Here is a 57617-nt window from a genome sequence, read left to right as displayed (position 1 = left end):
TCTGTTTTGTACAGTGTTAAAAATTACAATAGCAACACAGATTAGGAAATCCGCTCTCTTACTGAATTACAACAGTCATGATGATCGGTTGCTCAGCTAGCTAAACTCCTAATTGTCCATTCATGCTACATATTACAGAAAGGATTATCGTGGGGGAGTAAGTTTAGCAACAGGTTGAGTGCTGAAGGGTATTAGTCCTTTGTCTAATGCAGTATGTTAACATGGATAAGTGAAAGCTTCACGATAATACTCACTGAAGTCATTTAATGACTGGCATGTTTGAAACACAAATCCTCCCAATGTTCTTGTTCTGAAGTGGTTATTAAACATGCTTTACAAATTAATTAGTATGTTCAGTTACCATGTGAATGAATCCTAGAGTGGTTTTGCTGAAGGATGCTGTCATTCAAAGGAGCATTGAGACTTACAGTCATAGACTACTGCAGAGAAAAATTACTTTATTATTATTATTATTATTATTATTATTATTATTATTATTATTATTAATAATAATAATAATAACATTTATTATAACGTTTCTTTCTTTCTTTCTCTCATTTGTCATTTATATATACATAGAACATGTGCTCTATTAACCTTATCTTAGGGTTTGTTAATGTAATCTTTTTTTGGAAAGGGGAAGATTGCACATGCTATGAACTTGTTCTGATACCCTACACCGAGGTGGTCTCCGAAGTCATTATTCATCATTCAGTAACAGTGTATGTCATTTACTGGGCATGGGACATGCAACATGTGATGATACAGTAGGTGTTCCTTTACATTCCTGCTGCCTCTCCAATGAGCAGACCCTGCTGCTTCAAACATTGGCACAGTCCCAAGGCCAGCAGCTGTAGCCATACATTCCATATTAAACTATGTAACTCTAGAATTAAATTAAAACATGACACCTGTAATTAAAAAAAAACATACAGCATTGCGGTTCTTCTATATATGTACAATAATTTTAATATGGTCCCAGCAGGTACGACACATCAGAAAAACGGTGACCTGCTGGGCCTAAAATAACTAATGATCACCCTAGATATGATGCAAGAGGGACAAAGTGCCAAAATAAACTCGTCTCGTCTAATGATATTTTAAGCACCAGGACGATGAGAGCTCGAGCTGTTATTGTGATATAACGATTGTGATATTACTATAAAAGTGTGTATGATTGTCAAAGCGCATAACAAACAAAAGAACAGCAGCAAAATAACTTTTAACAGTTTTGCTACCACTGAGATTCTTCTCTGTCATTTCAAGAAGTTAGAAGTAAAGTGAGGGCGGATTAGGATTGAGGGACAATTCATCATATTGGGATAATATATCTATTTCAAAGAATCTTTAAGCATAGGTTTCAAGAATAAAGAGGTGCCTTAAAATATGCCTTCAAGGTATAAAACTTTATAATGTTTACTAGATCAATGTGTTGTTTTTCATAATTTTATGGAATTTGTTGCAAGAAATGAAATTATAAAAAGCACAATATTTAAAAACATAAATGATTTTAAATTCTGAGAGGGGTATTCAATTGTTAGCGAGTTTGTAATTTCGAGCGCGTTGCGTTTTTTTTTTTTTTTTTTGTTATTATTTTCGATTGTGGAAACTTCTCCCGCAATTCAATTTTTTTATTTTTTTTTACCGAAACGGTCTTATCGCGCTCCAAACGTTTGTCAATGTTAAAGTATAGGCTGGATGCGAACCCTCAGCGGAAAAAGCTATTCAATTGTTTTTTAACGCTGTGGGTGAAACAGGCAAATCTGCTGTTTCATCTCGCACCTCCTTGGTCTGCTCAAAGAATTATTTTTTTATTAAGTTAAGAAAAATATACATTAAACTGAAAAAATAGGTGTAAAAGTTCATTAAAATAACCTAAAAACTGAAAAGTACTAATTTTTAAAAAAATAAAAGTGTAATAATTAATAATTTTTTGAAAGTTCCCCCTTTAAAAAAAATCCATTAGTGGTGCATGTATTTAAACTTTATTATTTTTTTTTAAGGGAGGGGGTGGTTGTGCCTGACCTCAGTCAGCTCTCAAAATGGTGAAAAGTAGCATATTATTTATTTATTTTTTAAAACCAAAAGCGTTTGCTCCCCACTCTATTTAGTCTTAACCCTAGTGCTGGCAGGCTATTGCTGTGTGTGTTAAAATCTTTGAAATTTTTTGCGTAGGGTTCCCCCTATTTTAATTGAACCAGCACTAGGCAAACCAGCCGGGGTGATAGGCACTATAGCAGGGGGGTGGGGTGGGGTGGGGGGGGGGGGGGAAACGCAGGTAATAAATGGGGATTTTGTATGAAAAAAAAAAAAAAAACAACAATTTTGATTTGTGGAACTACATGTCCCAGCCAGCCATGTTGGCCTAAATAGTGTGGGCATGCTGCTACTTGTCTAACTACAAGCAACAGCGTACCCATGGCACCCCGTGCATGTTGGCACTTGTAGAACCACAAGTTCCTACATGCTCTTACACCCACGGATGGCTGTGATCTGTAGTTCCACAAATCAATATGTTAAATAAAAACACAACACCCTCATTCCAACCACAAATCTTTATTAAAAATACTAAAACACCAATAAATACAGTAAACACCCTCATGTACACCAGGGGGGGGGGGGGCATTGTTGCTTGCAGTGCAGTGCTGGGGCCCTTCTTGATTGCAGTGTAGGGGCCCAATCTCCTTTGCAGTTTATTAAAAATACTAAAACACCAATAAATACAGTAAACACCCTCAGGTACACCATAGATTTTTATTAAAAACAAAAAAAAAACAAAATACTCACCATGGACGAAATCCTCAGTTTTCTGATGCTTTACCTACACACACTCATTTACGCAAAGTCCCAACAAATATATGTACCGTCCGGCTTGCCCACTGTTCCACAAATATTTGTACCTTCCAAATGTCCATGCTTGGCCAGTGTTCAAGAAATGTTTGTAAATGTAAAAATTTTTCAATAAGGAGCTTAAGTGACAACACATTGCGTATTATGCGCACAATTACTCTGCGCATGCCCTGAATCATACACCACAGAACGCAGCAGCTTCCAATTAATCTTCCAGCACAAAGCACACTTACATCAGCTTACGATTTCAGGGGCAGAACGGGGTGGGAAAGGGACAGATGTACGGCATCAATGTACAGTAAAGGCGTTCCCCTGTATATATGTTCGATTTAAACTCCTGCACACACAGAATTACGCAGTTTGTCATATATAAGCTTTGCATCTGCTCATGGTCAAGTCTATCTCATGATGACCAAACCCAGCATTCACAACCTCATCAACTAATGGGAGAATGGACTAATTACCTGCACACCTGCACACGCACCTATTTATACAACAAGACTGCCAGAGGCAGATGACTATTCCGTCAAAGGATTGCTTATAATAGTGTTTGCTGAGGTTTATAGGACTGTTATATACCAAAGAGGTAGGTGCATTATTTTACATTTTACAAGCACTGCATACTTGTGCAAATGGTGAAGTTGTCTCTGCTTTTCAAATTATTTTCATTTATTTTTAACACATGAGTACGCACATTACCAATGTTTATCTGTTTTAAATATGTGTGTGTTGTATAGTTCCTACATGCATGCATACATTTGTATTGTGGTTGTGTGCTTTAAAAGCTTTCAAAAATGTTGTCTATGTTGTCTACTATGTATACCTATGTAGTGCCATATAGTTGTAATGTTTTTGTTTTGTTCTTTAATCATTTAATGAAATTGTCATGTTTATTATATTTTATTTCATGCTTATTTTTACATATTTTTGGACTATTTTACAGAAACATGGGGATGAGCATTAATAGATATTAATATGCTAGTTGTAAGTATATCTATACTGTATATTGCATAAGGAGGGTACAAAACCTGCAAGGGATGTAGCACAAATTGTAACAGAGGCAAGGAGATCTCTGTGCGCATGCCCAAACTTTTCGGTCGGGTCATGCGCACAAAGATTCAAAGCAAACCGGAAACTACAAGCACCAGCATACCCATGGAAGCCAGGGTATGCTGGTACTTGGAGAAAGTGTCAGTATGCCCTGACACCCAAGGCTCGCTGAGCCATGTAATACCACAAACTAAAATTTAAATAAACCACACACCTCTTTTAAACCACACGCTTTTATTTAAAAAACAAACTAACAAAAACTAAAATGTAAATAAATTACACACCTCATTCATACACCATAATGTTATTAAAAATAAAATAAACCCATATATATTTACCATCTGTTTTCTTCATCAGTAATGGATCTAGTCTTGTAAGCTTTTAGTCCTTAAGGTTTGGATCCATAATAAAATCCAACACATTCCAAGATCATGTAGCTGTTCAAAAAAAATCACACCCAAGGTCCTCTACTTGTCCATAAAATTTCCACCCAAAGAAACATTCCACAGGTAGTTGAAAAAATCTTGTTACCTTCTTTTTTGATGAACCCAAGATAATCCTCTGGATCAGGCTTGACAAAACAAGAACTATGATCCTCTATGGAGGATCAACCGCCACATAATGAATTATAAAATACTCTATTTGTAAGCTAGGGGGCTTTCCCACGCTATCAGAGGGAAAGTCCCCTAACTTATATATATATATATATATATACCTCTTGCCTAGTGCTAGTTGTAAACTCAGGGGGACCCCTAGGTTCTCCCCCCCAACTGTACGACTACCAGCCTAGGCTAGCAGCAGAAGGGTTACTATGGTTAGATGGGGGGACCCCACACTTTTTTTTATCTTTTAACACTGTATAGAGCCTGTGGGAACCGTCGGCTGAAGTTAAACCAGCCCCATAGCTTGTGCAAGAGATATGGCAGAAAAGCAAGAAATTTTCGGATGCATGGAGCTGGATACAGATGTGCAGGGGCGGGCTGGGCAGGGGGCAGGGGGGCATATGTGTGTGCGTGTGGCATAGCAGTATTGTGTGTGTGTGGCATAGCAGTATTGTGTGTGTGACATTGCAGTATTGTGTGTGTGTGTGTATGTGTGTGGCATAGCAGTATTGTGTGTGTGTGTGGCATAGCAGTATTGTGTGTGGCATAGTAGTATTGTGTGTGTGGCATTGCAGTATTGTGTGTGTGTGTGAGTATGTGTGTGTGTGTGGCAAAGCAGTATTGTGTGTGTGTGGCATAGCAGTATTGTTTGTGTGTGTGTGTGTGGCATAGCAGTATTGTGTGTGTGGCATAGCAGTATTGTGTGTGTGTGTGTGTGTGTGTGTGTGTGTGTGTGTGTGTGTGAGACATAGCAGTATTGTGTGTGTGGCATAGCAGTATTGTGTGTGTGTGTGTGTGTGTGTGTGTGTGTGTGTGGCATAGCAGTATTGTGTGTGTGTGTGTGTGTGTGTGTGTGTGTGTGTGTGTGTGTGTGACATAGCAGTATTGTGTGTGTGTGTGTGTGGCAAAGCAGTATTGTGTGTGTGTGGCATAGCAGTATTGTGTGTGTGGCATAGCAGTATTGTGTGTGTGTGTGTGTGTGTGTGACATAGCAGTATTGTGTGTGTGGCATAGCAGTATTGTGTGTGTGTGTGTGTGTGTGTGTGTGTGTGTGTGTGTGTGGCATAGCAGTATAGTTTGTGTGTGTGGCATAGCAGTATTGTGTGCGTGTGTGGCATAGCAATATTGTGTGTGTGTGTGTGTGTGGCATAGCAGTGTGTGTGAGGGGGGCATGGCACCATTATGTGTGTGTGAGGGGGGTGAGCATGGCACCATTATGTGTGTGTGAGGGGGGGGTGAGCATGGCACCATTATGTGTGAGGGGGGGAGCATGGCAGCATAATGTTTGTGGAGGGGGGAGTATGTTAACATACTGTATGACGGAAGGGAGGTCATAATATAGTGTCGGAGGTTGGCTATTTAATGGTGAGGATTCGTTATTAAATGGGTTCTATTTTATTTGTGGGGTGATGCTGGGGCTATTTAATAGTGGGGCCTATTAATTTAAGGTGAGGTGATGGGACTTTTAATTTAATGCTGGGGTGGTTTGGGCTATTATTTGAATATGAGTTTGGTGAAGAGGGGTATTTATTAATACAGTAGTGCACACAGTATTGCCTGTGTATTTGTCTAAAATGATAACCATGTTACATAATACCCCCCCCCCCCCCCATGTTTAAAGTGCCCCGGGCCCCTAGAGCCTTAACCCAGTTCTGGGGCAGGTTGTCTTAGTGCTCTGCTCCTCCTCCCAGTACCAGCCCTTATATTATTTGACATAGGTTAACCCTAACACAATTAATAACCCTGTTAGTATATAGGGCGAAGCAAAAACAAGCGCTGTTGCTGGCAAAAACACCAGATTTTTAAAGCAAACAGGCTGTTAGCATTTTGATAAAAGTGTTGTAGGGAGAAGGAACATATAAAATGCAATATAAAGTGAGGTTTGTTTTGTGTTGTTTATTTATTTTATTTAAGATTTTTCATTTATACTAATAAAGTATTGCTGGATTAAGCAACACTAAAAGAGACTCTATTTATATTCATAAATATATATTGTACTGAAAACCACCCTTTAAGGATGGGCCGCTACTTGAGCTCGAGTTTGGCACGCCCTCATTGTGCATTGATTAGGGCCACACATCCCTTCTCCAACCATTTCACTCCCCACAGCCGGTCACTGTAGAAGATGTCCTTTGCCCTCGCAGGTGCGCAGAACAGGGCTGCTTTCACGCCGTACCTGCTGGTTCTGGGCATACGCAGAGTGATTTTGTGTACACTATGCTCAAAATCGGCAGATACGTGTCTTGATTAATAAGGCCCAAAGGTGTGTAATTGTATCACAAATTATCAGAGATTTCTAGAAATGTAGGTCCTCTAAACTCTGCTGAGCTACAAAATCACAAAATGGCAGGGCTGAATGATTGCCTATCCAGCTGTTATATAGGGTATGCAGTGTTCTCCTGCGATTGCCTATATGTGAAAGGCTAGGCATTATCATGCCCCTAATTACCTGGAGATGGATGATTATTGAGATTGACAGATAAAAGTCACCAATTCTAGATATGGTATAGAATGGATCCTCGACTGACGGGCCTATGCCCACTCGTGGCCTGAGAAGCATTCAGTGAGAAGAATGTTGAAAAGTCTCATTCACCTGCAAACATGAGGGCATAATGTTCTCTTGTTCTGAGCTGCGGGACCAAACCAACATTGTGCTGCCGTTTTCAGTACTCAGCACGAGAAAACGGTGCTGCCCTTAAGTTTGCAAGTAAATGAGACCTTTCAACATTCACCTCACTGATAGGTTTGGTGTCTTTCAAATGAACAAAAAGGTGATACATGTAGAGCTGTAAAGCTGTGTCTTTCGGCGAAGGTTCTGCCACATATGCAGCATAGTCCAGCAGTTAATGTTCATTGGACAAAGCGCAAGGACTGCTATGTAATAGTTATGTTTCAGAATCAGTATGTGGTTAATCTTAACCTCCCATATCAAGTCCATACAAAAGTAGTGTAGAGGTGTGTTTATTTGGCCAATGATGGTCCATGTTTGGTATTGGATATTTTACATTGCAACCTAACATTATCTGGCTGTATCTATGCATGTGTGAGACAGAGATAACTATTACAAATAAACAAATGTGTCATATTTATTCTAACAGAACGCCTCTGCCGCCTGGTGTCGTAATCAGGGTTCTAGAGAGGAACCCCTGGAGGAGGCACAGGAGGAGGCACAGGAGGAGACCCTGCAGGAGGCACAGAGGAGGGCCTGGAGGAGGCACAGGAGGAGGGCCTGGATGCGAGCCTGGAGGAGGCATAGGAGTAGGCCCTGAAGTAGGCACAGGAGGAGGGCCTGGAGGAGGCACAGGAGGAAGGCCCGGAGGAGGCACGGGAGTAGGGCCAAGAAATCTAATATTCCTCACTGCCCATTTCCCCAAACTCAGAAGATTCCTTGAGACTCTCCATTAGCCTAGGGAACGTTTGCCATTCCACAGGTATCTGACATTATAGGCCTAATATGTGTTTGTTGCCAAGCATTCAAACCCCCCAATATATCTGCATGAGCCTCCAAAATGCGGGGCCATAACTAGGGCTGTGTGAAAGGGGCAAACACCAGGGCGTAATGCTGACGGCGGCGCAGTTTATACAAATTTTAGATTAAAAGGCTAGGGGGGGGGGGGGGGGAGCGGCAGTTTTCCTTCATGCCTCGGTGCTAAAATTTACGTCTCTGCTCTGGCTACTACTGTGTTCAACATAACACAAACCTTTGCAGAGAGTTTCACTTAATGTACCATTTCGGAACCCTGCTGAGCTTGGAAAATTTGTTAACAAAGTAAACTAAGATATGTTTTAAAAATGTCATAATATTGCAATTGTAAAAAAAAAATTTTTTCGTTTTTTTCAGCTGACAAAGGCATCCCACCCATCCAAGTTGACTTTCCGTCCACCCAAATTCTCAACCTATCCGTCCATGTTTTGGTTAAAAGAATTCGAAATTATAAAAATAAAAAAGAGCGATATTATTTTAATTCTTAAATTTGATTTTTATTTTGTTTTTTAAATTTATTAAATGATAAAAAGATTTTTGTTTTTAAAATAATGTGTGTGTGTGTGTGTGTGTGTTATTTTTGTAAAGAAAATGTGTACTAAGGTACATTTGTACCACGATGAAGGGCCATTTGGATCATAACTGAATATATGAAATACATTTGTCCCTTTTGACTGGGCATCAACTACAACACATTTTCTATCATAATGAAGTCTGTGATGATGAGGGAAAGAGGGAAAGTAACTCGTTCAATGTTAGTGTGAGAAACGAGGTGCAGTTGGTCTGGGTGATAACAGTTTACTTTCCTCACACAGTATACGGCAGCACAGCCATTATTCCATTATTCTCACACAGTATACGGCAGTACAACCATTATTACATTATCATCACACAGTATACGGCAGCACAGTCACTCTCCCATTAGCCTCACGCAGTATATGGCAGCACAGCCACTCTTCCATTATCCTCACACAGTATACGGCAGCACAGCCATTATTCCATTATTCTCACACAGTACAAGGCAGCACAACCATTATTACATTATCCTCACACAGTGTATGGCAGTACAGCCTTTATTCCATTATCTTCACACAGTATACGGCAGCACAGCCATTCTCCCATTATCATCACACAGTATACGGCAGCACAGCCATTCTCCCATTATCATCACACAGTATACGGCAGCACAGTCACTCTCCCATTAGCCTCACGCAGTATATGGCAGCACAGCCACTCTCCCATTATCCTCACACAGTATACGGCAGCACAGCCACTCTCCCATTATCCTCACATAGTATATGGCAGCACAGCCATTCTCCTATTATCCCCACACAGTATACGGCAGCACAGCCACTCTCCCATTATCCTCACATAGTATATGGCAGCACAGCCATTCTCTTATTATCATCACACAGTATACGGCAGCACAGTCACTCTCCCATTAGCCTCACGCAGTATATGGCAGCACAGCCACTCTCCCATTATCATCACACAGTATACGGCAGCACAGTCACTCTCCCATTAGCCTCACACAGTATAAGGCAGCACAGTCACTCTCCCATTAGCCTCACACAGTATATGGCAGCACAGCCACTCTCCCATTATCCTCACACAGTATACGGCAGCACAGCCACTCTCCCATTATCCTCACATAGTATATGGCAGCACAACCATTCTCCTATTATCCCCACACAGTATACGGCAGCACAGCCACTCTCCCATTATCCTCACACAGTATATGGCAGCACAACCATTATTACATTATCCTCACACAGCATATGATAGCACAGCCACTCTCCCATTATCCTCACACAGTGTATGGCAGCACAGCCATTATTACATTATCCTCACACAGTGTATGGCAGTACAGCCTTTATTCCATTATCTTCACATAGCATATGACCGCACAGCCATTCTCCCATTATCATCACACAGTATACGGCAGCACAGCCATTCTCCCATTATCATCACACAGTATACGGCAGCACAGTCACTCTCCAATTAGCCTCACGCAGTATATGGCAGCACAGCCACTCTCCCATTATCCTCACACAGTATACGGCAGCACAGCCACTCTCCCATTATCCTCACATAGTATATGGCAGCACAGCCATTCTCCTATTATCCCCACACAGTATACGGCAGCACAGCCACTCTGCCATTATCCTCACATAGTATATGGCAGCACAGCCATTCTCTTATTATCCCCACACAGTATACGGCAGCACAGCCACTCTCCCATTATCCTCACACAGTATATGGCAGCACAACCATTATTACATTATCCTCACACAGCATATGACAGCACAGCCATTCTCCTATTATCCCTACACAGTATACAGCAGCACAACCATTCCCCATATCATCATATATGCTTTTTTCATAGGCAATATCATACAAACAGCATACATATGAAGGGTTAATAAGCAGGGTTAGTATGAAACTATAATAATAACTGTGGTAATAAACCATAAGAGTAAGGAAGGACTTGCACGCCTGTGCGTTCCTCTGTTAATCGCCAATACAAATGCATGTCAGACACAAACGTTCCTCTTCTAGTGAATTAGCTACAGGGGCAAATGATAACGTGCTGCTAGTTTTGACGTCACGTAATTAACTATGTATCATATACATCAAGGAACATATTTCCCATATACGTTTGAGTATGTATTCAACAAAAGATGATTGTTTAGATCCGCTTCTTGCTGAATACAGACGTGAGTATGCCTGAAGTATGTGCGTTTAAAAAAACAAGTTACGCTTAACGTTGATGATTCAGACCCATAACATACACAGTACTTGTCTTTAAAATTAAACAGCAGGGGACTTGTTTCTATTACTGCTGAAGGATGCAGATACCCCTCCAGAGGGATTAAGTACACCCCACTCCTCTTCCCTACTTGTCCTGATGGAGTACTACTCCTTAAAAATCTATTTTTCAAGTACATGTATTGTGTTTTCCTGCACAGGCATTTATCTTTTCCTGGGTTGTGTGTTGTATTTGTAGTGGCATTATTAATGTGGTCATTATTAATGTGGTCCTACGGGGATTACAACTAGAACGAGGACTGGGGATTCAATGTTAGGCCCAAGAATCACTGACTTATTTGTGGGCCTTTACTCACATAGAGTTGGACATATGTACCTTTGTTTCCGCATTTCTTTACTGCTTTGTGTGCACAAAAAAGGCTTACGCTTCTGTCTGTATACAGATTCAGTTGCAACATGCGCTTATGTCCCCTTATGGTTAGAAAGGAGGAACGCGTGTGGGAAGGAGTGGATAACTATACTCCGAGTACAGTAAGGGCGTGTTCACATAAGTGCAACCAAAGCAGGACTGGAAACAGGCGCATATGAGCCCATCAGGAGACATATCTCTTGCGGGTGCTCGATGCCTGGTGCAAAATGCTCACTGATGATGATGATGACAATCAGCAGCCGCTTTTGATTGGCTGATTGCATCTGGACTCCACCCAATGCTAGTGAATAAAGCATTAGTATATTATATCAAACCATTGCTTGTATCAGGACCAGGAAAGAAGATTACTATTTCGTTTTTAAAGGAAGGACAATGGATGCGTGTTTAATTGCATTTAATTTGTACTTTCATTTTGTATTTGTGTCTCTATCTAAATCTATTTTAGATAGTATATGGAACTTTGCAATTTATTAATAACACTGTCCAAACACTATTCTCTTATTTACATGACATTTCATTACAGTATTATATTGTGTACAAATTGGGTAGTGTGACTTTAGCATTAACTACTAACACTGTCAAGCCGTATCTCTATGCTTTTGCTACTTCTGGTGTAAAACTAGCACATACGCTTCTGATGCAGAGCTGGATGCATCTTGAGATGCATCCAAATCAGAATACACATAAATGTGTCATTTTAATGGTGCTCTTTGAGCCTGCATGTCTTACTTTTTATTATTATTATTTTTATCACGGAAAATGAATCCGAGTCCCCTTGTGTAATATGGAAACGCATAGGTGCATATACAATGTTAGTGCCGTTAGGAAGATAGGTGACTTTTATATTATAAAAGATTGTGGGATCACTGTATAATATCACTGACAGTGGAGAATGTGAACTCCCCTATCTCCTGTGGTACTTCAGATTATGCGGAAGGGGTCTCAGAAAGGGGACAATGGGAGACCCAGATTTTAGCTTAAATAGTTGCCAATATTTTAAACTACTGTTCAGGGACACTTTGCTAATGAGCCGTTGCATTAATAGAGGCTATGTGCGATACTGACTGGGAGCACTACAAGGCTCATCATCTCATGCTTACAAAATTTTATTAGAACATTTTTTCATTTTAACTATCCCTCTTCAATAAATATTAAGGTATACAGCCCAGGAATTAAGAATGTATACTGGTGGGCCCAAACGTGATTGCCCATATGATTAAAATTACATCAATTCAGTTGGGTTGTTTGGCTCTAGCCCCTCCCCCCAAGTGTATGCAGCAATTCACAGGTCAGAGAAGGGAGGAAGGTTGGGGACAGTCTAGTAAGCTTCGGAATGCCTATGCCCCCAATATTATGTAACAATCTTAACCTCACTACATTACCCTATTACCACCCGTTACACAATTTCACACAAGACAACTACCCCTTGACCAACATTGTTGTGTGACAGGATCATTTAGCTTATGAGTCACTTTTACCTTTGCAGTCTGGCTGGGCCGAAATGCAAAATGTAGACTTAACCTCATGTATCAAACTCCCATTGTCCCATAGATTGTAAGCATGCGAGCAGGACCTTCTCACCTCTTTGTCTGTTTTACCCAGTTTGTTGATTAGTTTACTATGTTTGTCCCCAATTGTAAAGCGCTGCGGAATATGTTGGCGCTATATAAATAAATGATGATGATGATGGTGATGAACTATGCCACCTTTTTATATGCAAACTCTTTGTCCAGCTTTCTGGTTGGACAATGGGAGGTATACAGTTTAAAATGTATCTGTTGCAGCAGCCATTTGTAGGCTGCACCAATATTCACTTCACAATGATCCAGTGACTCATGAGTATTGGTTAGGTCTTATGAATATTTGGTCAGGATGTGATTCACGGGTTCACTAGTTCACTGTGTCACTGGTTCACTAGTTCACCGTGTCACTGGTTCACTAGTTCACTGTGTCACTGGTTCCAAGAGAATTGATAGACTGTATTTTTTATTAATAATATTGGTTCAATCCACAAATAACTGTTTCCAATAAATTTAAATCAATCTAAAAATGTTTAAAAAAGCACTATGCCTGGGACGTGGGTCCTAGCAAAACCCCTTCAAGCTGGACATAATACACATCATATCTTATTGATCAACAAAATAAAGATATATGTGAAAAATTACACATTTGGTGGCAAACAATTATTCTTACTGTAAGATAAAACACTTCAATAAGTCTCTTCTTTTTCATATTTAAAAATGTAGTATGAGTACGACATCCCCTCAATAGGACATTTTATAAAATATAAAAAAAATAAAAAATAACTTAGAACAAGAATTTGCTTGCGGAGCCTAAAAAGAATTTATTGCCCTTTAAAACTGAATAACGTCCTCTGTATTTTGTCCTAATAAATGCCTGTATATAATTAGATTTCAAACGTGTTTACTAGCATAATAGTAATAGCTGCTCCTTTGTGCTATTTGCAAAGCGGGTTGTTTACAATTATATCATTGTCACATTTAGCGTGTGAGACATGAGTCTTGCTCAGTAATCCTGAAGAGACTTCTGGACATCAAATATAGAATGTGGCATCCCCCCCCCCCTTTATTGTTGGGCCCTGAAATAAAACGAAACAGTAAGCTCTGCCTGAAATCAGCAGTGACGTTTGAACTATTTATCGGACTAAACTTCTGATACAACCCTCTTTCCAGCATCTTTTAGTCATTTGGCTGTCAGAAGATAAATCTGGTGCGAGACCAATAGAACCAGCTGTCATACTAGTACAGATATCATGACTATCATTGCTGAGTGCTTGAGTCATTCCCAGTGAAATGGGCATCTCACATTTCATACCGACTGGGATATGCAATGTGGTTAGTGTATGGGATATTATTTAATCATAAGGCCCATTGCTACTCCTACCCTCCCCTCCTAACATCTCACATGACACAAGATCTGGCTAGTTAGCATGTCTGGAATGACAGAGCACCTATCTCCAGGACTGAACTAGGCACATAGATGTGGGTTCCCAGGTTGGAACATTACCTCATTCAACCTTGCCAGAGACACAGTATATAAAGCAGAACTGGGCTGGGTTTGAAGGAGAGAACTAACTTGTCTTCATTAAGGTTAACATCAGGAAAGAACATTGCAAGACATCACAGGCAAAATGTTGCTGAAAGTGGAAGAACTGGTATGTTTATTTTGGCTTTAGTTATAAAAGCTCAGGAATTATTTAGGGAGCTGTTCCACTGGCTTGTTTGTAAATCAGTTTTGTGTGTGTGTATTTGCAGATTATTGATCAGTCTTTAAGTTAACAACACATAATGAAAAAACAGCATAACCTTTTTCACAATCTCATAGCACAAATACTATACAACATTATATTATGCATGCATCTCAATAACAAATGTACAATGTAAAGTCATTTTCATTTTGTTCCTAATTTGTGATGCCATAACGGTTCAACTCTCTAAGGGATTCTTTTGGAATTCAAATGATGTATGCAAATTAGCTTATTGATTCTGTTTTAAGTTGAATTGTGCTGCTTTACTACAGGTGTCAACAGTTAACAGTAACTTTAAACATAGCACCTCAATGATAAAACACACAAAAATGAGCAAATATTTTCTTTTTAAATATATTAGGCAAAATATATTTTACAGTGTTTATTTTTATAACTTTAGTTTTAATTAGAATCTACTGTAAAAAAAAAATGTTGTTATGCAGTGAATCTTGTACTTTTGGACTTTTACTGATTAAATGCCATATGAATATATTGATTTAATTAAATTTTGTAGAGCTGGGGTTTCTGTGGGTGGTTTTACTCAGCATGATAATATATTCATCCGAAGTTGTGTGATGAAGTTCCTTAGCTCTTTCAACTGTCATGGGAAGAGACAATGGAAAGATATAGCTGAGTGTTTATATTATCAGCAATTAGTGTCCACATTTAATCCCAACCAAATCTGACAACCAACAATGTATTAAGGTTTGCATATTTTGTGGCAATTATTATTTACTTCTGAAATAAATTTGCATTTGTAGTAGTTTGGCCATTTTCATCTGCTCGCGCGTCAAGTCATGCTGAAGGTCACCTTTAGTTGAGTAAAATCTTTATTAACTAAATCTGTATTAATAAGCCCAACATTAAATGAAAGTATAATTAAACAATATTTTGTGTTATTGATAAACTTTTAGATTGATTACAACGTGTCACTTTACAAGTGAAGAAAGGAACGTGAGATGGGATTTTTACTTGCATGAAATACACATGATATTGTATATTTCATTCTTATTTACGATTAGAGTATGTTTTGATATGCGGTCAACAAAACTGTTTATTTCGGTAAAAGATATGAAAGTGTATTGTATTGTATTTACAGGTGACCGGACAGAAAAGCGACAAGAAAAATACTGGAGATACTGTATCTGGAGATTTTAAACAAGGAGTTTATGAAACAGCGGTAACTCTAGAGAAACACGATGACTTAAAAACAACTTCAAAATCATTGCTTGAGCAAGAGGAAGAGAAACAAGCACAGCAGAAACAGCTCAAGATCGAGGTGCGACTATTGACCTTACACCACCATTTCTTAGCCATTTTATGGCAAAGCATGAATATCTGTTGCTTTCACCAAATTAGTCCAAATAACAGCAAGGACAATGAGACAGGCCTCACCCATCATTCCTATTGAATGTGCTCCGTAGTGAAATGCATGACTATTCATTTTACTATTAAAACGCCTCTTATAACTACTATAATTTAAGCTTGTTAACGGTAAGGCCTGTACTGGCAATCTGGCAACTCTGGCATTTGCCATAAGGGTCGGTGTGCTTGTCAGTATTATTAAGCTGGTCCGGCCTCATTCAGCCTACCAGTACTGCCTTTAATAAAACACTCATGGGCTGTAATAATGAGTCAATCTGCACTCTGCCCCATTACGGTGCAGGATAGACAGTAGTGGCAACATATAGGTACCAATATGGGTTGGTATGCTTTATATGCCAAAAACGAGATAGGTAAATACTGTAGCAATGCAATAAACAATGATGGTAGCTAATGGTATCCAAAGTAATCCAATAACTGAAATGCAGTTTTTCACATTCTGTTAATCAGAGATTGTATGGCAATTATGACAGTTCTTTAAGATGAAATTCGCTTCCAGACAAACATATGATACAGCTTGAATTAGACCACTAAATTAAGGCATAAGTACAGTCTGGTTTACTGTTTCCAAAAAAACACTTCCAGTATTTTACACAAGGAATAGGCCAAACGGACACTTATGACTGTAATTCATATTATGTCAATTACCAATCAACATAAACATAGTAGAGCTAACTGCTCTAATGTCAGTACAAATACACGGCTTTCTAAACTTGTTCACATCATTTAAAACCCATCATTTAATTTGTATTTAGCTCCTCAAAAAGAAACTAGATGAACGCCCAAAGCTGGACAGCTTGGAAGATCTTCAAACTATAATAAAGCTTAAAAAACGAAAAAGGTCCAAAAAAGTTAAAGTGCCGGTGCTCAAGGAACCGGAGCCTGAACCAATAGTAAGTTGGTGAGAAGAAAACTCACGTACGATAGCTTATATAGGAAATAATGCAACAATAATGTAAAATGCAATCTGTCTTTATTAGATTGATCAAGTGGATGAAACAACATTCTTAAAAGCTGTGCTGGAAAACAAATTGCCTATAATTGAAAAATACTTATCAGATGGTGGGGATCCAAATGCCTGTGATGAGGTAGGATATTTTTTGTTAAAAACTATATACAGCATATGCCGCCACAACAAGGATTTAGAACAGGAGTTGGCAACCCTCAGTAATTCAGTTGGCACTTATCTAGAATTCCCTTCACGCTAAGCATGCTAGCAAATGGCCAAGCATGATGGAAGTTACATTTCGGTAACAGTATCAGTGACGACTTGACTATTTTATTATTCATGTCAACAGGTCAAACACTCATCTCATGCACCTTAGTGAGTTATTACACTTCTGTTCAGGATTTACATATAGTAATTATTAATGTTTGTATAATTAAAGCTGTCATCCCTTTGGAAGAGTGCTTGACTGTAAATGTATATTTAAACATAGGTGTGCTCTCATATACAGCTGCCAATTAGGCACCATGTCACTGTGTACTAATAGTATCTTTTATTTATATTTAAACATTCTATTTATCTCATGTAAATATTAATACATTAATGTATAACTATATTTTTGCTGCAACATTTTGCAGAGTTTCTACAAATGTGTTAACTTTTTTAAAGCCCTGCTTTCAACTTTATTCAATTTAATAATCCTTCAATAATACAACAGCTTGGAGCCTAGGGGCTAGATTTACTAAGCTGCGGGTTTGAAAAAGTGGGGATGTTGCCTATAGCAACCAATCAGATTCTAGCTATCATTTATTTAGTACTTTCAACAAAATGACAGCTAGAATCTGATTGGTTGCTATAGGCAACATCCCCACTTTTTTAAACCCACAGCTTAGTAAATCTAGCCCTAGGACTGAGGTTAGATTTGACATTATGGCTCAAAAAGATCTAAAAAGGTCCGAAAATATAAAAGAGGAGTCAAAAGTGACTTAGACACAGCTACCTAACTTTGCGTATAGTCTTAAAAATGTAGCATAAATCTGTGTCTAATATATGCTCCTTGTACTGGACACAGTAAGTAAATAAATAGTCATATTACAAGAGAGGTCACTGAGCCCATACAACTAGTGCTCCCTAAAATGAGCTGGCCACACTACGGGAAGGCACCTGTCCCCCCTTCTTAAAGTGTAGCAGCGCTGTTCACAGACAGCTATGTGTATCTGCTGCCCGACGCTCTGACAAGCACTAGGCAGCACTAAATGCAGGCAGTGGAGGTCGCAAAAAATAGTGCAGGCATCAGTTACATCTGGCACTTATAAAAGGAGGCACGAGGCTCCATTCTTGGAACAAAGCATAAGAGTTCCTGGAGTTCTGTTTTACAAGCCCTTTCACTGTATAAGTGGTGCCTACAAGTTCTCAGTAAAACATTTGAGTGTTAGTGAAGGATAGTAAATAATATTTTTTTTAACTCACTTTATCCCAAATTTGGCATAGGACAAAAATACTAAGGGTTATTCACTAACTTTGCTCAAAAGTGCAAATCTGCACTAACATTATATTAACTAACCAGCAAGTAGCTTTTATCTGTCTAGTAGAGTAGAAAATGAAATCAATTGGTTGCTCTACTTTTGTGCAGATTTGCATCTTAGAGTAATGTTATTAAATTACCCTGAGAATATGCTTATTAATTATTGTTACATCTTGAATTTCATGTTTAACCCTTTGAGTTATATGTCTCTCCATCAGGGTGTAAACCCAATCCAATGAAAAGCTTGTGAATATTCTTTATCAGTATAGTTTGTTTTCAACTCATCTGTGTGTTTCCTAACAGTACAGACGCACAGCCCTCCACAGAGCATGCTCAGAAGGACACCTTGCTATTGTTGAGAAGTTAATAGAGGCTGGAGCAGACCTAGAATTCTGTGATATGGTAAGTGGACCATTCCAACACATTTCTCTTTTTAAATGAAAACTGCTATAAAAAAGCAACTAGAGAGGGTGCTGAAAAATACTGGAAAATTTTGCTAGATTACAAACAATAATTCTATTGACATGAGGCAGCTACGTTTTACAAGGCTCTAAAATCCTAGGAATAATAATAGAGTAATGGTTAGTTACCTTTACCACCTCCTGCTATCTAAGTGGAATGAATGCCATTCCCTCTGCCCAGAATGTTTCATGTGGCTATATAATTATTCACAGAAATAACAGAACACCATTGTGGCATCCCATAGCCACAATCACATCAAGTCAGACATGTATTTAAGGTATTATCAGCAGGGGAAATATACTCTAGGTAGCTTTTACTTTCATGCAACTGAACAAGAAAGCATCATGTGCGTGCAATGATAAATGGAAGTTGTTTCATTTTTTAAAGATAAGCATAAAAAATTATCCCAAAATATCACCATCACCAAGTAAATGGTTGTAACTGAATACAGTCCTTTGCTCAGTGACATCATAGGGACTCTTTAAATGCAGTATGAAAAAAGTACAGGAGGAATGTATTAGTTTCGTTATTATGCTGTCATTTCCTCTGTGCAATGTAGACATAAAACACGTGACTTATCTCCTGCTCACTAAGCTGATATAGACACAGGAAACGAGCAAGGGAAAATACACTAGGGGTTTCAAGATGAGTTTTTAACAGTAACGCAGGCCAAACAATTCCACATTTACCAGTTATGAAACAACAAACATACTGAAAGTGGCGTAAAAACTGCAGCTAAGTACCCATAGTCATCTTTCCCTGTTCTAATTCATTGTACTTGTTATCTAATACTTTGCACCAATAGCCAAACCTAGACATGTACATATCTATGCAGACCCCTGTACTATGCAAAATTGGGCAAATCATTTTCAGACGTCGGTATATTAGATATCAGTCAAACTCTGCTTTACCTTGGTTTTTAAAGCAGAAATCTCGTGAAAAATTATTACCTATATTTTATCTTTTTTTTTTTTACATAAATGACTCTGGTCTGCTATAAGAAGAATATTGGTATTTAGCATTCTCCCTTGGTTTGTTTCCTGAGGCTGCTATTAATTTACAATGTTGCTCAGTGTCATGGCAACCACAGTCACATGATATAGTGAACAGAGAGGCTTTGGAACGCTGTCTCTGAGCTGTTTACTCTGGGTAATGTAACATTCTTACACCCCCCTCTCCTCCCCGTGTCTGTATAGCAGACTGACTGTGCCTAGCAGCCATATTGAGTAACCTCCAGAGAGATTTGGAAAATGGAATAATGATTTGTATGGCAGCTAAGAAAAATCAAATGCGTTCTTAAGAAGATACTTACTCTGCTATTTAAAAGAAAAATCTTCTGTGCGGGATTGCTGTTTTAAACAATGCATTTCTCAGATGTAAGGCAGGCTTTCCTAGCTTTATTAGCAAGTAAGCTCTAAAAATATACGTTATTAGATTAAGTATCTTTTTTCTGTATAATGTACTGTATGCAGGATAAAAATCCAACATTATGTGCATGTAGCTGATAAAATGCTCTGGTTTGTTCACAGCTTGAATCCACAGCAATTCACTGGACCTGTCGTGGTGGAAGTGTTGATGTTTTAAAGTTATTGCTTAACAAAGGAGCAAACATCAATGCGAGAGACAAGGTATATTCCATTAATAAACATACAAGACTCCTCATTGCTAAAATATAAACCATTATCCAGGTGCATTTTTATAATCAGAAGCAAGAATCAAATTTCCCAGTTGAGAAATTTAAATTTACTTTGTTTAAATCATGCTTACATCAGGTAGTGCAGATCTGTGTAAAGTGCTTCTAGTTGTATATAACTGAAAAGAAAAGAGAAAAGAAACCAGTGAAGCACATTATTTGTTTAAATAATATATTGACTTTCAACTACAGAGGGTAAACACCTCGTTTGTTAATGAAGGAGGCTGAGTATATACCAGCATTGGGCGACAGATCACTGATATGAGTGATATTTTGTGTTTAGTCCCATATCTGGTGACTCTGGTGTCTCAGAATGACGGTAGTATAGTCATACAGTCGCATCAGTTTGGCTGGTTAACCTATTGTGAAGGCTATATGAACTCCTAATGTGATCTGATGCTTCTCCACCTAGGTAGTGTATTAAACAGTCAGTATTGTCAGTATGTCGGGAATGACAGGTTCTCGATTACCACGTCGCTGTAGATATTGTCAGACTTTTCTTCATCGCAGTAATAAGTACCATTGAATGTGGGGACATCATGTGGGATAAAGGGCCATTTATGAGGCCCCTAAAAGATATCATGTGGTTTACACTGAAGAGAATGGCCTATAAAATATGCTATTATAATTTCAGATTTATTTCCCTTACTTGGCCATATGTAGATCTACTCATCTATTGAGTGATTGTTTTTCACGTTTATTTATACAATTGCTATCTCATTGTATCTATTTTTTAACTAACTGCTAAGGCCTAGATGTACTTTAGTAATGGTTCTCTCTGCTCTTTCCCTCTCTGTAGTTGTTCAGTACCCCCCTTCACGTCGCCGTCAGGACTGGGCAGCATGACTGCGCAGAACATCTCATTGCATGTGAAGCAGACCTAAATGCCAAAGATCGGGTACGCCAAAGTCCGGGTATCATTTTCTTACACTACCTCATGATCAGTTATATTGAATATATTTACAAAGTGCAAACGTGCAGACACATAACAACCAATCAGTTGTTGGCTTTGATTGATCACGTTCAAATTTTCACAATGAAGCAAAGATGTCTTGGTTGCTCGGAGTTATAGGACATTCACTTTTTTTTCTAGTAAATAATGATTTTTTAACTAATTTAACGCACGAAGCTTGAAAAACCAAACATTATTTTTCTATAAACAACATATTTCATAGTGAGGATTTAGGTAAAACTTCCTTTTCTTTATAGAGTACATTCAATTGAAATACGTGAATTTCTGGTTACAGACAAAAAAAATTATTCATACCTAAAAGCAAGGAACAAAAATGAAATAACTGTTATTATGGTGTCTGCAGGAAGGAGATACACCAATGCACGATGGGGTGAGATTAAATCGTTACAAGATGATGAGACTCTTGATCCTGTATGGCGCTAATTTATCTATCAAAAATTGCGTAAGTACCTGCCAAACAAGATTTTTCAAGTTATTATATTTGTCTTTGTGAAGGGAAAGATTTGCTCAAACACAAATGTTGCTGCTTTTAGAGTCCATAATGATTTTTTTTTTAAAAATTATTTTTTAAGAACAAAACATTTAACTGCGCAAATCTGATTACAGCTTTAGATTTGTCACAATTACAAGTGTTGGCAAAGTGGACACATCACATTGTACGGCTTGTTCTGAGGACTTGGTTTAATAATATGATGATGCCTGTGTTCTTTTAGATAATGACACTTAATTTAATACAATATGCAGATAGCAGCAATTAGGGTAGAAAGAAATGTAGCAATCCTATTAAATCATGAGCAGCCTAAAATATGCTTTATTAATGTGTTTTGTTTGCATTTTTAAGCAGGATGGGAGCTGTCACGTGTTATCTTCTGCTTGCATAAAATAAAATGAAATTCATGCACACCCATCATCATTTATATAGCGCCACTAATTCCGCAGCGCTGTACAAAGAACTCATTCACATCAGTCCCTGCCCCATTGTTTAAATGCAAATCACTTTTTCCAACAAGTATAAGCTGCTTTCTGTGGCACTTTATGACCTTTCCACGGTCAATCTTCGCTCATCCAATCTCTATCAAAAGCAGAGATCAGAATTTGAGCAGTAGGTGCATTTGCTAAATCCCTTCCCAATAGTGGTATCACAGCGAAAGTCCCTTCCCTGGAATCCCGCTATTCACTGTCTTTAGCAGGGTCCTGGCTCGCTCATTCAGCCAAGTCTGCCTATTACATTCTGCGATACAATGATCTGTTCATAGCAGGAGAGATCCAACTCAGTGGCTTTAAATTATTTTTAAAGTAGAAAAAAAAAACATTTAATTAAAACTTTTAGGAGGGCTTGTACAAGTCAATAAATGAAAGTCATCTGAAGGTTTGAAACACCTTCAATAAAAACAAGAGAGAAATAACACTCTCTGCAAAATGTTTATTAGGTATGGATAATGAAATCAAATAAAGCCTCCAATCAATAGGGCAAATATTTCCTTTCAATTGTAAAACAGAATTTATGTGAACATATAACTGGTGCAGCTTTTTTCTATATGCTGTAATTTCGCTTGACAACACAAAGGTTTAGATCTTAATGTCTGACTAAATGACTTTTAATTTGACCTGACAGGCAGGGAAGACACCAATGGAACTGGTTCTCCAGTGGCAGAATGGCGTAAAAGAAATATTCAGTGGCCTTCAGGAGAAGACGTACAAGGGATCCCACATACAGAATTTTTGACAGAACAAACGGGAAAAACCACTTTGAAGAGGCATTGGCCATGCACTTTTTTTGTTGCTTCAACAAGCTTTGAGATAGGACTATTCCGTATTATTTATATGCATTTCCTTGCACTTTTATTGTTTTGTTTTTTAAATGTATTTATTTATTTAATGTTTATTAGCAATACAACATTGCTATTATGCTTTATACTAATTCCATGAGGGCAAAATATTTATGTACATGATCAAAATGACATCTGCCTGATTGATACCATTTTTCAAGAAACATAAAAGGACGCACATATTTATATTTTGCCATGTTAAACGTATGTAGAAGTGCAACACGTATTGCACCTTAACGATTGTGTGATAACTTATAAGACATGACTAATTGTGGAAAATGCCAAAGAGAGAGCTCTGGGATGTATATTTGGAAACGTAATGTTCTGCAGTGGGCTGGGCTAACGGTCTATTAAAAGTTAGCGCGTCAATGGCTCCCTACCCTGCAGAACGGTACTAGACAAGGGAATGGAAACAAATGTTATGTTAGTAAACAAGAGGGTTTTTGGGTTTTCTTTTAGCAAATGAGCCAGTGGACCTACATAAATGACATCTTTGTGCTGCCTCCAGCTCACTTGATAAATAGATTTCAGAGCTGGAGGTTAACACTGGGTCCATATGTCCAAAAGAGCACAGTTTAGTGACTGTAAAACAAGTGCTGTTTATTCCACTGGCATTTGCACTAGTAAACACACCCTCATACGTAGCTTGCAACAATGGTCCATGTGACACTAGCCTCAGCTCTGTGCTTTCCAAATTTGGGGAACAGCTAAGAAACCGTAAGTAAAGGCTTCTACTTTTCTCCAGATTTAAAGCGCGTTCGGTAGAATCTACCAGTGTAGCCTTATAAAACCATTCACTGTATGTATTTTCCAACAGAACTTAGCATGTTGGGGATACATCTCACAAAATGATGGACTAAGGGCTAGATCTGTGTAAGACACCCTGTGGCTCTAGTGCACTGATGCAGAAGGTTCTGCAAGTTACTGTGGCAGTAATATGGTTTGGAACCTAGTCCCAGTACGGTGGATTTTCTCAACATTAGAGTTCCTGAAGGTCTTCAGGGGACATCAGGTTTCCAAGCCATGAGCTATAATGGTCAGAGGATGATCGAGACATTGGTGGGACTAGAAAGAAATGCAATGGCAAATGGAAAAGTTGTAGGATAGAATCTCCTTTTGTACATTTGTATTGTATTTTCTGTACATTTTGTATTGAGTACATGTAATTCATGAAATAAATGACTACGATCTTTATATACCAAATAATGACAAAGGAAGGAACGAATGGATCCTGAATGATTCATTGTAAAACAGAATAACTTGTAACCGTTTTGATGTATTAACCTGGTCTTAGATTATGACCTTAGTTAGAATCTGCTCTACCACAGTGTGCCTGTGATGCAAAAATGTGTAATTACCCCAATGGCATTACAATGTGCAGGACCTGTGATCCCGAGAAGTGATTCTACATGGTTGTTATTAACCATTAGCAAAAGGGAATCTAAGCCAAAGATGTAATGTGAAAAGTCTAAGCAGTCTAATTTCAGGATGAGCATTCTGGTCAAAGGTGATCAAAGTTCGCCACCTAGTGGTGTCTACCTTGTAACCAATTCTTGTTCTCTTGTATTATAGACACTACGCAAGTGTTTGAAAATACCATTAAACTTGTTTTTTGGTGTCAAGTTATTGTAGTTAAAGTGCACGTTACCCACACATCACGGAGGCAGCCTTTTTGTGAGCCGAACATACACAAGAACGCAGCCTAAGACACATTATGCACTTTAAATAACATGGCTTAAAAAACAAAAACAGAACTATATGAAGAAATCACTTCTAGAACTGCTCTATGTTTTATCATTAATGCAGGTTTTGGCAAGTGTGAAACCACAAAACTAAGCCAGTACACAAATGGGATTTTGAGCAAAGTATTTAATATTGTTATATATAATCTCAACTATTCCATTATTGTTTTATGGTTTTGTTAGTAACTATATATATTCTGTACAGCTGTTTAACAATAAACTTGTTAAAAGTATGAAAATAGTCTTTTTTATTATTTTTTACATAAAGTGCTATGCATAATTCCTACCAGCACATTTACACTCTCAATTTTCTTTTATTGGTATATATTTAACACATTGCAGAACTTTGACACATTTGGATTGAAAAATGAACATAAAATTTATTAATTTTTCGCTTTTTTGCAAACTGGTTCTCCTGTTGCTCCTTCCTCTTCTTCAGTTTGTGATTTCTTCACCGTACGTGTGATGCCAAAAGCTGTCTTTCTTGTTTCTGAGGGTGAAAACACACAATTAAATATGTTGTGGCTTTTGCCTACCACGTTAGAACATCGCAATGGAAATAAAACAGGATTAAAGTACAGTACATGCATGATTCACAACAAGTGGGTGGGAAACCCCTCAATAAGTTCTGTTATTAGCATTGTACATATAAGAACAAATATACAACAAAATGTCCAATTCTGCACTTCAACTACAAGCAGGAAGAGATGACCGCTCTGAAATCAGAGGCAAACGTGGCAGGGTAGATTCTGCACTAGCAGTAGTTGCACTCTGCGGGTATCAAGGAGATAATACTAACTTACCTGTGAAGGTCATTTAAGCTGGCATCTTGGGACATTGAAATAATTTATAACCCTAAAAAAAAAATGTATTGTGGACCTTGGCTCTATATTAGTTTTCCTGTCGGATCCCCACTTTGATGGTAGGTGCTTCTTATTGGTTGATTTTCCACAGTTCTAGGCAGATCTAAAATAAAGGTCTCTTCCTCAAGATTCAACATAATTCTTGGGCTGTCATCCTCCCCTAATGAATCACTCGATTTATGCCTAGAGATACTCTCACCCCTTCTCCTCCAGATCACCCCAAGCCTCATTCAACAACAAAGGGTGTCCTTTCTATGGAAGTTGCTGACTGCTTTTAATTCCTTCATAACTACTGGGGGTAAGAAACAACCACCAGAGGAAAAACAAAAAGGGACTTGTGAACATTTCTTATCTATTTGGAATGTCGGACTTGACTTTAAAGGTCATGGATATTTTGAAAAGCTCTTACCTATTTGAAGGGTCTTTCCATCCAAGTAGATGATCAAATATTTGGATGGAACTGCACAATGGGTAAGTACTATAGTCCTAGAAATCCCCAATCACACTCTCTCAATACACAGGTGTGCTGACAAATCTGGAAACAGTCCACTGAATACCATCAGCTGAGAGCATGGTGTAGTCGGGGGCTGGCTGGCCTGTGTGTAGTAATCCCTCCGGGCCAGTCCCATTGTGGGCTACCTTGGGCTGGGTCACTGGGCTATCTGTATTTGTTCCCCTTTAAAATGTTCCCGATAGGCTGCTGGGTCTAAAAAATACACCGATTTTCTACCCTTTCATTAAAAATAGCAAAAACAAATCACAGGCAGCAACTAATGAGTGAACAGGTGGAGAGATGGGTCAAGACACTTAATTAAGCGACATATAGTATTACCAGGCAATTTTGCAATGACATCACTGATAATACAGATATGTGCACCCCCAAAGCAAGTAGAAGAGTAATAAATTATCCTAATTCAGTGATACAGTGAAGCTCTGCCCTATTGCACAACATTAACATGTCAGCTTCAGCAATAAGTACAAGTAACTATTTCAGTTATTATTCAGCTCAGTAATACACAAGCCTTGTTGTATATGAATGTCTAATAGTATGTTCATTTGGTTTTAATAAAAACCTGTGTTCCAGCACAGGCTGCAGGGCTATATTTACCATATAGGCAAAGTGTTATATGGCAAAGGCAGCATAAAAATTAGGGATTATTAAATCATTTCTATAAATATGCAAGTTTTACTTTGCTTCTTCTACATTTAACTTTGCTATTTGGTCATTGCTAAGGGAGTAAGTGCTGATCTATGCAGGGTGCATAGAGTTTATGCATATCTGGTCTATGAAAGGACAAGCAGTACTTTGTATGATACAAACTTACCACCATGAAGAAGGGCAGATCGGCAATTTACAGACAGGGCAGCCTTGGCAGATGCTTCAGACAATCCAAACAGCAAACCTCTGATAATGAGTTCAGAATTTTACACACAATTATATTTTTCACCCAACAACATTCTAGAAAGGAAGATTTTAAAAGAATACATCAAGTGAGTAGTACAGAAAAATCTAAATAATATCCAAATGGGTTTCTCTAAATATAAATGTGAAACCCAGCACTCCCCCTATACCACCACAGGTCAAGACAAGCGTAATAGAGAAGTTGACATTTTAATGTACTTTGTTAAAAGAATATAACTGGTGGAAATTGAGGGTGAATTTATAGAGATTGATCCACAAAGCAAGGAACTCACAGTACCCCCAGGTGTGTGTTCCCCTTGGATCTGCTGGGACCTTTGAAATAACTTACATGACGAGTTGACAAAATGTCATTTTGTTCTGCAGGCTGATTTGAACATTTCCTTACATTTGAAATTTGGAACGATACTGTGCTTCTAGCTTCTGTACAAAGGGTGCAACGAGGGAGTACTGCACAAGTAATATGCAGCTGAATAAAAAAATACTGTAGACTGCAATCACAATGTTATGTGGATTATTTAGTAGAATGCCATGCTATAACCCACAGCAATGGGAGATCAACATTTAGCAGTCTACTGTAGTCAGACAAAGGAAAGCGGACATCTGATTGATTGCTATAGCATTGCTCTTTTCAGCCTGTCATTAAATAAACCCCTATGTATTGGCCCACAGCGATTACTGTTAAGTGTCTTCAGATGATTGAGGCGGCCAAACAAAGCTTATAATACAGATCATATTAGTACAGATGTGTCAGCAACATTTGATCCCATAAAACAAGTCTCTGAGCTGAGATTCCTAGGAGCAATGCATATTGCATGGTTTTGTTCAAAGACTCTGACATTTTTCCCTCCAATAGTTAATGTATTATTTTAATCAGTTTAATGTACATCAATTTCAACTAATTATTTAGACAAAGAACATGTTGCCTTCTAATTGCTTTACATAGATGCAAATAACAAAAGGATACAATGTGGCGACATCATAGGGACTTCTCAGTTCTATTGGCTGCAAATAAAAACAAAATTGTGTCACTTTTGATTTAAAAAGTAAAATACAAAAGTTACCTACATTCTAAGGCAGCGAAATGCAATCAGATACACATCAGGGGCTGCACGGGCGACCCTCTATCCTTCAAAAGCACTGAGAATTACCCTTAATGCCAGTAGAAAGTAAAAACAATACATTTAATCGAAAAAATATACATAACTATAATAACAGTGTTAAAGTGTTAAAAGCTATAACAAAGAAATCTGACAATAGATCAGGTGGGGGAAGCAAGTATAGGCTCAGAGGGCCACATGAGGCCCTAGGAATGCCTGTTGCCCATCACTGTTCTAAGGAATAAATTCAAATGCATGAAGATCTTTTCTCCACTATGGCTTATAGGTTCTGCATTAAAAGATTAAGAAGATTCAATTATGTTGCCAAGTTCTGTCTCATCCAGTTATTGCCCATCAGTGGCCAACATATCTTGCTGAGCAAACATCTTATCCTGGCTGATCCTTTCACCCGACCTCAGTGCCAAACAGGATCCGTTTCCGTTTGTCCCCACATTGGTGGCCAACTTGACGGTTCAGGCTGGGTGGACTCGTCACACGTGGACCTCTTACAGCATTTGCCAGATCACTGAACGCACACATTGAAGCAATTATTTTGAACAGATCACTCGGGAGTGACAATTTTTGGCCACAAATGAACCAATTTCATGCCAATACTGGAGTGCGTATGACCGGCGTAACAGGTTAAAGCAGCCAGAAGCCACATTGAGAAACACAGATCTGTGCAAACTAGTTTACATTGTACTACCTTCTCATGGAATTAGTGGTTAATTATAATACAAGTCCTAGAGTAGGTGATATGGATTCAGTAATCACTGAGGTTCTCTGTGATAATAATTAAAAAAAAAAAAAAAAAAAAAAGATCTCCAAGGTGCCACAATGGGACAATCTATTCCTTATAATAAACTAATTTTTTAAGGATTTACAGAAAATAGTTTAAGGTGCATCTTTCTAAAAATCTATAAAAATAAACCACTTCAACATGTCTGGCCATATAGGTAATCTGTTGTGTATAATGGGAACACATTATGCAAGTTTCTGAAATCTTGGTAACTAGTACATTCAATCTTAAAACGATAGAGATAGAAAGTGGTTTCAGCAGTCACATTATGCTTGCAAATAGAATAGAATTTATACACAAATATGATAATTAAAATCGGTTTGAAAGACATTTCAATAAACCAGAACTGAACTTACCTTTTCTGCAGCACTTGAAATAATAATGTTCTACAAGATAAAAGAAAGTATATACTATAGTAGAGTAAATGTTTTTAGTCACGTTTAGTTTCTTTGTATTCCGTTTCTATTGAAGTCAAGGTTTTTTTTACAAAGTTCCTCTATATCTTAATGCACATATAAGGTAAATGTAGGGCCCTGACTGGCTGTCACGCCCTATGTCTGACCACGATCACCAAATCCCATCATCTGGTGCCATCCACTGAGTCATGTAGTTGAAGTGCTCCTGCCAAGCCAAAGAGTGCACATTCCTCACAGTATAAAATGAGTATCATTTCTTAGAATGATCTATATTGTGTAAACTTACTATGATAAAAACAACAGGGGCAATGTTTCTAGGCATTACTAGGCAGAAACCTATAGCAATGAAAATGTAAAATGATTTTTTGGCCTGAACAGAAACAAAATAAATTCAGTAATGCAACCATAAAAGGTATCCAAAATGTGAAGCTGGGAGTCTGTATTGCCCTCCTGAGACCCCACAGTGTAACATTATTGCTATGGAGTTCCCATTACTGTGATCATGATGTTCTTACATGCTGCAATGTCAGCATGGTTTTGTAAACATAAGTGGCTATAGATAAACTGCATCTTAATAGATTCACCTACATGCATTTACTTTGATTCTCATTGTTATCTAATTGTAGCATATAACAAAAAAAGTCATAGTAATCTGTGCACTTTGCAATGTTGCTGTAACACTGACCAAACAAGGCAAGGATTGTTACATACAGACCATTACTTACCTTCCCCTTGCAGATCTGCATTAAGCTGAGTGCATTAGATATTGTGTATCTCCTTAAAGTGGAATCTTTGATTGCTGGGGTGTAAATCAACTCAAAAAAGATTCCTCGCTGGATCGCCTAGAGAAAGACAGTAAATAAACTACTACAGTGAAGATTGCTCAGGACTAGAGCAGAACCACAGCTCATCTTTATGAAAGATATACAGAGCCTGGAGATATTTAAAACATCATTACCTTCTGAGACAGCCCACTGTTGACTAACAACCTGTGTTATGCCTGACAACAGAAATATATTAGCAAAGGAAAGCGCTATGTTTGACTCCAAGGCCAATGCAGACACATGTAAAAGAGAACTCATTGAGCATGTCAAGCTTTTCCTTTTCCCGTGATGCTGGTCTCTGCAGCCAGTGGCAGTTCATAGAGCATAAAGAAACGATGAACACAGAGGAAAACTGGGTTCTAAAACCATTGTTACTGGCCCACAAAGCTTGCTAAGTGAGAACGGTCAGAATGGCTCTGAACTTACCGGTAATCAATCACATACAATGAACAAATAGAATTATAATTTATTTACTAAAACTCACAGCATTCACAGGTGGTCTTCTGAAGAAGAATGGATATTTTTCAGTTACATTGATGCATATCAGGTCCACATCAATGGATGTGCAAGCAGCCTTAGATAAAAGAAAAAGACCTTTCAGTGCTGACAAAGTCAATGCAAAAAAACCATATACAATTTTACTTATAACAATAGCATTATGCAATACACTTTGAAAAAACTTCTGTCAAATAGCTTGAAACAAAAACATAAAACATTTTCAATTAAGCAGCCAACTAAACACAGGTTGCTTTATTTAAACACCGTCACACTATTTTTGTCCAATCTAGCGAGACTTATGTCAAACTTCTAAACAAACTATGCTTCATCTGTAATTGAACTTTATTTGTCAACAAGTAAAATCTAGTTGTCATAACTTACATGAAACAACTTCTCAGTTTTGGGATAGACAGCCACGATATCATACAGCCTGGTTAAAGGTGAGGTTGATCTCTATCAAAAGAATATTGAAAACCAAAATAAGTCTTCATTTAATAAAAGAAAACAAACATACAAAAACAAACCCAACCCCCTGCACAATCCGGGTAAAGTTAACACAAGCTTGAGCATTCAGACTCTGGTTATGTTTGGTGCAAATTTTCATAATGCTTAATTAGCAATAGTGAATTCAATTAATAGTCAAGACAGATGTTTCTTCATAGGAGTCTTTATTTGTTTGCAAATAGTGTAATTGGAAAGCAGTAGAGGAAGGAAAGTGGCACATAGACCAAGTAAACTTTTAATAATAAACATATAACAAATAGGTTGATATGTTGCTACAAAAGATGATATATTATACATTATAGGGCAGCACGGTGGTTAGCACTTCTGCCTTTCAGCACTGGGGTCATGAGTTCAATTCCCGACCATGGCCTTATCTGTGACGAGTTTGTATGTTCTCCCCGTGTTTGCGTAGGTTTCCTCCCACACTCCAAAAACATACTGGTAGGTTAATTGGCTGTTAATAAATTGACCCTAGTCTGTCTGTGTGTGTTAGGGAATTAAGACTGTAAGCTCCTATGGGGTAGGGACTGATGTGAGCGAGTTCTCTGTACAGCACTGCGGAATTAGTGGCCTATATAAATAAATGGTGATGATATTATTGCTACAGAACCAATGCAGATCAGGTTAACCACGTTCCACTGTGTTCAGGGACTTCTTTCAACAAGAACAAGACGAAACATGCTGAATAAACCATGGAACCTAACACTTTTCTCTCAAGATTCTCTAGTACCGCACAAGACAGACAGTAACACCTGAGACGAAAACACACTATTCCACATCTCCGCCTATACGGTCCACAAAAGCAGAAAACCTGAAGTTCAGCCCTTGGAACATAGTCTACAGAGCTAAAAAGTATGCCTTGACCTGCCCAATACAAATACTACAGAGGAAAAGACTTATCAGAGCAGTATATCTTCCGCGACAATACAAACCACACTGAGAATCATCCACACCACCCCCCAAGCACATAGATTAAACACATACTACACCACTGAAACCAAGGACACATACCTATACACCTAGAAAGCTCAGACCAGCAATCATATGCAATGAGCACAATGAATATATGCAGCAGATTGTTTACATACATCATACTGCACTATAAACAAAAAGAGCTATACATTTATCTAGGGCTATAAACATCCACAAAACCCCAACCACAAGAACTGTACTGTGCTATAAACACAGAAAGCTAAAAGACATTACATGTGATAAATACTCCAACAGCCACATACTAAGAGCTATAAACACCACAGAGACATAAACATTTCCAATTTGGACAAAAAAAACCCCAAAAACTATAAACAAAACCGCAAAAAAAAAAGCTATAAATCACCACATAAAAGCTTATACCGCAAAACACTGCAAATACCGGAAAACAAATGTGTTACAGAGAAAACTGAAATGACCATTGGGGAAAAAAAAAATAAACACCCAACAAAAACCACCGTCACTCCACCTCCACATACAAACAACAAGTAGGACTAACAACTCTCATAGGCAGGTCTACAACACGGAACCCTGTTTTCTCACTCCATACAGATATCTAGACATAACCCAAACACTTCCACAACGAACTGTGCCACGGAAACCTCAAACAAACCCCGATCCACAGTACAGGAACTACTGCATCTTCCAATAGGCAGCAACCTCAAAACAGTTTTTTCTGGCATAAGTCCATTATATGCTCAATAAAAAGTTCACTTTTGTGACATTTTCCTTATTCTATTGCCCTCCAATTACCCTATTACTGACTTCACTGGCGTGGTAGCCTAGGAACAGCTCAGTACAGTACAAAGTACAGATTTGGTGATTATGTTTCCTGGGAGCACTCACCATTCCTTGATTGGGAATATGGTCATTATTAGATTCCCAATAGCAGACATTTCAGTTTTGATTCCCATCTCACACCCTCCTCTCTCTCACTATATTGTGCTGTAGAACTTTAGTGCGTCCCACAGTGTTTAACAATAAAAAATATACTTACAAATTTATTCAGCTAAAATAGCAGCTAGAGGAATAATATGACAATATAATTTATTATGTGTGTGGAGGAAGGAAAAAAGTTAAACATTTCTGATAAGATGAAAACAAAAGAAACAAGCAGGAGTTAAACTACATACCAGTACATTGCAATGAGACGGGTCGGATGCTATAATTGTTAGTCTAGTAAGAATTTTGATCGGAGCCGATTTACCCTGCAGACAATAAGCAGACAACAAATTTTAACGTGCTAAAACAAAATTAAATGAAAAACAAAAACACAAGATTATGGGGATTTTCTTTAGGGGTAAAACGTGCAAACCAAACATTAAAGTTCCACTAACACCTGTAGTATTGTAATAACATATTCCTCCCCTTAACCAAAGCCCTGGAGCACTTTGCGTGCAGATATTTTTTCCACCCCGAGGCTGTGCTGGTTCTAGAATACAGAACCAGAAAATCCGGCTCTGCATGGGGAGAAACACATTGGTAAAATATTACAGTAGGTGGTAGTGCCGCTCTGAATGTCTATTTTACAAATAACCCCTACCCCTATTTTGCCAACGCGACCTCTAAAAAGACAATACTGTAAAGTTTTTCTTTAAATTAAATATTTCTTTCAGTGATCACCATAAATACATGGCATTATGAATTATTCATGGACAACATTCCTTCCAATAAGGACAATCTGTAGCCCAATTTAGAAAGAATGGACATAGCTGCAATGACACACTATCGCCCCAGCACGTCAGAGCTATGGATATTAGACTTTGCTTAGCATTATAATCAAGTAAAGACTGTACCTAATTATATTTCTTGACCTGAGGTTCGCTCCAAAGGACTAACACGATTTTATGACATATACAGACACTAGTTTAAATACCTGTACAGTCGGCAGTGATGGAAATAGATCTGTTGGTGATATGGGTTTCCCAATTTCCTATAAGAAAATGTAAACATTCTCAGTAATGCATATAAAACATTATCACAGGTTCCAGTAAAAACTTTCCTACTATTCAAACTTCAGTGATGATATAGGGACGAAACCTTATTTGTTGAATGGTCATTTTAAACAGCTCCTCTCCGTAAAGTTTGTGATTTTTAATTCATATGCCTCAACTGGTAAGATTACTTGCAAATCATCAGTCTTTTTCTGCTGCCTTAGACTATGGTTGAAAATTAGATATATTAAAGAGCCATTTTTTAATATTATTTCCAATACAAGATGATTTTCAAACACTTCTTTCTTTTTTAAACTATAAGACAGGTGAAAATGAACTGCATTCCTCTGGACCACAAATGGATACTTATTAGCAGAGTACACCAAAATTGTTTCAATTGAAACGAGTTTTGTCTGCCTCCATCTTACACTGTAGTAAACAGGGAATTACTTTTTACGTGTGGTTTACACTTTGATATTGCTAATAGCTGTGCCTAACTAGTAATTGTCTAAAAGCAGTTATACCCCATTCATACTGCACCAAAATACCGGGTTTTTGCCGGGGGCGAGCTCAAACGACCCGGGTCTTGGTGCAGTATGAATGGTACAAGTCAAAAATCCCGGGTCTAAAAACCCGGGTCTTCAACCCGGGATTTATCGAGGGGTAATTCCCGGGTCGGACCCGGGTTGCCTGCACTATGAATGGTGCAACCCGGGTTTTTCAGAAAACAAGCTGATTGGCTGTCTGCCTGTCTCTGGAGGATTTGGAATTAGGCATTTCTCATTCATTTTATGCTTGCCAAAAAAAAGGCCATTAATTTTCCATCTAGAAGTCTAGTCTTTAGGGGTAATCATTGAAATATGCAATGCCTAGCTTTAAAAGCTCCTACAACCTTCCCTTAAATATATGTTTCAGAAAGCCCTCCTAGACTAGTACGACTAAATATATAAGCCAAATGGAAGTATCCTTTATTTATTAATGTATTATTATATTGTGTATCACCATTTTTCAGCCAATGAAAACTGCTCTGGTGATGACTCTCACAAATTGCCAGGGCACAGACTTGTGCAGTATGAATGGGGTCAACCCGGAAAATTCCCGGGTCCGAGGTGCAGTATGAATGGTGTTTCTGAGCTGGGACGCTCCGAGCCCCGGCAAAAACCCGGGATATTGCCGGGGCGGCAGTATGAAAGCGGTATTACATACACCTTGCTACCTGTGTTTAAGATATAGTAGCTCTTCCCATATGTAGCCATATTTGCTTAGATGGCAAGAGAAATGCTCTAACCAGGGCAGTAACTAGGGCTGTGCGACAGGGGCGACCGCCCAGGGCGCAATGCTGAAGGGGGGTGCAATTTAGGAATTTTTTAGGTTCATTTGGTTAAAATTGAGGGCTAGGGGGGCGGAATTTCTCTCTCGCCCCAGGCGCTAGAATTCTAAGTTACGGCTCTGGCTCTAACATCTAGGGGTAAATGTATCAAGCTGAGAGTTTTCTGGCGGGTTTGAAAAGTGGAGATATTGCCTATAGCAACCAATCAGATTCTAGCTATCATTTTGTAGAATGTACTAAATAAATGATAGTTAGAATTTGATTGGGTTCTCAAACCCGCCGGAAAACTCTCAGCTTGATACATTTACCATCTATTGTTTGTTAAACAAGTTGGCTATTAGAACTATACTTCATTAAGACCCAACACTACAGTCTTCCTGCACTAGTTTTACAAGAGCCTCACATCACTACTTCTCTGCTCCTTCTAATATCCAACTGGCTTCCTGTCTACCACCCTTCTCCTCCTCAGACCAAGTGGTCCTTTCACATGCAGCCCTGTCTTCACTGTCACTAGCAAATAGGTCACTGAATTTCAAAATATCAGCACATATCACCTAACATACTCTATATGCTGCTGTAAACACTCCGATGATTTGATTGGCTAATAAACTGGGGGCCTTTCAGATCAGCAGAGGAATAAGTTTAAATACAATAATAATAATTTAGTCAAATGTCCGTTGAAATATAGACGGAAAAAAGGAAAAGCAAGGAGACATATGCCAAACAAGTTGAACTAGGAGATGGAGCACACAGTTCTACACATTCCCCTTGGCTACATGTGCGCGCGCCTGTTCAAGACCAAGTAACTGGTGAGTGCACCTATGCAAATTAGGGGAGCTGAATTTGCAAAACAGATACACACTCTAAAATGCCCAGTATCCGGAGCATATTGTAGATGATCAGTCTTCTCACTTCTTCATAATCTTTCTGGACCCCTCTGCCTATTCTGACAACGTTGATCACCCTCTTCTCTTGCACACCCTTCGTTTTATTGGTCTTTTAGATGCACTTCTTCCTAGTTCACTTCCGTGCCTATCCACCAGCTCCTTCAGTGTCTGTTGTGGTCACACAAGGCTCTGTTATTGGCCCTGTTCTTCTCACTGTACACCACTTCTCTTGGGAAACTAATTTGTGCATTCAGCCTCCAGCAACATCTCTAAGCTGATGACACACAAATCTTCCTGTTCTCATTGGACCTCTACCCGTCTCTACTATTTTGTGTGACAAACTGTCTCTCTGCTATTTCCACATGAGGGTCCCAAAGCTACCTAAGGCTCAGTAAGTCCACAACAGAGCATATCTTCACCACTCCCAGAATCACCATGTTCCTTCAAATCTCCCTCAGCATAAAACACCACTATTTCCTCAATCCATGTTACCTTTGTGTCACCCTTGACTGTACCCTCTGCTTTATTTCTCACCTTAGAATTATTGCCAGAATATGCCCTTTTCTTACCCATAATGCAACCAAAACACTTATTGATTCTCTCTCCCCCACCTTAACCTATGCACAACCTGTTAGACAGAAACTACAATGTGGTAAAGGGGAGGATGGGGAGCTCAAGTCTCATCCTTGGTATTACATTACACAACCGGAGGCGACAGGTAACTCTGCAACAGCAGACTGAGCTTTACTGTAAAACGGCTTCCTAGGTACATTGACCAAGTAATCATTGCAGGCTCACTAGTAATATTATGGACTCCACAGATGTGACAATATAGCGAAAGCACGGACGTATAATTGTAGCCTCCCCATGGTTCCTGTCACTGAATCTCACTGCTATACTATTAAGGGGAGGACTATGAAAGAAACAATATGCATTCTGTAAAAGGGTTTATATATAGATCTGCAGTGTGTGTTTAGGCGGCAGGTCTATGTTAAAAAGATATCACATCAATTTATTTTAAAATGAATGCTGATAAGATCTATATGACATTTAGATAACTAAAATCCCTTTCAATTTGGCATCGTTTATGTACCTTTAATACCACCATAGTGCACACACATTCTGAACTTATACAGATATTAAGCAATATGCAATATTGTGTGTATAACCTAGATTTTTACAATATGTAATAAAATTCTAATATAAAATATATAAAACTTGATTTAAATCTTACCGGTTTCTTTTTTTCCATGTCCACTACATGATTGATGGCAACAGATGAATAGCCAACTGAAAGTTTAAGTATATATATATATTACTGATCAGAATGAAAAAATAAGTCAAATCAACGAGGTCAATTAGAAAACAATAACATGGTAGTTGAGTAGTTCAATAGGGGTAGATTGTAAAACCAGCATTGTGTTTGTGTATATCAGGGAACTTTTTTACCCTTTACCCCCAAATATATTTAAATACACCGACATTACCCCCTTGATTTGAAAGGAAGGAAATCATATATTGTTAATTATTCAATTCAAAATTTTATTGAATCTATTCAAAATTTCTTTGAAAGCTTCTACTTCAAAATTTCAGGTTTTGGAGAAATGATGGTGCTTCATTTTTGATACGAGAGCATCAATATTGGGGCATTTTGGTGTCAGAGCAATTTAGGTACCGTCTTCAGCGTCCAATCGATTTCTCTGATTTGTTTTTATGTTCGTTAGAGTGGAAAATCCTTGTTCGCAAAGGTAGGTTGTTGCAAAAGGCAGCAACTTTTTGACTGCCTCCTCATGTGCAATTTTGAATGCCTTTGCAGCTGTTGACATCCAAAAATATGACATATCTGATTTGTTTTCAAATGCAATAGGGGGTCTTCATTATTGCATCAAAGCTCAAGAACTGCCTCTGCCAACCCTTGAGGCTCTTCTGGTACAACAGCAGTTTCACATTTAAAGGGGTCTACAACCCAACTGACAGCATGTGAATCGGCAGCATTACCCTCAGGAATTTCATTTTTACCCCATTTGGGGTAATTTACCCCTGTTCCCTGACCACTGGTGTATATGTACAATAACAGAAATATGATTTTGCAAATAAATACAAATATTTATAAGATAAAAACCAAAAACAGAACAGTCACCTGCAAGCAACTGATCACAATAAGTTATTTTGCAAGGAAATCTGATGTGCAGATCAACTTTCAAAATGAACATGTATTGTCACTTTCCAAAATGTAAAGCATCAAGGAGTATATTCCCAAAGAATATTAAGAGAGTGCAGATATATCAATAAGTAAATTGGATATATAGAATACATATATGTGAATTTAATACTATAGAAATATCCAACTGACACATAAGACAGAAATGACGTAGCCTTTAAAGCTATTCCACTGAACCTTTCTACATCTTCTTTGTGCACTATGCAACACTCACTGCACTAGACATAATTATACCTCTGGAGCTCTACCCCTTTTGACATATGTCAAACTCTGTCTCTCTCAAGGGTATAATTACTAAACTGTGAGTTTGAAAACATGAAGATATTGCCTATAGCAACCATTCAGATTCTATCTGTCATTTTGTAGAATGTTCTAAATGATAACTAGGGGCCTGATTCATTAAGGATCTTAACTTAAGAAACTTCTTATTTCAGTCTCCTGGACAAAACCATGTTACAATGCAAGGGGTGCAAATTAGTATTCTGTTTTGCACATAAGTTAAATACTGACTGTTTTTTCATGTAGCTTCAATATACAAATTATTGGCAAAAGACTCAGTCTCCTTTTTAGAACTCGTATTTAGATACATAAGGGGAAATTCAATTCACCCCGTAGTACCACCGCGTAGAACGTATTACCGTTATTACAGTAATATTAATCCGGCTTTCTGCTTGCAGCTCAGGGAGCTACGAGCGGGTGTTGAAATTACCGTAACAACGGTATTTAAGCGCACTATTACCGTATGTCACAGTCACTAGGACTCTTGACCCAGAATTTACCAGAATAGAACTTTACTCACCAGAGGCGCGGAGTCTAACACAGCGGCTGGTCTTCTCCAAGAACTCACGCAAGGAAGTATGTGTTTTAGCGGCTTCCGCTGTGCAGGTCGCGGCCCTCTGGAGAGTATGGTAAATGGACGGATACAGCTATACACGATGGGAGCAGGGACCTCCTTAAGCTGGATAAAAGGTGGAACGCAGGAGAGTGGAAAGTCTCGGAGTAGTAGGTAGTTCAGGAGTGACTTGAATGATGGATGAACTATCACAGATAAATACGTACACTAACTTGGTAAAGACTATTCAAGCTGCCAATATAATACTAAGTAACGGAGTACTTGTAGCTGGCAGTTATTACCACTAATGCGAAATAGTAACTTAGTCCAGATTGCAAGTAAGATACAAGATGGCATGAAACGATCTGCGGCTGACAGACTTCACCACTGACGTGGAGTAGAGACTTGTCCAGATTGCAGGTAAGATACAAGGTAGCGTGGAACGATCTGCGGCTGACAGGTATTACCACTGGCGTAGAGTAGAAACTTGTGCAGTTTGCAGGTAAGATATGGGGTAGAGGGGAACGATCTGCGGCTGACAGGTATTACCACTGGCGTGGAGTAGAGTTTCCACGGCAAACAGGAACCACGAACAGTAGCAGTGAACTCCATGGATACCTCAGAGGAATGAGGACCAAGAACAGGCAACGCTAGTAGGGCCGCAGGTGTCTTAAATAGTGAGGAGTAACTAATCATCCAATGAGGAGAGGAACAAGGTTTTATCAATCCTATAGGCCTGCACATGCGCAGACCTCTGGTCAAGATGGCGGGCGGCCGCGGCGCAAGACAGGCACCGGCAGAGCAGAGAGAGACCTAGATCTTGAGCCAGCTGATCTAGCGGTCCGGTGCGTGACACCGTAATAATATTAATAATGCGCAGGCCGCATTACATTTTACAGTGACGCGACCAATTGAATCTCCCCCAAGGGGTAAATGTATCAAGCTGAGAGTTTCTGCTGGGTTTGAAAAGTGGAGCTGTTGCCTATAGCAATCAGATTATTGCTGATTATTGCTGTCATTTTGTAGAATGTACTAAATAAATGATAACTAGAATCTGATTGGGTGCTATAGGCAACATCTCCACTTTTCAAACCTGGCAGACACTTGCAGCTTGATACATTTACCACTAAGGGTTAGAGATTTGTACAGTCAATCAGGTTTTGTGTCACATAAAAAAGAAAAAAAAAGGATTGCAAGATTTAAAGAATAGTCTGTGGAATCAATGGTGGTATTTTTCTTCGCAGAAACGAGGGCAAAACTTAAAGTGGACCCATCACTTTCACACAGTGGAGGTAGCCATTTTTGTGGACTGAACCAATAGTCAGTCAATCCTTTCAATTAGACAAATCAAAATAGTTTTCATTGTTATGCAATGCATCCCCTTGCTGTCAAATATATTGTAAGTTTCACTAAATTTTACTTTTTTATGAATATTGTGTAAGGAAAATAAACAAAACTCCATGCAAGGGGTTTTAATTAATAACCTAGCACTTTATATAGCATAATCATCCTCCTCACCCGCCTTTCCATATTAGCTCCTTGCCCCAGAGCCCTTCTGGATGGCAAGTATGGAGGCCTGTATCATAGTGGGATTTTTTTTGTTCAGCTACCCTGATCAGAGACTTGGCACAAGGTGTAGGTTATTCCCAGGACCTCATACTTCAGTGACATCACTAGCTCCTAGTGATTTAATAGACTGCATTGTCAGATATCAGCCCATAACCCATATAGCTTCCTTCACTGTTTACAGATGATGGGTAGGCTGTAATATTTTGAAAGCTCGACTATGCTGTGAAATGTAAGCATTGCTTAAATCAGTGGTAGTTGGTTTTACGGTGCAGACAAACCCGACAGTAGAGGGCGGCTAAAAGATAGCAATGACAAGACCGGTCATGTAGAAATTGCGACTTACCAATTTCATGACAAGTGGTATTTGCAGCAGCTTCAGCGCGGTTTTAAAGCGGCAATGGCTGGACCCACAGCCTGGATTGCATTATACATGCTGTGGGTCCAGCCATTGCCGCTTTCAAACCGCAGCTTGCATTCAGACAATTACAAATGACGTGATTTCTTAGCGCCCACCTTTTGCAAATTCGGTTTTATCAGTGTCAGGAAATTGAAGCTGCCGCCAACACCACTTGTAGAAATTGCAACAATGACTAAATCATATCTCCATATATTTGTGAAACTTTAAATTTCCAGACTATGTGGTACTTACGATGCGCTGCCATTTCAATAATGCTCTGAAGCTTCTTTACTTCTGTACAGTTCGTAATATTCAGGTCTACAAACACTGCCATTCTGAAATAAAAAGGCACATTGATATCTGAATAGGTCTGTGTAGATCGCTGTAGTAATTGTGTCAGACTTTGACCGGGTTAAGTGGACGCAATATGAGAGGGTTCTTAGAAAACCCAAAACACTGTAACCTGAATGTGGGTGAAGGCATCACCTAACCAGCACTTATTCTATTTATCAGCACAAAACAGCTACTGTAAGCCAAACTTCAGTTTAATAGGGATAAAGTAGACTCTGCTGCAAACTAAAGGATATTAGGAGTTACCCAGGCATTCTGTGGCCATATAAGAGTGATGTTGCAGACACACAGATTATAAATAGAATTATACTTCCATGCATTAACATATCATCATCATCATCATTAAATAATATAGCGCCACTGATTCCGCAGCGCTGTACAGAGAACTCATTCACATCTGTCCCTGCCCCATTGGAGCTTACAGTCTAAATTCCCTAATATAGACACTCACTTACAGACAGACAGACACAGAGGGAGACAGACAGGTAGAGACTAGGGTCAATTTTGATAGCAACCAATTAACCTACTAGTATGTTTTTGGAGTGTGGGAGGAAACCGGAGCACCCGGAGGAAACCCACGTAAACACAGGGAGAACATACAAACTCCACACAGATAAGGCCATGGTCGGGAATTGAACTCATGACCCCAGCGCTGTGAGGCAGAAGTGCTATCACTTCGCCACTGTGCTGCCCATATATATTTATCTAACTTGGCAGGAGGGGGCTATCAGTCAGTCACTGTCCCACTATACAAGACATAAATCATTTTTATTTGTATTAAGAGTCCACAGCCCAGACAGCTAACCAATTTATGAACTCCTGATGAGGGAAGATGAATAAGCCCTGGTACACAGGTGGATTAGCCATGCATGATTAAAGAAAAAAAAAAAGTTTTCTCTTGTTATTGTTTATTTAGTATAGTGGGTAAATAGTACAGTAACTGGTGGGGTGAGGCATGTAATTACTACCTCTTTAGTGGTTACTCATGAAGTTTAGAACTGAGCTACACATACATCTGTGCAAAATACTTGAAACTAAACTCCATGATCAGAGCCATAACTTTGCTGCCCTAATCCTCAATTTTAACCAAATGAACCTAAAATATTCATACCCCACTCTTGGTGTTGCACCCTGGACGGTCACCCCTATCACACAGCCCTAGTTATGGCCCTGTTCATGATTACCATACCAGAATTAACAAATATTTTAATTACCAGATCCAGATAGTAATTCTGATCAAATATGACGTTTTATTATGTATTTTACAGGAACATTATCTGCACTCTAGTGTGACAGCCCTTATTCCGTGCAACTGGATTGCAGTTATGTGACAATTATGTGATGGGAAGTTGCATCAAACAACATTTGCTGCTATGATAAGCTGGACCTATGGAAATGAAGCATGTGAGTCTTTACACACCCCTTATATAAATCGAGCCTTTCTATAATATACAGGCTGTATAAGTGCTCCCTATTGTACAGTGACACCCTTACACACTGCTGCACACACAGACAGAGCTCCATGCTACTACCTGTATGATGCTGTGCTCTCCCCAGCAATCTGCAGCGACCACGTGACAAGCAGTCTGATTAGGCTCCTCCCCAGAACGGGCGGAGCTTATACAGCTGGTCAATCACGGATTTCCCTGGGTTCAAAAGAATCTGCCAGTACAGTGTTCGCGTTAGACAGGAGAAGGGGAGGGGAGAAGAGCTGCTTTCGGCCCAGTTGTGTGGCTGTAAAAGCAGCTTCTGCTTAACCCTCAGTGTGCTGAAGATTTATAAATCCAGCGTCTCAGGCTTGTAAAACACGTGACTCACCAGTTGGGATAAACTGAAGAAAACTGTATTTGCTGCATATAAATGTCCCTTGTTTGTAGTTAGTGACACAGCAGTCCATGTCCTAAAGCAAGAGTTGCATCAGGCATGTAAATCCAGTTAAATGTAAAATACACATATTAGAGTTAGTAGATTTCGTCAAAACTAATTTGACTTATTATGTTCCACATCAGCAATGTGACACCAGACACATGAATTGTATATGTTTCTTGACCATTGTGCAATTAGTTCCCATGGATGCCTGCATAGAAAAAAAATGCAGACGGTAGCATATGTTAGGGGCGGATTAGGAACTTAAAGTGACCCTGGAAAAAATTCAGAAAGTGGCCTTATGTGGGCGGGCCCAAGTCAACTGTAGGTGGAGCTAACACTAAAGTAGGCGGGATTAGCACAGTTATCCATAGCCACATCAATGGTAGGTATGGCTAATCCAACATGCAATGGTAGACAAAGTCATATCAATGAAAGGTATAACTAATGCACAAATAAAAGGCTATAAAGTATTTGGCTCTACCCAAAGTATTCATTACTTTGGGTAGAGCCAAACACTTTATTCATAAAGAACTGAAAACTGGGTTGTGACCACATTTTGTAAAATACAGCATACTTGCCAACTCTCCTGGAATGTCCGGGAGACTCCCGCATTTTGCGAGACTCCTGGCGAGTGTGGCAATCTCCCGCATCTGGATAATTCTGCCCACTTCCTAGTGAAGTGGGCAGAATTAAATCCCAAACGCCGCGATTCCCGGTGAATCGCGGCGTTTGGCCCCGCCCCCCGTTGTCAAATCACGCGTTTTGCATCATCACGTTATAGGGGTGCATTTTGGAGCCCCGCCCCCCATTACGCCCACCTCCTCTGCATGCTCCCGGATTTGAAGAACAGAAGGTTGGTAAGTATGAAATACAGACATTTGATTCTCTGCACTCACTAAATGCATTATTAATGCTATTTTACATGCTTAAAGGTGTACAGGGAATGTTAGTTCTACTTATTGCAATACATGTTAAACTGACCAACTACGCCAAACTAAACCTTTGGCCAGTCCTACACTAAATATGAACATGAGTTCAATATGAACTTTAACATGATCATTCATGTGCTTTTTGTCTGAGTTGAGGCTTTCTTACACAAAGCTTTTAAAGACAAGTATTAAAGAGTATTAGCAGCTATTAGACACCTAGGGAATTACCTGACACAAGTTGGATGGGAGGGGAGCTATAATAACAGTTTGTTTAAAAAATTTTTTTTTTAACAAACGAGGCTATAAAATATTGTGTACCCCAAGTATTTGATGATTGGAAAGAAATGAAAACTGTGGTGAAAGAGGAGTGTGACCACATTATGCAAATAATTTGATCCTCTACACCAGTGGTTTCCAAACTGGGTGCCGCAGCTCCCTGGGGTGCCGTGGCTAGGGCTGGTGGTAGAGAAAGCAGGGGTAACTTGGTAATTATTTTGGCTTAGGGGTGCCTTGAAAAACTTATGGGGACCCTAAGGTTGCCTCGAACTGAGAAAGTTTGGGATCCACTGCTCTACACTCACCAAATACTAATTAACGCTATTCTAGCTACTTCAAGCTGCAGTATATTAAAAGGGGAATGTTAGTTCCACATATTGCAATATATGGTAAGCTGACCAACTCATGCCAGTCTTGCCCTTCTGGCCAGTCCTACAATAAATATAAATATGTATTTAATTATGATCATTGCTAGCATTGTAACTGGGTTGAGTCTTAAGTGCACACAAGTTTTGAATGCAAGTACTCCCCAAGCCATAGCAGCTGTTAGGAACTTGTTTGTTAGGGACCTAACAAACAAGTAGGAAAGCATTGCACTGATAGATAGAGAAAAGACATGTATACAGTCAGCACACCAGTGGGTGGAGTACAAGCATTGGTTATGTGAGTTAATCCTCCAGCAGGGAATCCCCAGCGTAGGCACTGAAGTTATAGTAGTTAGGAAGTCCTTTCTGTTGCGTGAAGCTCAACCGCATAACATTCTTATGAGGTCCCATCTGGTTATCAGTCTCACTTTTATTTTAAATGTTTCTCAGCAGTATGATTGGAAAATAAATAGGTCCCTTTGTCTCTGCCTACCTGCACTCAAGATGTTGGTGTGTCCCAGCCATGGTCCCATGTCCAAGCCATTTGTCTTCAGTACTCTGTTCAGAAGTTCAAGGAACCCTCTTCCTGTTGAGTCAGTACAATTTATAACAGCTAGTAGTCTTTCCTAGATGCCTTTAAGCTTGTCCACATACCGAATTATAATGGAACAGTGGTCCCTCGCTGAAATATCTTGTGTTGTGTCCAGCTGGACAGAAAACATACCAACTTCTCTTCCTTCATCTGTAACAGTTTTCTTAATTAACGATGCAATCACCTGGATGACGTTGTTAACCATTGTTTTTTATATAAATGTTTAGGAGCTTCCACGGCCTTTACTTCCAGCTCTATGTGCCTGTTGACTTTTTTTTCACTGCTATGTCTAGATGCCTATCCAACACTGGATCATATTTGCTAAGTAGAATAAGCAATTTTAGAAAATTGCCATGGTCTAGCAGTGAATCATTCAATGCATAAGCAGCTTCATACTTACTTCCTCTGTAGCTCAATCTTCAATAAGCAATTTTAGAAAATTGCCATGGTCTAGCAGTGAATCATCCAATGCATAAGCAGCTTCATACTTACTTCCCCTGTAGCTCAATCTTCGTTTACCAATCAGTTTGATAAATTCAACCACCCTTTCCATTACCCATATGTTATTTTTAATTTCCTCTCTTCTCTTCTGATGTTGCTCTGAGAAGAGTAATTCAAGAGTAATTCTCCAATGTCTTTGTGCTTCAAACAGTGCATATGAGCTTCTGCACAAGAAGTGTGCTGTTTGCTGGTCTTGTGTTCATTAATGTGTTGATAGGTATCCATCCAGTCTTTCATTCCTTCAATAAATACACTCTTTTCATTAGTCTTGCTATATGCTAAGCATATTATGCAGTAGAGTGCATTTGTTGCCTTGCAGTATTATATCCAGTATTGCTGAGAACCATTTTTCCTTATAAATACCCTTTTAGCTGCAAAAGGAAGACAATCATCATCAAAAGGGCTGTACTGGATGCGATTTTAAAAAATAGGCTCTCTCGATTTTCTTTCGCCTAGCAAAAAGATCTGCAACTTCCTTTGCCTTCTGTTGACCTGAACTTCTTCCAGATAACTCTGTTTCTGGCCTCTTAGTTATGACTTTCACATAGGAGGCAGAGCTATCAGTTTCCTCTTGTCTTCCTCTTATGCGTGTGTGGGTTGCAGAAGGCCACTCTGCAACAGAGATTGCAGCTTCTTCTTGTCTTCCATCTTTAGATGCCTGTGTTATTGTTGAAGGCCCGGCTAAACTGTAGCTCTCGATCTCTTCTCCTCTTCCATGTTTTGATGTTGACTGCTGTGCCGTTGATGGCCCGGCTAAACTGTAACTATCTCTTCTCCTCTTCCATTTTTTGATGTTGGCTGCTGTGATGTTGAATACCCACTAGCACCAGTAACTTTAAACAGGTCGATCAACTTGGAGCACTTTTCTGCTATTGAGGCCAACAACTGCTTTTACTTCTCACTGAGTTTTTCTGCCCTACCTTTGAATTTTCTTTTTCGCTCTATCTGCAAACTTCAATATAAATGTTCCTTTGTTAGCTGGACAACCACCAGACTCTTCTCTTAGAAGGCTTGTGTAGCTTGGGACAATTATATATTATCCTTTAGTTATATAGCACCACCATATTAGTGGTGCTGTACAGACAATAATTAATAAGTCACATGCATCCCTGCCCCATTCCCCAGAGCAGTGGCAGCTTTGATTTGATGTCTGCAATCCCATGTTGCAGGAGTGTACAGGCACAGCGGTTGTGGCATCTGCAGCACTATACCCCAGAACATGAGGAAAGATGCAGCAAATCCCTTCTCTTTTCTACTCTATGGATTAAGTGGGAAGCAGTGACCAGAAAAATGATTTCTCCTCTTCTGTTCTTTAAAGATGTGAGATCATTCTCCTGCTTACTGCAGCCAACTGTGGAGAGCGCAAGTTTGGAGAGGATGAGCAGTGAAGGTGGCAGTGTAGAAGTAGAGAAAGGTGAGAAAGATGGAAGGTAGAAACACAGCAGGAAGATGGACAAAGCATCAAGCGGAGGGGGAGAACAACAGGAAAGGAGAGAGAGAGAGAGAGTGCAAGAGCGGTTAGTTAACTAACTAATTAGTACGGCTGAAGAACTAGGCTGTTTTTGGACTGCGTTGCTCTCTCCTATCTGTAATTGCAAAATTCACTAACTGCTGCTGGCTTCTTGTCTTTTTTCAGAGGTATATGAAATGTTTAAAAGCTAAGCAATAAGTTAACTCAGTACATAACACAGATCACGCAGTGTATAATACATAGATTATAATATAACCTACATTTATTACAGTCTGTATAAGCTCAGAGGGAAGTTCTGTGGTTGGTGGATGACAAGAAATGGAGCACTGACAACTTTTAGCTTCAGGAGCAAACACAAGAAAGTGGTCCAGGTTCTTCTACCAGTGCACCAGCAACAGAAAACTGGGCCTTTACAAAAACTGTGCAAATGTGGTTAAACTTATCATCACTTTACAACTGGGGACAAATCCGATAGTATGCAAAACTGGGTAATACAGGCAAAGAGGTGAGCTGTCATCCTTATGGTTACTGCTATCTGTTGTACAGCCTGGCGTTCCTCTATCCTCGGACGCCATCTTGCTAAGTATTCTGCACTTGCGCAACCCCGGGAACCTTTAAAACTTCTGCTTTGCGGTGATTGGATGATCACCAGCCAGTACCCATTATAGGGTTCTCCTCCTTTCTATGAGTGTCAGATCATAAGGTCTCCCTACCTGATAGGAAGCAACATCTTTGACTCCTTTTTCTTAAATTTCATGTCCTCCTTACTTTTATATATTTTTGGACTATTTAATAGAAACATATTGATGAGTATTAATACATTCATGCTAGTTGTAAGTAGGTCTATAATGTATACCGTAGACTACAAAATCTGCAAGGTAATTCTTTTCTTTTCCATCTATCTTTCTCACATATAGCCAGACATGGGCATGGTGAAAGCCTGGAGTCCCCTCCAGAACCATCGACTGTTACACCATCGCAGGCCCAGGGAGCGTGTCTTCAGGCCACGTGTCAGCCTCTTTCTCGTGTCTGAAAAAAGGGGGACAAAGAAAAGGCGCTGTTCTCTGACTATTTGATGCTGAGATTGTCCGTTACTACCACCTCATGTCATCATGGACTCCCTTTGCATTATGCAGAGTGACCTAGAACCTTTGCGCAACATCTTGAAAGCAATACCGCCGCTGACCAAACTCATGGTGGTATTGCACTTTTGTGCATGTAGATCTTTCCAGACCACAGTGGGTGTTGCAGCAGGAATGCCCCAAACCACCTTCAGTAGTGTGCTGAGATTTTTGGGGCTTTGCTGTTGTGCATCCAGAACTTCATCCATCTGCCACTCAATGAGGAGTGCTTTGTGCCCATAAAGTGGCATTTGCCACCATAGTCGGCTTTGCACACACTATAGAGGCAGTAGATGGTACACATGTAGCCCTGGTCCCGTTGGGTGGAAATGCTTCAATTTATTAGAATAGAAAGGATTTCCACTCAATCAAAGCCCAGGCTACATATAGTGCATCTCTCCAGATTCAATGTCTGGTTGCTAGATGGCTTGGAGCACTCATGACTCATTTGCCTTCAGGCAATCAGACATGTGGCACAGATTGCAACAGAGGCAAGGAGGTGCAAGGCCACATGGTGCTGTGTGGCCATTACATACTATTTTTGATCACATTTTTATTTACAAGTAACCTTTTGTTGTACTAAATACATTGGTATACACTATAGCCATAAATGGTATGTCTTCCATCTTTGCAAACTATTATGACTCTTTGCATTATGGTGTACTTTTATAATCAATTTTCAAATATTGTAGCATTATAATAGTACCATATCATGTTAATAGATCTCACTAATTGTTTGTATGTTTACTTACTCATTGCTAATAATTTTATTTTTTCTTTCTTGTTATTGTTTTTAGAAGACAATGCGCACCTTTCCTGCCCTTAGCTACTCACTCTAATTTTAAATCCAGTCACGGAGCAAGAAGTCGCATACAATTCGGCGCTTATGCCCACCAAGTCAGTTATAGAGCAGACTTTTGTCTTTTTAAATGCTTGATTCCACTGCCTTGACTGGTCTGGTGATGCTCATATGTTTGTGCCCAATATTGAATGCGATATAAGTTCTCTGTGTGTCGTATTCCATAACATCACAAGCAGAAATGGTTTTCCATGGAGCAAGAGGCCGGGGTTCTGGCCAGGAGGTGGTTATGATGTCAGTCCTGGTGATCCAGATTCCCAAGGCTATTCCAGCTATAAAGAATATGTGATTGCATCATGTACCTTTTGGACAACAAATAAAGACTTTTTTTTTCAAAGTTATGTAATATGTGAAAAAAACAAACACAAAAAGTGATAAACAAAACCACATGTGCAAATATATATAAGAAATTAAACTATATTTTTCTCCCGCGCTTGCCCCCTCGTCAACATTTTTAGCGGTGTGTCTCTTTTCTCCTATTTGACTCCGTGTTACCCATTATATAGATTTCAACAATGGTGGAGAAGCAGAGGGACAACAGAGAGAGTAGGGGCTGGATATGGCAGTGGGGTTACGGGGTAAACTTGAGGATAAGGATGGTAAAATTGGGGAGGATAAGCAGAGAAAAATTGGGGAATAGGAGCCTGAGGAGTGAAGTTTGGCAAAGGAGCAGGAGTGAGGAAATGTTGTATACGGAAGGAGAGGAAACGCATGTCATATGGGAAGGAGTGGTAGCACGTGGCACTCTGTAGTCTCTGTTTGAATGACCTGCTTGTCTTTCCGATGTAGCTTAGGTTACAGGTACATATAAGCAATAAATTACCCCTTGTGTGTCATGATTTATAAAGGTATTATTAGTGTGACTTTTATGGAATTTATCCTCAAATTGTTTTGTTTTCTTAGTGAATTTGCATGCTTTACACTTTTCACAAGGGAGAAATCCTGTAACTTTATTTGTAATAACTGCTTTTTTATTGTTATTGTCTTGCAAATGGATATGAACTAATAAATCCTGTAAGTTTTCAAATCTTCTCCAGCTAGTAAGTATTCTATCTCCAATTATTTCCTTGAGATCTGGGTCTAACTTTCAGATATGGCTGTGTTTCTGTAGTATGGATTGTATTTTGTGCCATTGATTGATGAAAGTACTTGTAAATCTGATTTGTCCATCCTCTGACTTAATTCATGTGTGTGGAAAGATTAACCCTTCCCTTTCAATGTTTTTAGTTTTAGTGTAGGATTTTTTTATTAGCATTTTCTGATTATAACCTCTTTTAATAAGTCCCATACGTAGTTCATTTGCTCTTCTGTCAAAGATTTTTAAACCCCCACCATTATGTTTTGTACATAGAAATTCTCCTTTAGGAATGCTTTTAATTATAGAGGGAAGGTGGGAATTGGAGACATGTAAAATGTTATTTGTGGCTTGTTTTTTCTAAACATATTCATTGATAGTTCTTTTTCATCTATAACGAATAAGTCTAGAAAAGTAACTTTTTCTGAGTTTATATCAAAATTTAATTTCAGATTTCTAGAATTGACATTTAATTGATGTATGAATTCAATGAGGATTCCTTTCTCACAAATCATAAGTATGTCATCTATAAATCTTAGCCACATTATAACATGTTGTGTATATTTTTCATTCTCAGCCATAAAGACTGCCTCCCACTCCAACCTTCCTAAATAAATATTGGCATAAGTGGGGGCACATGTTGTCCCCATTGCTGTGCCCCTCACTTGCATAAAGAATTTATTGTCGTAAATAATTCTTTATTAGAATAAATTCTAACAAGTTTAGAATTAAGTCTTTGTGGTTACTTTTTACTTTAATTTCCAAAAACTGTTTGACTGCATGTAAGCCTATCTGATGTCCAATGCTGGTATATAGTGCCTCTATATCACATGTACACAACCATGTATTATCATTTACAGTAACATTCTGTAAATTACTGAGAACGTCCAGAGTATCTTGTACATAAGAGGGTAGAATCAGCATAAATTCTCTGAAATGTATCTACATATATGCTTGCTTTTTCTGTCAAATTACCCATGCCATAAAACAACTGGCCTTCCTGGCGGGCTTCTTTTCATTCTTATGTACTTTCGGAAGAACATAAAATGTAGATGTGTCAGGGTTTTCAAGCCAGAGAAAAATAAAAATCTCACTTATTGTTCCTTCATCGAAGGCATCCTTCATAAGATTGTGATAAGTTCTCAAAAAGGGAACAGTGGGATTGGAAGTCAATTTTTGGTAACATTTGTTCTCATTAAGTTGTCTGTACACCTATGTTTTATAATCTGCTGTTGGCCACTATGTTGCCTCATTATCCGAAGGCTTGATTAGGACATCCTTCCATTTGCCAATTTATTTTAATGCTTTTCTCTCTTCTGTTATAATATTGGTCCTCCCTTGGTTCGTTTTCCATATCGCAGCATCTAATTATTTAGAGACCAAATCCATATATATTAATACTTGAGGACATATCATTGGGTTGGGGTTGAAAGTTGACTTCTTTTTTATCAACCTAGTTTTATCTATATTTTTTGGTGAATTACCCATATGTAATGTGTCTGACTGTAATTCTTCCAATATTTGCATGGTGTGTTGGTCTTATGAATCAAAGGGACCTTGTAATACCTCATCTATAGTTCCGCCTACAGAAAAATATGAATTTTAGCTAAGTATCCTGCAGAAGAATGTTAGTATCTTGACTGAATAATCTAGTATAATATAAATAATTTTGGTTTTGCAGAATAAAAGTGGAGGCTTCAAAATACTTACCTTACTAAATAAGTCTTTGCCAAGGCATAGGCAAAGATTGCCATGAAATATCTGATGTCATGGGACTACATTAACATTATGTGTTTGCTGCCAAGCAATCCCCCTAATATATCTACACATGCCTCCAGAATGCAGCCCCTCTGGCTAGTACTGTGTTCAGAATAAGATGAATCTTTTCAGAGAAATTCTCTTAATGTAGCACCTCTGAACTCTGTTGAACTAGAAAAATGTGGACACAAACTACTGTGAGAAAGATAAATGCCGTAGTATTATGATTCTTAAACTTTTTTTATTTTCTGTTTATGTGCAGGTGGCGAAGAATCTCCTGCCCAAAAACACAAAGGATTTTTTTATTATCTGGAAGAATTAAAAAAAAAAAATAATATATATAAAATGTATTTGTATTACTTATGCTGTTGGTTATTTAAAGTTGCTTGTTTACAAATTATATTGTGTGTGTTTTTATTTCTTATAAGCAAATGTCTATTAATGTAATGTAATAGAGGGAGAGAAGATGTATGTTCTATATGGGTTTTTTGTATCATGCAATTTCAAGCAATTACTCATTGTAACAGTATAGGTTGATGGGATACATGATACAAAGGGTGAACATGCAGGGCTAGTATGACAATTATGTCATGAAATGTGTGTACAATAGGGTGAAAAAGAATAAGTAATGAATTACACGCTTGTGCGTTCCTCTGTTGATAGGTAATACAAATGCATGTTGAACACAAACGTATGTCTGTCAAGTAGCTGAAGGGGCTAATAAAAATGCACGTGCTACGTGCGCCAGTTTTTTTGTCACATAAGTGGCTTAGTACCGTATTCATTGAGGAACGTATTGCCTATATACTGTATGCTTGAATTCATCAAAAACGTTTCTCCTTGTTGAATACAGACGTGCGTGTGCCCGACATACGTTTAAAACAAAACGCACATTATGTTTGCTTGGCATTCTTTAATGTGGAGGGGCCTTATATTGCAGGGCTTCCGGCTGATTCACTGAAGCTCTTTCAATACAAGGCCAACAATTACTCCTGTTTCAAGGTCACTGAGGTGTCCTCTTGCAGCCAGGGCAGTCCAAGTGTTACTTGCTTAATTAACTCATGGGCCACACTCATGTAGAAGCCCTTGCTTTCAATATGCTTTATGTCCCTCATTTACACATTTTTTGGCCATTACATGTATGAACTCACTAGGAACTGCTTAAATAATTTATTTATGAAATCAGCAATGCCTGCTCATGATTTGAGAGACTGCTTTCTTTTTAATATTGGTTCAGCCCACAAGATGGTTGCCTATGTTTAGGCTTCAGGCACAGTTTAAAGTGGTTATATGCTCAAAATCTTCGCACCACTTTATCGCTATTCCATAATGGAAATATTTTTTGCTAATTTACTCTTATCTATTCAGCGCTGATCAAGTGGTGTACAGACACTGTATGCTGCTCAGATCACTGATCCAAACAATTGCTACTTAAAACTCAGGCGGGTGCTTCCTGCTACTAATAACCACAGTTTAAAACAGTAACTAACTTAGTTCCATGAAACATAGCAGTACATGATATTATTTCGTTTGGGTGGCCTCCCAATTAGGCCAGGCAAGTTTACATTTTGGTATCCCAAACATTTTTTAGGTCATCTAAATGTAACGCCCCCCTAGTGGCGTTTTAGTAAAACCTGCACCTCAGTGAATACAGGAGGGGTCACCTAGAGGGCAAGATAAATTTTTATGAAAAGTTAAATAAACTGGTTGCTATGGTGATAACCCAGCCCAGCCTGTGAGACTGAGTGAGAAGAAGGGGGGGCTGTGAGAAAGGGGGGGATAGAGAGAGGAGACACAGGGGAGGAGAGATGTAGCTGGGGACCTGGGAGAATGGTGTGGAAGCTCCAGGGTCCCCTAGCATTGCCTGGAAGTCTGAGCGCGATGACTGCGCCAGTGCAAGGAATGTGTGCCCTGGGTAAGGGGGAGAACTCCATGCCACTATAGAGAACCCAAGAGAGAGGGGGACATTTGCATGGGAGAGACCCTAGAGTGAGGGTTGCTACAAGAGGCATGGTAGCTGTATTGTCAGAGCCTGAGGCTGGGAGTACACAGAGTGAAATGTCAGAGCCCACAGGAGACATTATCCCCGCAGAGGAGGGTGATCTACAGTGACGCATGGAGTGTAAGAGACATGTGATTTATGTTATATAACATCTGGATAACATTAAGAACTGTGCAGGAGGAGTAATGAGATATATTTGCAACATAAAGAACTGTGCTGGAGAGAGTAAGGAGCTGTATATATATTAGTCTTTATTGCTGCAAGCATTATGATTATCGTGCTGGAGGAAGAGGAGTGTAAATAAAGAGTTCAGTTTGTGATAGAGAGGGTCTGGCGCCCAAATTATTGTGACTTTTATTACACTGTATCACAAAGTGACATCACCTGTGTCCCACTAACTACAGAGAAACACCTGTATGTGCAGGGACCCCCTGATCATCTACACCCATACCCATCAGCTAGCCAGGGCTTGAGAAGGAGGTGCACTGTGTACCCTTTGCACACAGTGACAGGGGGTTACATAAATTAGGGTAAAGTTTATATTTTCCAAGCAGTGCTCAAGTTCATCTCCCTGTTATTCAGATAGAACAGGGGATGTCTCTGGCTAGTATCACGCACCAAGCTTCTGCTTCGGTTCATTGATGGGCTGTGATCATGCACAGCAGGGTGATGATGTCATCAAATAACTTTGTGCACAGATAAGCAGTGACATTTGAGCAGCAGCATGGTCTATGACATCACCCAGGGATATCTCCTCCTCCACCCTCTGCCTACATATGAGATAAGAGGCGGTAGAAGGGGAGAGCAGAATACCATGCATGCAGCAAGGGTGACATTTGTTTTGTCCACACAGTAAAAGAGTTTGCACTGCAAATTAAATAAATGTCCCAGCCATTGGCTGGTGTCAAGCTGCTTTATCACACCCTGATATAGTATTTGTGGCTATGTTGGTTGAATGTGATAAAGACCTGGGGTATACTAAACTGAGGAAGGGATTCCCTAAGGCGTAGGGTTTAGGGTAGGGTATTTGTATGTAAAGTCATATAAGCAATTTGATAAGAGATACTGTGGCTGTCTAAATTCTGGTATTCTGTTTGAGCAGTGTGGAGAATACAGGCACCACCATCCACAATTATTTTGCAAAATATTTTGACAACCGGAAATACTGGTTTGCCTGCACAGTCAATCACAATCTCAGAAATGTTACATGTCTCCAGGGCCTTAAGCAGTTAGTCGCTGTAATGTGCCCTGCAGTATTCTCCTGCATTGCATACTATCATCATCATCATCATCATCCATGGCCTGATTAAGGGTCACAGCCGCCCTAGGCTACTACACTGGTTGCCGCCCCCCCCCACCAATGTGCGTATACCTATACACACACACACACATATATATATAAATAAAATTGTAAAACATTAATTAATACATAAAACACACTTTAATATGCACTTCCTCTCTTACCTGTTCTTGCAGCGTAGACTACCTGGTGTTCTCTTTTGCTTGTTCTTGGAGTGTGTCCATTGCCTGGCTTCTGAAAACTTCGGAGTCCTGTATTTAAAATGTGCAAAAATTGTATTATAGTGCAACATTTTAACAAACCCTGAATGATACAAAACAACCCCTAGTACAGTCAGACAATAAAATATACAAAAATTATTTACACTCATATAGTAACATCTACCAGCCCTGTCTATCTAGTATTTAGTATTCTAGTGACCGCTGAAACCACAGTCAGCACCCACATCACCGTCACACAATACAGAGATCCTGCCCCCCGCAAGCTATTTCATCACCTCCTCCACCAGCCAATTCATCCCCCTTAATTTTTATCAACCCGCACCAGACAGTTTATGACCCCACCTATCCAATTTATTAACCCCCCTCTAGCCAGTTCATTATCTCCCTATTGCCATTTCATTAATCCCCCCTATCCAATTCATTAACCCCCCCTCTAGCCAGTTCATTACCTCCCCATTTTCACTTCATTAACCCCCCCTGTAGCCAGTTCATTAGCTCCCCATTGCCATTTCATTAATCCCCCCTCTTCAATTCATTAATCCCCCCCTGTAGTCAGTTCATTACCTCCCCATTTTCACTTCATTAATTCCCCCTCTAGCCATTTCATTAACCCCCCATCCAATTCATAAGCCCCCCCTATCCAATTCATAACCCCCCCACCCAATTCATAAGGCCCACCTCTAGCCAGTTAATTACCTCCCCATTTTCACTCCATTAATCCCCCTATCCAATCCATACTAGCCAGTTCATTTATCCCCCCATATCCAATTTATAAGCCTCCCCCCCATTAGCCAGTTCATTAATCCCCCCCAGTCATCTCTCCCCCCCCTGATATTTAACAAGCTGCACTTACTTTGCTGTCTTCTGTTCCTCCTCTCTCCAAATGACGGCGCTTGTCATCTTCACATGCAGCTAACAGCATCCGACGCTGTTAGCTGCACTGTCACTGCGGGCGCGCTCTGTTTGATTAGTGTGGTCACGTGAGATGTGAGATCTCACGTGACCACACTAAGCAATAAACTGCAGCCACACTGACAGCGCAGCTAACAGCGTTGAATGCTGTTAGCTGCGTGATTGGGTACAGGAGCATGCGGGACCGCCCCCTTGAGGACAGCGACGGCCCCATTAGAGGAGAAAGAAGCCGATCGCCAGCATTTGAAGAAAAAAAAACAAAACAGCTTGCAATTCTGCCGCGCTGCGCCCCCCAGGACTCAGCGCCCCAGGCTGCAGCCTGATCAGCCTAGTGCTTGATCAGGCCCTGTCATCATCTATTTATATAGCGCCACTAATTCCACAGTGCTGCACAGAGAACTCACTCACATCAGTCCCTGCCTCAT

The 57617-nt window shown here is 39.2% G+C and overlaps 2 protein-coding genes across 3 annotated transcripts; one reads left to right on the top strand and one right to left on the bottom strand.

Annotated features, from left to right (window-relative positions):
- Positions 1-14227: 14227 nt before the first annotated feature.
- Positions 14228-24886, top strand: ANKRD1 (ankyrin repeat domain 1). Its single transcript, XM_075216421.1, has 9 exons — positions 14228-14360; positions 15553-15732; positions 16592-16729; positions 16817-16924; positions 18611-18709; positions 20299-20397; positions 21262-21360; positions 21779-21877; positions 23051-24886. Exons 1-9 carry the CDS (start codon positions 14337-14339, stop codon positions 23159-23161), a joined length of 957 nt encoding a protein of 318 aa, XP_075072522.1. The 5' UTR covers positions 14228-14336; the 3' UTR covers positions 23162-24886.
- Positions 24887-25113: 227 nt separating this feature from the next.
- Positions 25114-43567, bottom strand: RPP30 (ribonuclease P/MRP subunit p30). Of its 2 annotated transcripts, none has more exons than XM_075216422.1 (12): positions 43474-43567; positions 41843-41925; positions 37806-37861; positions 34297-34353; positions 33554-33628; positions 31308-31379; positions 30913-31002; positions 30330-30446; positions 29545-29574; positions 28257-28294; positions 27195-27274; positions 25114-25496 (listed from the first exon to the last, which is right to left on the bottom strand). In XM_075216422.1, the coding sequence occupies exons 2-12, from the start codon at positions 41922-41924 to the stop codon at positions 25390-25392; spliced, it is 804 nt and encodes a 267-aa protein (XP_075072523.1). In that variant the 5' UTR covers position 41925; positions 43474-43567; the 3' UTR covers positions 25114-25389. The 2 variants fall into 2 exon arrangements, with proteins under 2 accessions (XP_075072523.1, XP_075072525.1); XM_075216424.1 differs by lacking the exon at positions 43474-43567 and adding an exon at positions 43362-43448.
- Between the last annotated feature and the right edge of the window lie 14050 nt (positions 43568-57617).

The sequence above is a fragment of the Mixophyes fleayi genome, chromosome 6 (assembly GCF_038048845.1).
Source record: "Mixophyes fleayi isolate aMixFle1 chromosome 6, aMixFle1.hap1, whole genome shotgun sequence".
NCBI lineage: Eukaryota > Metazoa > Chordata > Amphibia > Anura > Limnodynastidae > Mixophyes > Mixophyes fleayi.
The sequence above is the reverse complement of the archived record's forward strand: the minus strand, read 5'-3'. Positions and strand labels throughout refer to the sequence as shown.

What these genes read in the sequence shown, in the direction of transcription:
- ANKRD1 (XM_075216421.1), top strand. Translation starts at nt 14,337, where the DNA reads ATGTTGCTGAAAGTGGAAGAACTG. An exon ending in ATCCAAATGCCTGTGATGAG is followed by an intron (nt 16,925 to 18,610) that starts GTAGGATATTTT and finishes GTTTCCTAACAG; the next exon opens with TACAGACGCACAGCCCTCCA. An exon ending in ACCTAGAATTCTGTGATATG is followed by an intron (nt 18,710 to 20,298) that starts GTAAGTGGACCA and finishes GTTTGTTCACAG; the next exon opens with CTTGAATCCACAGCAATTCA.
- RPP30 (XM_075216422.1), bottom strand. Translation starts at nt 41,924, where the DNA reads ATGGCAGTGTTTGTAGACCTGAATATTACGAACTGTACAGAAGTAAAG. An exon ending in TATTGAAATGGCAGCGCATC is followed by an intron (nt 37,862 to 41,842) that starts GTAAGTACCACA and finishes TTAAACTTTCAG; the next exon opens with TTGGCTATTCATCTGTTGCC. An exon ending in AAACTGAGAAGTTGTTTCAT is followed by an intron (nt 31,003 to 31,307) that starts GTAAGTTATGAC and finishes CTTTTATCTAAG; the next exon opens with GCTGCTTGCACATCCATTGA.